This window comes from Setaria viridis, chromosome 7 (genome assembly GCF_005286985.2).
Source record: "Setaria viridis chromosome 7, Setaria_viridis_v4.0, whole genome shotgun sequence".
Taxonomy (NCBI): domain Eukaryota; kingdom Viridiplantae; phylum Streptophyta; class Magnoliopsida; order Poales; family Poaceae; genus Setaria; species Setaria viridis.
The window spans coordinates 11,419,985-11,490,544 of record NC_048269.2 but is presented as its reverse complement, the minus strand read 5'-3'; the positions used below and the strand labels follow the sequence as shown (position 1 = coordinate 11,490,544).

At 46.9% G+C, this 70,560-nt stretch overlaps 5 protein-coding genes and 2 pseudogenes across 5 annotated transcripts; 4 read left to right on the top strand and 3 right to left on the bottom strand.

Moving 5' to 3' along the window:
- Positions 1-8,084: 8,084 nt before the first annotated feature.
- Positions 8,085-9,984, bottom strand: LOC117864591 (F-box/LRR-repeat protein 13). Its single transcript, XM_034748719.1, has 3 exons — positions 8,857-9,984; positions 8,601-8,744; positions 8,085-8,474 (listed from the first exon to the last, which is right to left on the bottom strand). The coding sequence occupies exons 1-3, from the start codon at positions 9,982-9,984 to the stop codon at positions 8,085-8,087; spliced, it is 1,662 nt and encodes a 553-aa protein (XP_034604610.1).
- A 6,393-nt stretch (positions 9,985-16,377) lies between these two features.
- On the top strand, positions 16,378-17,718 carry LOC140223429 (protein ALP1-like; annotated as a pseudogene).
- Positions 17,719-20,986: 3,268 nt separating this feature from the next.
- Positions 20,987-23,121, bottom strand: LOC117862889 (F-box protein At4g22280). Its single transcript, XM_034746439.2, has 3 exons — positions 22,017-23,121; positions 21,752-21,901; positions 20,987-21,663 (listed from the first exon to the last, which is right to left on the bottom strand). Exons 1-3 carry the CDS (start codon positions 23,052-23,054, stop codon positions 21,277-21,279), a joined length of 1,575 nt encoding a protein of 524 aa, XP_034602330.1. The 5' UTR covers positions 23,055-23,121; the 3' UTR covers positions 20,987-21,276.
- Positions 23,122-42,110: 18,989 nt separating this feature from the next.
- On the bottom strand, positions 42,111-43,599 carry LOC117865529 (29 kDa ribonucleoprotein A, chloroplastic-like; annotated as a pseudogene).
- A 10,426-nt stretch (positions 43,600-54,025) lies between these two features.
- LOC117865362 (putative F-box/FBD/LRR-repeat protein At5g22670) lies at positions 54,026-56,305 on the top strand. Its single transcript, XM_034749546.2, has 4 exons — positions 54,026-55,106; positions 55,228-55,371; positions 55,485-55,779; positions 56,283-56,305. The coding sequence occupies exons 1-4, from the start codon at positions 54,072-54,074 to the stop codon at positions 56,303-56,305; spliced, it is 1,497 nt and encodes a 498-aa protein (XP_034605437.2). The 5' UTR covers positions 54,026-54,071.
- A 3,047-nt stretch (positions 56,306-59,352) lies between these two features.
- LOC117864588 (FBD-associated F-box protein At4g13985) lies at positions 59,353-61,089 on the top strand. The gene is made up of 3 exons (XM_034748716.2): positions 59,353-60,396; positions 60,478-60,621; positions 60,715-61,089. Exons 1-3 carry the CDS (start codon positions 59,359-59,361, stop codon positions 61,087-61,089), a joined length of 1,557 nt encoding a protein of 518 aa, XP_034604607.1. The 5' UTR covers positions 59,353-59,358.
- A 3,269-nt stretch (positions 61,090-64,358) lies between these two features.
- LOC117864587 (F-box/LRR-repeat protein 13) lies at positions 64,359-66,188 on the top strand. The gene is given in 4 exon segments (XM_072295265.1): positions 64,359-65,411; positions 65,551-65,586; positions 65,589-65,699; positions 65,799-66,188. Coding segments are annotated over 4 exon segments (1,590 nt in total).
- Positions 66,189-70,560: the final 4,372 nt, after the last annotated feature.

Here is a 70,560-nt window from a genome sequence, read left to right as displayed (position 1 = left end):
CTCCTGCTCTGCGGCCCACTGGCGCACTTCTGGTCCACGTGGCCTCTTTTCTTTCCGTAGCCCTCTTGCGCGCTTCAGCTCGCCACGGCCTTCCGTGCTCTGCGCGGCCCGCTCGCTTCAAGCCACGAGAAATGCGAGGCCATGGCGAAGATTTCAAGATTTGGATATCAGTTCGTACCATGACACCTACTGTGATACGTGGGGTCACTAAGTTATTGACACGTGGGTCAAGGTGTCAAATTTTAAAAGGCTTGCGAATTGAGACCCAAATCTTGAAATTTCTCAGCCATGGCTGCCGCCGCTGGAGGCACACACAAGGTACGAGAGTACGAGATGTTACCGTGCGTGGGTGGTTGAGGGTCCATTTAGTTAGGCTATGAGCTATGAAAAAGATGATGTAGGTTGTAAGCTGTAAAAAATGCTATTGTGAGCTGTTAGAAAGCTAAAAGCTGTTTGGTTGCAACAGATATGAAACTATAAGTTTGGTAAGAAATGTCCGTAATATTCTGACTGTTGATATTCAAATTAATAGTAAAACACCATGTTAATCACTAATTCGCATGCGAATTCGTGATCGAAGACCCACATAGTACACTGCGTGGTCTTGTACATGTGTCACGGCAAAGCACAATCATAACATGAAGCGCAGGGCACTCAGAGAATCGTGCAGCGTCCAGGTACAGAAATAATTGCATAGTCTAATATTACCAAAGTACTATTTTAAAAGATAACAATTGAACACACACGAAAAAAAGAAGAACATATCAATTATCGTTGGAGTCATCCGAGTCGGAGAGGCCATCGATGCCCCCTCAGGGCCGGGGTGGCAGCCTGCCTGCTGGGCCCATCCACGGCGGGTGCCTGTGCGTCCGCGGATAGCTCGGGCGCGGAGGCGGCGGAGTCCACCTTCTTCTTCTTCGCCTCGGCGGTGAACGGCTCCACCGCGACGGCAGCGAGGAGGAGCAAACCTAGGACGAGCGCTGTGCGACCCATTGGGCAACTGACCGTCTGCTTGCGCGGCTCTGGGCTACCGAGCTCACCATCGTCCCCCGCGCTTGGCTTTTGCTGGTCCCCATGGCGACGAGCAGCACGTGTCCGGGCTTATGAATGGTGAAATTCATGATCCACGTTGAATCCCAACTCAATCACTTGCAATCAAAGCTCCGTTGATATCTTGCGAATCCATTTGAGTACTCGAATTCACAAATCCATGGAGGGATGAGCCAAATCGAGACCGCCCACGGGGGAGCTCGCGCGGCCGCCAGGGAAGCTGGTGCAGCTGCTCGCGGGGGAGCTCACACTGCCGCTGTGGGAGCAGGCGTGGCCGCCCACGGGGACCTTGCGTGGTTGCCTGCCAGGGAAGCAGGCCCAGCTGCCCGCGAGGAGCTCGCGCCGCCGCCCCTGCTGGCATGTCGCTGCTGCCACTAGCTGCCCGCGGTAGGAGGAGAGGGGGGCGGAGAAGGCCGCCGCTGGCATGGCCGGCCGGCCGCCGTGTCTGACCCCGTGCGTCGCCGGAGAGTGTGCGGGGAAGATGACGGGAAAAGAATGAAACGGTATGTACATAACGAGTGGCAGTGGGTAATTTCGATGAAAGACTCACCCTCACAGTTGATGAAAGCACCCTAAGATTTGCTATGGAAAATGAACCGGAAAAAAGCTACTTTTGTGATATGATTGGAAGCCCACCCTTTAGTTTGGCTTTTCACTTTTTAAGTAAAAGTAGGTTTGAAGCCAAATCAAATGCACCCTGAATTGATCAATTTCCTCTCCACGTGGGTTTGTCTCCAGTTGGATTGGGCCAAACAAATGTTTGGTGCCGGTTTCTTTACGGGCCCATGAACCAGCCCCCAGGGAGAAAGGTTCGGGTACTCCCGCAGGTTGCGGTGCTACCGTGCTCCCAACCTACAGATGCACCTCTAATTATGCATAAAAAATTCATCTAAAAATATGAATGGAGACTTCTTAACATCTTATACCATCATGCAAAAATTGATGATGAACAAAAATTTGTGAAATAAGAAACAAAGAAGAGAAATCGGTGCATGAATAGTTGCGGATCTAAATGAACTTGCATCATTAATGTTCATGCACTGAACTGATTTCTCTTTTATGCACGTCACCCCAACCCGCGGAAGCACCTGAACCTCTCACCCCTCAGGTACTCTTATATCGTTTCTCACTTTCTGCTGACCACTAATGTACGTTAACCTTGTTCTCCAGAGAGATTAATTAGTTGCAAGCTACGTGCAATCAGGTTATTATGTAAATGAAATGGGAACGCGCAATTAGGAATGGTCTAGGTGCGAATCTTGTTAGACAAAGATGAAATTGGAAGATTGTGACGGTGTAAAAATTTACTTACTTGCTATATTGATCATTGTTCATCTAAACGGCCATTTAGTCCGATTAAACAGTGTTTAAACGATAAACAGAGGCCTCCCATGTTGTTTAAGCCCTAAACGGTGAATTAAACGTTGGACCATTTAAACCGTCTAAACAGAATCGAGTTAAACGTGATTAGATGAGCTAAATGACCATTTAATTCATAATTTAGTCAATAGGAGAATTACAACTACCACAATCAACACTAATGCCCCCTTTAGCACGGCTCATCCCAAAACGGCTTCACCGGTGAAGCCAAAGCCGGTGAAGCCAAAAAACTGGCTTCACCTGGCTTACAAAACGGCTTCATGCTACAGTATCTCGATTTACGTGAAATAGATGAAGCCAAAGCCGAAATAAGCCGTGCCAAAGAGGACCTAAACTAATTAGGATCGTATGTATATGAAGTGTTGTGGGATTTAGATTTCTTCCAAAAAGATTATTTGGTAGAATACTTACATTTTACATTTGTAAATATGTAGACTTTCTAGCATTTTTAACTTTTATATACATAAATATGTATATTTTAGTGTTATTATACAAAACCATTTATGTCGTTTAATCCCATTTAAACATTGTTTAAATGGCCTAAACGCTAAACAGAGGGTGACCGACTGTTTACTGTTTAGCGTTTAGGATAACATTGTATATGATTGATGGTTGTTTCGCTCCTCCCACACATCCAGAATTCTTCTTCGTTCAATCTTTACCTTCCTCTCCAACTCCGACAAGATCTGCCAATTGATTAGGGTTTGAGATTTGTAAGTTTCATGGGTTAGCGTCAGAGATTTAGGATGAGAATTTGGGGGCTTCAAGCAAAGGGTAGATCGAAGAGGAGGTTAGCCCAGCAATGAGGGAGGTCGGTAGCTAGGGTGCAGGGACAACATGGTGGGGGCACTGCCGACCAGGGTAGTGTTGCCCAATAGGCATGGTTGGGGGGGAGGGGGAGGTTCACTCTAGCGACTAGAACAAAAATGCTTGAGTGTGGTCATCCGACGAGAAAAATAAATCGAACACCGAACCTTTGTTGTTGAACTCTTTTATGGTACACAATACTACTACTTAGTAGTATATAGTATATATAAGATCTAAATGTTAATGATTATGGATGATTTAGTAATTATTACATGTGAAAAGTGATATTTCAAACGGAATGGCCTTTTAAACTTTATGCTAGTATCAAAAATAAAATTTTAGTGATTCTCGGCCATACACCTATGGGTCCACCGGGAGGCTTGGACAGTCCTACAATACTGGGATGTACACCAAGACGTGTCAAGCACAGAAACTATGGTGCAGGACGGTGTGGTCTACGTGGCGGACAAGGACTAGCCAAGGATTAGGAAACTACTCGTAGCAATTACAGTAGGACTCTCTGGTCAAATCCGACTAGTACTCTTGTACAACAACCGACCTGTAACCCTGCCCCCGGCAATATAAGGCGAGGCAGGGACCCCCCCTCCAAACATCTCAGCAATCAATACAAACAACCCACACACAGGACGTAGGGTATTGCATGACATAAGCGGCCCGAACCTGTTTAAATCATGTGTTTGAGTTCACCTTCGAGTTCCTGGTCTTCAACAAGCCCCATGCACAAAACACTACCTTGGGTACCTCTCGGCAGGTTGCCGGGTCTAAACACCAACAATGATATCATTTGTGTTCTTTTACCATGATATCCTTATACTACCTATACTACTTATGTATACTACCCATACCACAAGTGAAAGTTTAAGTAGTAATATAATTAATATTGACCATCAGATGTTTGTGTACTAGTCCTTTTTGAACACTAGTATAGCCTAGTATTGTTTACTGTAAAAGAGCTCTTGTTGTTTGTCTCCGTGTCACTCTGTGCTACTTTTATCCATCTACCGCTCCTTTCTTATCCACTAGTCTTCCCTCCATACTCTTCTTACCTAGCCTCTGGTTCCCTTCCATCCCCAGCATCACCCACGACGACTCCGACCTCTGATTTTACCATATGCTCTAGCTTTTCACCCGCTGCCTCATGCTCCGCCTTGGCATTCTACCATATGCTCTAGCTTTTCACCCGCTACCTCATGCTCCGCCTTGGCTACTGTAGCTGTGTGCTCACCTTGACATCACTATGCTGACACTGCATGCTAGTACTTGCTTCCAGGGCTGCATCGCGCGCCACCTCCTCATCCATGACCTGTTATACCAACATCCAATTTGACAATCCCCCTTCCTCCAGCTCAGGCTACATCTTCAGCCGCACGATGGGAGTTGGGGGTCAGGTGGCAACAAGGCTCAAGGCAAGGATGAGCGATGGCTCCCCCGACGGATTTGGATGGACAAGAGATTAGTGGCCGCAATGGCAGCTAGACTACATCATTGCACAAGAGAGCACAGATCAACCATGTTGCATTAAATTTGGATGTTGCAACTGATGTAGATGTTTGCGAGCAGCGGCGGATCTAGCTCTTGGACATAGTGGGCTTTTCTTCCTCCCTTCTCTCTTTATCTTCTTCTTTCTCCTCCTTTTTTTCCTCTTCCTCTTCATCCATGTATTAACTGTCAAGAACATGAAGGCCAGGTGGCGCACAAGGAACGCTGCTCAGGGGACGGTCCATGTCGCCGCCAACTAGCAGCCCAGCCAGATCGAGGTCCCGATGCACGAGCGGGTGGTTGCCATGGCTTTGGGGGGCTCCATGGTATCCATGGGGTAAGGGGGCTCGAGCCCCCCTAGATCCACCCCGTTTTTCGAGTGCTGCATATGAATGCATCTTGTGGTGTTGCATGACCAATTTTATGGATGTTAACTATTTATTTAATTCTAACGTTTCATCTATTGATTTTTTATATCGTGATATTTATTTTTTTACTATTTCACTGATACGAATTAAAAGGTCGGCAAACTATATGATGATTTGTCTGAAAATGTTGCATAAAACAAGTTCAGATGATGCATACATTGACCTATTTTTCATATCGCAAACATAAACATTTGATGCTGCAAACATGGATTGTTTATATTGCAGATATTTTATTTTGATGTTGCAATAATTAAGCAAGTGGGGGCCTCCGATGAGAAATTCTCATCGGGCTAGTTATTACTACGGTGCAGTGCAAACACATGGAACCAAACCTGCTAATAATAACCAGCCAAAGTGCTACATATAGAAAGTGTGCACAAATAAAGTCAAGCGGCAAGGAAGAGGCTCCAGGTCTGGACATGGTGCTGCCTACTAGCCATGTATAGGTTCCTTGCTCATACATCTACCCATCCATCTGCCGCTGCAACAAGAACCGAGCGCGAACGGTAGTTGTTGTCGTTGTCCCCGACGTGAAGCAGCGAGTGGCCGAGTGCACTCGTACACTACGGGAACCTTAAATTCGCCGAGTGTTTTCTTTTTGCCGAGTGTTTTTTTCGGACACTCGGCAAACAAGCTCTTTGCCGAGTGCCAAGCCAAAAACACTCGGCAAAAAAAAAACACTCGGCAAAAAGGGGCTTTGCCGAGTGTCAAATGAAAAACACTCGGCAAAGAGGGGGGTTTGCCGAGTGTCAAAAAAACACTCGGCAAATAGGGGGGTTTGCCTAGTGTTTTTTTTGACACTCGGCAAAAAAATAATTTTTTTTTCTCTTTTCACCATGAAATTTTTTCTACTCCCTACATACAACATGTGGTACTCCATGTTAAAATTTGGTATATTTTTGAATTTATTTGCTATATTTATTTAATTAATTGCATTTCAAGGGAATTTTTGGTATAAGTCAAATTTGAACTGCAAGTGATTCAAATTACGGAATAAAATGAGTAGAAAAATGATATTCATGTTATTTGGACCAATTTGAGACCTGACCCATGAAATGAAAAGAAATTTCGAACATCTTGTTCAGGAAACACGACCATGAACGTGTGGCAGTAGTATTTTTAAATTGTAAAAAAAACAATCAAAGTCTGAAAATTATGAGATTTCCCATGATGTGATGATATAATACGTGGAGGCTGTGGAAAAAAATTGAGAAGATTTTGCACATTTTATCATGTACGATGATTACAAACCGAAACATCTCAGAAGAAGAATAGTAACTTTGAGAAGGATTCGAAAAAATTTAGAGTCGAAGTGACGGTCGAGTTCGGTTTGACTACAAAACTTTTTGTATAGTCAGTAGAGAACCTATATTGGTTCGTGTGAAAATTTGGTATTTTTTTGAAACTGTCAGATATTTTTTAAATTTTTTCCAAAAAAATTTTGCCGAGTGTCCTACGTTGGACACTCGGCAAAGAAACTCTTTACCGAGTGTCCACGTAGGACTCGGCAAAGAGGGCCACCACAAAACAAATATCGGCCCCCCTTCCTCTTCCCCCCCACCCGGCCCCCTCCCCACTTTCCTCTTGCCGCATGCCTCCGCCGCCGCCGCCGCCGCCCGCCTCCGCCGCCGCCGGCTCCCCTCCCTCGCCTAGCGCGCCCCCTCCCCTCCCTCCCGAGCCCCTCCCCCACCATCACCATCGCCCGGCGCCCCCGGCCCCGGATCCGCCGCCGCCCGCCGCCCCCGGATCCGCCGCCGCCGGCCCCGCCGCCCCCGGATCCGCCGCCGCCGGCCCCGCCGCCCCCGGATCCGCCGCCGCCGGCCCCGCCGCCCCCGGATCCGCCGCCCCCGGCCCCGCCGCCCCCGGATCCGCCGCCGCCCGCCGCCCGACGCCCCCAGCCCCGGATCCGCCGCCGCCCGAGCAGGAGCAGGTGGTGGCGGTGGCGGCGGCGGCGGCGGCGGCGAGCTCCGCGCCATCCACATCGACGCGTCGAGAGCCGAGGCCTGGGTCGGGTCCGGCGCCACGCTCGGCGAGCTCTACTACGTCGGCGGCCACCTGAGCGGCGGCGGGTGTAGATGGCGGCGGCGGCGGCGGTGTGGATGGCGGTGGCTGGCGGCGGCGGCGGAGGCGGAGCAGGTGGCGGCGGCGGCGGAGCAGATGATTTTTTTTTTATTTTTTTCAATAATGTTCGCCGAGTGTTTTCTGGGCACTCGACAAAGTCTTTGCCGAGTGCCCGACACAAAACACTCGGCGAACCAGTGTTTGCCGTCATGAAATTTGCCGAGTGTCGTTTGCCGAGTGTTACACTCGGCAAACGTTTCGCCGAGGGTTTTCTGGCCTTCGCCGAGTGCCCCAGGCACTCGGCGAACTGTATGTTTCCCGTAGTGGTAGTTGAAACTCGAAACTGTAGTGCAGCATCAATGCCACCAAATATGAGAGACTTGGTACAAATAAGAAAGAAATATAATTCTGATTGCCACCAAAAGAGCTAGAACGCTGATCTTGCCCTTCGATTTCCTCCCACATCCTTCTGCCTGCCCTGAATTGCATTTTCCTTGGCCTCTCCCACAGACACATGCATCAACCACAATCAACGCAGCGACGTCAGAAAAAGGGGAAGCACGTACGTAGTCCCGGCGGACGCAACCAGCGCGAGATGATTAGAAAAGGCACACACATTTCAGATCCAAACTTTTGAGCAGCGAGTCCTGCTATCACGTACGAATCTATTTAAACAAACAACTAACTGTTAACCCACAAACTAATGATCTTATCCTTGGGCGACAAATCATGGACTGTACATAGCATAGGTCCTTTGCACAAACTATAGTACTAGTAACTTCACCACTGGACACAAGTTTTAATTACTATAATAATGCATATACTGAACAGGAGACACTGCTGGCGACTCCAGAGGAATTAAGTTGGCACGACGAACTCAAACGGGTCGACACGAGAGAAGTCGAAGCCTCTATCGTAGGGCCAAGGTGCCCCTTCTTTCTCCTTGGCACCCTCCAGTACCAGCAGCGCGCAGCCTCCGGCGCCCTTTTTCCCAGCGAACAGGTTCTTCTTCACCTTCGAATTGGCCTCGTCCACAGAACCGAAACACCCATCGGCGCACACGATCACGAGCTTCTCCAGCACGCGCGCGCTCTCGACCAAGAACTTGAGGAAGGCCAGCTCGCTGCTCTCCCCCCGGAAATCATGGAACACCAGCTGCTTGACGCGCGACTCCACGCACTGGATGCCGCCGGCCTCCTGCCAGAACTTGAAGTTGAGCTTGCCCGTGGGTTCGTTCACTTTCTCGGACTGCAAAACCGATCAAACCACCATTTTTTGCAAATTAAATTAAAGTTATTAGCATCATTGCAAATTAAAGTTCACATATAGTGCTAAATAGATGAAGTGGTGATGATCAGAGTCTCAGTGTGTCACATGAATATACAGCCTCTTGACGTTGGGGAAGCATCTGAGGAAGCTGGGCAGCACCTTGGCATCATTCCGGACCCGGAAGTGAAATTTCAAGGCCAGGATCTTGACAGCCGGGACCATGGCCCTTGCATCAACCAATGTCCCAGCCTACAAATAAAGCAAATCCAATAATTAATCCGGTAAAACAAAGTAAAAGGACAGGCAAAAAATTAGCACGGATCAATTGTAGTACATGCAAGAGCTAGCCAAGCAAGCACACCTTGATGTCGGTGCTGCCGACCTGTAACACGTGGCTAACTGGATCGAAGTACCCAAACAGATGCAGCGACGGCGCGTTGCCGATCTTGATGGTGCACGAGCCCCCAGCCTTGAGGGGCGAGTTCATGACGATGAGCCGCGCGAGGCGCGGGGCGTCGACGACGGCGATGCTCTTCACCTTGGAGTAGTGGATCTGCACGCACCGGAGGCTGCGGCCGGCGAGGCGGAGGCCCAGCGGCGGGAACATGTGACCCTCGAAGCAGAGGTTCTCCAGCTCGGGGCTCCTGGCGAGGATGAAGTCCATGTCGGCGTGGCCTTCCATGGCGACGCTGCAGAGGCCGAGCTCGCGGAGGCGGGGGAACGCGGCGCCGCGCGGGAGGCCGGCCGTCGCGGGGAACCTCAGGAAGCAGAGGTAGAGCCGCGTCAGCGCCGCCATGCTGAAGAGCGTGGCGGGGAGGTGCTTGTCGATCTGCAGCGGCGGGCGGTTGATGAGGAGGAGCTCCTCGACGCCCTTGACAGCGAGGAGCTGGAGCCACCGCGCGACGCGGGCGCGGTCTCCGTCCATGTTGCCGCAGGCGAGGTAGGCGCTGCGGAGCGGGCCGCCGTGCGCGGCGAGGATGACGGAGACGGCGGCAGCGGCGGCGTCGGAGTCGGCGCGCTTGACGCGGCTCGGGATGTCGTCCGTGGGCGCCGGGAGGAGGTGGGCGTCGTAGAGGACGAGAGGGGCGGAGAGCCAGACTGGGCGCCAGCGGTGGGACAGCGCGGCGGTGCGCACGGCGTCCTTGACGGGGAGGCGCGAGATGATGTCGCGGAGGAGCGCGTCGGGGAGGCAGCTGAGGCGGTCGGGGCCACCGCCGTCGGGTGCGTCGGGGAGGGCGCAGAGGCGGCCGCCGACAGAGACAGACGGGGATGGAAGGGCGCGGTGGATGGTGGAGAGCGCGCTGCTGATGAGCGCGTCGAGATGAGGGTCCCTGGCACGATCGGTGGGACCCGAGATGCTCGCCGGGGACGCCGCTGAGGAAGTCGACGCCGCCGCCGTCGGAGTCGAAGAGGATGCAGCGGTGGATGGTGGGCAGCGCCCGGCTGATGAGCGCCTCGAGGTGCGGGTCCCTGCCGCTTGGCCGGCCATGGTCGCCGCCGACGGTGCCGGAAGGGAAGGGGCCAAGCCGACGAGGGTTTTGGTTTGGGCTTCGATGTGCGAGGAGGCGACGCGAGGGAGTGGGTGGCAGGCAGAATGAGCTCCTGTTTTGTTTGGCAGTGGTGGCGGGTTGGTAGAGCCACGTGTCGAAAGCAAGTTCTCAGCGGGCCCACTGGGTGGTGTTTGCTAGTCGGTGCTTATCAGTGGCTAATCACAATTCACCGCAAACTGTGCTGATTCATTTCGCTCTCAAAATATTTTGTATAGGAGGTTAAATTCGTGTCCAGCCTAGCCATGATCGTGGAAAAATTACAAAATTTCGCTCTCAAAATTGCATGTATAGGAGGCTAAATTGACCAGGTTTTCCAAAATTTTAAAAATAAATTTCAAGTATGCTTCTCTCATGCGTTATCGACTTATCGAGCGAATAGTGCCAGCCTCACAATGCAAAGACTCAGTGCAAACGACCGAAATAGGAGAGTAACAAGATAAGGAAAACGTTTTTCTGTAGGACTCAGGGTGTTTGGATACTGAGTGCTAAACCTTAGCAGTGTCACATCATATGTTCGGATGCTAATTAGGAGGACTAAACATGAGCTAATTATAAAACTAATTGCAGAACCCCTATGCTAATTCAGGAGGCGAATCTATTAAGCCTAATTAATCCATCATTAGCAAATGGTTACTGTAGCACCACATTATCAAATCATGAACTAATTAGGTTTAATAGATTCGTCTCGGGAATTAGACTCCATCTGTGTAATTAGTTTTGTAATTAACCTATATTTAATACTCTTAATTAGCATCCAACATCTAATGTGACAGGTGCTAAACTTTAGCACGAGGTATCCAAACACCCCCTCAGTTGAGCATCCTTTTTGACATGGGTGTTATTCAGCGGTGGGGTAGTAGGAGGTAGAGTGAGAGAAATGAAATATAAGATTGTCAACTTGTAGCAACTTAGGGTTAGGGCAGGCCTAACGCTCTAATATGGCTTGTAGCCTACTCTACCGTCCAGACATAAGATTCTAGCTGAACAATAGTGGGAGCTTCAAATGTGAGAGTGACCTGCAGAGGGTGTAGTTGCTTAACTAACAAAAAGCAGTAGGTTACCTGGGAGAGCCGTGTTGAGAGACAAAAAGTATGGGACGAAAGCGACCAATCGAGGGATGAGAGGAGGATAGTGAGAACATATACAAGAGAAAGTGACATGGAATATTTCTGAAAGTGACGTTTGTTAAGTTGGATGTCCACACTATTCTCAAAACTCCATTGCCTATTTAGAACACAACTTTCGAAAAGACTACATGTGTGTGTTGGGCCTGTCCTCAAGTTTTTTATGAGACAATTAGTATTGTATACCTGCATTGGGTCTAGGACAGCCATATTAAGTGACAAAAAAGTGTGTGATGAGTGTGACCTGTGCAGGATGAGAGAATGGGAATTGGATTTGGGTGTAGAGTAGTCTCAATATCTCACTACCTATCTGGAAAGCAACTTTTTTAGGAGACCCGACCAGTAGCTGTGTACGCCTACATTGGGCATGGGAGAGCCGTGTTGAGAGAGGAAATGTGTGGGTGAAAGCGACCTGTGGAGGGGTGAATGAAGGAAAGTAGGGACATGAAAGAAAAAGGATGTGCTACATGCATTGGGTGCATAGTAATCTCACAATCGCATAGCTTATCTTGCATATAGTTATTTTTATTAGACTATTGTATATATGCATTGGGCCTGGCATAGCTATTTTGGGAAAGGAAATGGTATGGAAACAATCCATGATGAAGGGGTAAGAGAAGGGAAGTGGGGGTATAGAAGAAAAAGAGGTGCAACTTGCATTCGGTGCATTGTGAATCTCATTGCACGGCCTATCTGGAACACAATTTTTTTTACTAGACAAGTTATACCAGTGCTAGGCCTTTGAGATGTGTTGAGAAAGGAAAAGAGTGTGGTAATGCTACGACTTGCGCATCCGACGCCCAATAAAATATCGAATGCGGCCCACTACCACCAACAACCATTAATTGATAGAAAACTCTTATCCATATCTAGCCGACAGTTCTCAACCACTCATTTTTTTTCTCTCATTCGGCCATGGTGACCTCCATCGATGCTTCTTCTTCCTACATCCCATGTTGCTTGCCCTACTGAGCCGACATCCAACTACTGCAGCAGCTTCTTCACGAAGGCGACCCGTACCTCCATGCACCACCGCCTCCCTAGGTGGAGGAAATAGACGAGAACCAGGTGAGGGTGACACATATGTGACCAGGCTGCTCGATTTGCTGCATGACAGTGGCCCCTTCCTTCAATGTCTATTTTCTCCCTTGCTAATCCAAGACATGGTTGTCCTTCTTCATCCCCTCTTTGCATCATGCCTATGTGGAAACAGGTTAATCGATTTGTTGCAGGGATACTGTCTTGATGTTGCAGTAGCTTTTAGCGAACTGTTGCAATAGATTTCCCTCAATGTTTCGAAAGTGCATCTGGTTTTGTTTCCCTATACATGTCAGTTGGATAGGTAGAGATGGAGATGCCATTCTAAGGTTGGAGTAGAATGTTAAGAATGTTGTGGCAGCTTCTTTTTGATGTTGCAATATATTTTCCTTGATGTTGCAGTGATGAGCTAGTTCCATAAATTGTTCTCGAAGCTGCAAAAGTTGATTTTTCTGATGTTGCATAGATTGTTTTTCAGTGTTGCATATGCAATTTTTGATGTTCCATAAACTATTCTTTCATCTTCATCTTCCCTCCGACCAGCTGTCTCTTCCTTTCTCTTTGCTTGCGCGGGCGGCAGGACTCAGGGTGTAGGGGCAGAGCACTCGATGGCTCTCCAACAAGACCGGTAGTGGCGCACAACAGGGGGGCTCATGATGCAGGCGCGATGCGGGACTCATCATTTGATGGCTAGCGCCCGGAGCACCCGGATCGGACATCCGGGCGCTAGCAGTGCCGAAAAGAGTGAGAGGAAAGCGACATGTGGTTGGGTAATAGAAGGAAAGCGCGAACACACCAAAGAAAAAGAGATATTTCTTGCATGCTGTATAATATGATAGACTTAAAATTTCACTATGTGTTTGAAATGGAACTTTCTATGAGACTATTAATTGTTGTTTGGTTCTTGTTTAATAAAAATATGCACTTGCTGATTTCTTTTGTATTTTCCAGCTTTCTAATACTTTGTATTCCTGCTTCCCTGGCAGTGCTTCGGGTAACACTCAACTGCTAAATAGATTATAATATTATGATAATTTTGAGTTTAAGGTACAAATTTTCAAGCCTAAAGTTTGAACCAAGAGAAGCAAACACTCAACTTCCTACTTTTCTACATGATTAGGTCATTTACATTTTTTGTAAAAAAGGCACCAATATAAGCTCTGCAAAGTTGCCATTACTCAGTGATTAAAAACCCAATTATACATATCACACCAAGTGATGGGTCCTTTCTACCATACCATCCCACACCAAACATTATTGGTTTAAGAGGATGTACTCCCTCCGCGTCCAAATTATAGATTGTTTTGCTTTTTTAAGTTCATAAGCTTTGTTATACACCTAGATATACGTTATGTTTAGGTACATAGCAAAAGCTATGAATTTTGAAAAGTAAAAACGATCTATAATTTAGGATGGATGCAATATTATTGAGTGATCGATATTAACCTACATACTCATGTAGCAGGCCTAACTCCTAACGAAAACTACCCTTAAGCTGGGTACTATTTCACAACAAAGCTACTCTAAGCATCCCTCCTCAAAAGGCATGAGTTCCATAAATACACAATTAAACATCATGCGCAAAATGCATGAAAGCAGAAGTAATAAGGTACGCCGAGCACCAAGTTCTATATCTCAAGATTTCGGTAATAAGTGAGCCGACAAGGTACAAATTAATGAATAAGAAGAAAAACTAACTAAAAGCAGCGCCATTAATTAACTTATGCATACAGGCATATGTTCTAACTTTTTACACAGGATCACATCTATGGTAATATATAACACCAATATATCACAAAGACATACAAGCATCACCGTGGTAAAATATAGCACAAGTATATCACAAAGACATACGAGCAAGTAACTACTATGCTCTTTGTTTGCAATGTTGCTGTGCTGCTAATGTCTCATATGAGGACTGCCTCTGCCTGCCAGTACATGATAACATACTTCATTTTTTATCGTTTCCGATTCTATCCAAACATAAAACTTGGTATTTCTAATCGCTTTCACCTCTACATGGCATTTCTCACATAATAGTTTATTTAGAAAATATGGTAAATTCCTGACTGACCGAGAATCGTTTCCGATAATGTGATTTCGTTTCTGATTGTTTTCATCCCAATTTAAATCACAAATCAATACAGAGTTAATTCCATAAAACTACAACTATTTATGACAGTGAACTACAATGGCAATTGGAAATTTAACAGAAATAGAACTAGTATGACCCCCTACAAAAGAGAATTACATACAACACTCAAAAACACCAGCATCACTTGCCATCACGTTCCACCATGCCACGCTGTTAGATGGACCCTCTCAATTTGGTGAGTAAACCCAACCAAGTTTGCTACTTTTGTGTTTAGGCCTCTTGTTACAGAAAGTGATTAGAAATACCAAGTTTTATGTTTGGATATAATATACCAAGTTTTTTATGTAACAGTAGTCAGGATTCTTGTTACAAAAAAAAAGACCAGAAAGACAATCAAGCAAGTATATGCTGCTAGAAGGAACAGATATTTCATGGAAAATGGCGTATGCAAATTGGTAATGAAGTAAGCAGGCCATGTACTGTCTGAGATTTCTCAACTTGTCATAATATCAGATAGATCAAACGATATGAATCATATTTTATCTGTCATGATAGTGTAGGGTGTAAAGGTACCGCATGTCCTAGTGATTGTGAACTGCTGAAAACCTTGATGCAGACTCAAAATCTTCCATGGCCATCATCTGTATTCGTCACGCAACCATGGCAGGCTGACACATCTAGGGTGTGATTGGTTGGTCTGATGTACCCGGAACCGGGCTCCCGGCGTGCAAATGAGGCCTGATTGGTTTCCTGGGCCTTCCGCTGGGCCTGGTTCGCCGGATGCAAAAAGACCCTGGGAGCCTGGCTCCCGTGGTGCGGCCGATTCGACCTTCTCCCCAGAGCCAGGCTCCGCGGGTGCGGCGGCGCGTGCAAGGCGAGCGCGTGGCGGGCGAAAAAGCTTCGGCGCGTGCACGCGGGAAGCTTTGGCGCCTTCGCTAGGGTTACCGGGCGATTTCGTGCCATTCCGCGGGCATAAATGTCGACCCCGACCCTTCCCCTTCCCCTTCCCTCTCGCGCAGATTTGTTCCTCCACCGGCGGCTCGCAGGTTAGGGTTCCAGCCTTGTCCCCTGTCGTTGTTGTTTCGGATCTCCGGAGGCCTGATCTACCACCCCCATGTCTTTGTTTTGGTTCGCAGGTTCGAGTTGTTGACGGATCTGTTGGGCCAGGCAAGTTTTTTTGCATCCTTTGTTCGGATTTCGTCAAAACCGTAACCCTAGGGTTTGATGATCCCACTGACCGGTCCTTTTCTTATGTGACACACGCAGTCCCCCACTGGATCTGAGTTCTTCGGTTGTTCCTAGGTACGATTCTTGAGTTGAAGGACCCGATCTCATTTCTTTATGGTTGGTATGTACTTTTTTGAAGTTTCCGCACCCGATCTAAAATAAGAAGTTCTGTTCTGAGTGATTATTATTTTTGTTTGGTTGCTAGGTTTCCCGATCTGACCCCTCCTCCTCCGGACGCCGCTGATCTGTTCGTGGTTCGATTGCGGAGCTGAGTTCCCCGTCCTCTGACACGCTGTTCTCCCTATTGCTGTTGTTGCGGTAAAATATCCTAGCCCTTGCCCCTCTGTGCATGCGCATGGTATCCTAATACCATGCTGTCGATGGTTAATAGGTGGTTCAAATGATTGGTACCAGTGTTGTTTGATATGTGAGCATACTCTGAGCACACTTGCTCATGATGTTGATGCGTGAATGATATGTTTTTAGATTGGTCTGAGCATTGTTGTTCATGTCAATGATGACTACTATGTTGATCTTATTATTGTTGTCCATGTCACTGATGTTTTACAATAGTCATCTGAGACATGTTCTCTGCTTTCAGTGATGTTTTCATATATTGACCTGAGCCTTGTTGTCCTTGTCAATGATGTGTTTACATACTGATCTCAGCCTTGTTGTCCATGCCTGTGATGTTTATACATTTAGATCTGAGCTTGTGTTGTCCATGCCAATGATGTTTATACATTTATGTGAGCTTTTGTTGCCCATGCCAGTGATGTGTTTATATGTAGTTCTGAGGATCTGTTGCCCATGTCAGTGACCCTTGTTTTTGCATGTTATTCATATAGATGGGTCTTGAAGACAAGAGACGCATGCTTATTATTCATGCAGCTGCTCTAGTGGCTGCCATGTATGCATTCTTCCTGAATAGGCTTAGGCTGGCTAAACCCTCATGTCCGCAGATTAGTTATGCCCCCATGAGTGCTATGGACGAGGAAAGGCAAAAAAAATTTGGACAGAATATATAACTGTAATGATGTAGAGTGTGTAAACATGCTTCGCATGAGAAGAGCCCCTTTCTTTAGGCTATGTAATTTGCTTAGGGGCAGGGAGTTGCTTAGAGATACCATACATAGCAGTGTAGAAGAGCAAGTTGCTATGTTTCTCCATGTTGTTGGGCATAACCAAAGGTTTAGAGTTATCCATCAAAGTTGGAGGAGATCTGTAGAGACAGTAAGTAGACATTTCAAAGAGGTGTTGTATGCAATTGGTGAACTTAGGCATGAGATCATTAAGGCTCCATCAACTGAGACACCTCTTAAGATTAGAAACAGCTCAAGATGGTACCCATATTTCAAGGTAACACATTAGTATCCTTATGACAGACATAATGCATAATTCAGTAAAATTTTTGTAGATGATTGTGTTGTTGGGTTTATGTAGGATTGTGTTGGGGCTATAGATGGCACTCACATCTATGCTAGAGTCCCAGCTAAGATGCAATCAGCATTTAGGGGGAGGAAACACTATACAATTCAAAATGTCCTAGCTGCAGTGGACTTTGATTTGAAGTTCACTTATGTGTTGGCTGGCTGGGAGGGTTCTACACATGATGCCACCATTCTAGCAGATGCACTAGAGAGAGAGGATGGTTTAAGGGTTCCAGAAGGTAATGAAATAAATTAGTTCCTTAAACCTAGTTACAAACTAGTTGACTGTAGGACTAATACCTGTTTATAATCTTTCTAGGGAAGTTCTATCTGGTAGATGCTGGATATGCATGCCGTCCTGGATTCCTACCTCCTTACAGGGGTACTAGATATCATCTTAATGAGTTCGGTGGTAGAAATTACCCAACCAATCCAAGGGAGCTGTTCAATTTGAGGCATTCTAGTCTGCGTGTTACGGTTGAAAGGGCTTTTGGGGCTTTAAAAAATAGATTTCGCATTATTGACAACAAACCTTTTCATCCATTCAAGACACAAGTGAAGTTGGTCCTTGCTTGTTGCATCTTACATAATTGGATTCTGGGGCATGGACCTGATGAGGTTATTCCTCTTGAGTCCACATGGGAGCCTAATTCTGTTAATGGACATGGGGTCCCTGTTGATGACAATGCAGCTTGGGCTTCTGTTAGAGATGAATGGGCTAATGAAATGTGGGCTAGTAGGGGTAATGCATATTTGTAGACATTGGATAACTTTGCTACTGTGTTGTAATGTTTCTGTTCCGTTTGTACCTTGAAACATTGGACAACTGGTCTATGATGTTATGTTATTCCTGTTTCTTTCTCACTTTGAGGCTTGGGCAACAATGCTATGATGATCTGTTATTCCTCTTTCTATCTCACTTTGAGGCTTGGACAACAATGCTATGATGATCTGTTATTCCTCTTTCTTTCTCACTTTGAGGCTTGGACAACAATGTTATGATGATATTTTTTCCTGTTTCTTTCTCACTTTGAGGCTTGGACAACAATGCTATGATGATCTGTTATTCCTGTTTCTTCCTCACTTTGAGTCTTGGACAAGTGTGCATTCTGAGCATATGCCCATTGCCTATGAGGTTGCTGTTGAGTTGTTGTTATTTTCATTCTGAGCATATGCCCAATGCCTATGATGGTGCTCTAGTGCCTGCCCTTGCTTTGTTGCTTTCATGTCATGCCATATGCCCAACTTTGTGCAGGTACTTGTGCTGCCTTATCAATGTTGCTGCTGTTTTGATGTTGCATAGCTTCTGTTGTCCTCATTACTGTCATTTTGGTACCTACTTGCATATAATTCAGAATTTGAGGTCATTGGCCTTTTATCATGATCAGTGCATTCCTGATTCAGTCATTTATCTCAATTATGTCCTAAATCATGTCATTTTGCAACATTATTTCATCTAATGCAGAACTTGTGCTACATTCTGGTCATTTTCCTATTTCCTTTAATCTGGTCCACAATCTGCGCAATAGCCCTTTGCTAAATGATCTCTCATGTTAGTTAACAGAAGTGGAGCACTTCTTGTCAGGTTATTTGTTAGCCAAATTATACTGTGTTCTGTGCTAATTTCTGTCATTTGCCATTTCTGTTATCTCAAATTGAGCACTTGTTGTCAGGTTATTTCTAAGGCCAATGGTACTTTGATCTGTGCTAATTGTTGTCATTTTGCTACTTCCTTTAACCTGTTCCTGAATCTGAGCATTAGCCCTTTGCCAATGATCTGTCATTTATGTTTTCTGAAATTTAGCACTTGTTGTTAGGTTATTTGTAAGTACAATTGGACTTTGTAGAGTGCTAATTGCTGTCATTTTGCTACTTCCTTTAACCTGTTCCTGAATCTGAGCATTACCCCTTTGCCAATGATCTTTCTGAAATTGAGCACTTGTCAGGTTATTTGGTGGTACAATTGGACTTTGTTCTTTTCTAATTGCTGTCATTTAGCTACTTCCTCTAACCTATTCCTGAATCTGAGCAGTAGCCCTTTGCCAATGATCTGTCATTTTTTTCTGAAATTGAGCACTTGTCAGGTTATTTGGTGGTACAATTGGACTTTGTTCTGTGCTAATTGTTGTCATTTACTTACTTCCTCTAACCTATTCCTAAATCTGAGCAGTAGCCCTTTGCCAATGATCTGTCATTTTTTTTCTGAAATTGAGCACTTGTCAGGTTATTTGGTGGTACAATTGGACTTTGTGCTGTGCTAATTGCTGTCATCTAGCTACTTCCTTTAACCTGTTCCTGAATCTGAGCATTAGCCCTTTGCCAATGATCTGTCATTTTTGTTCTCTGAAATTTAGCACTTGTTGTCAGGTTATTTGTAAGGCCAATGATACTTTGTTTTGTCCATTTTGTAGAACACATGGCGTGGTACGTTGTCACTGTTGGTCGTCACACTGGAGTCTACTGCAGTTGGGAGGCTTGCCATGATCAGGTGAATGGATTCAAGGGAGCATGCTACAAGAAGTACAAGACCAAAGACGAAGCGATGGAAGCTTTTCATGGTGCCAAATTTCAACCTACTGAGCTACCGGCGCAACCTCGACCTATTATCAACAATGCTCAATGGGACTGTAAATATATGTTCATGTTGTTAGAGGCTTTAATTATCTTAGTTCAAGCTGTAATAATTGTGGTTTTAGTTTCAAAGTCTAAGTAATTTTAGTTTAGTTACAAACTTCAGCTAGGTAACTTCACCTCCTCAATGCAAGTGGTGATTCGAACTGCCTGTATGCGACCAACCAAACAGCGTCTGTTTTTTGAATTCTAGATTCGTACGTGCAACCAATCACCGTATCTTCGCAGCCTGGTTCAACTCAAACGACAACCAAACACGACCCCATTGCATCCCCAGATCCTGGTTCCGGCCGGCCAGGTTCTCTGGTGCGAGCCAAGCTCCTCAGGGAAGACAACCAATCACACCCCTAATGCACCCCCCATCTCTGCTCTGGTGACAACGGCTAGATTGGCAGAATGGGCAGGTGGGTATGTACCTGCAGCTACTAACTCATGACTAAAATGAACAATAGAGGAGAAAAAAAAAAGTTGGAGGCAACAATCATAGACATTCCTTTTCGCTTGCAGTTTCTTGTACAAATTCTGAAACTCTGTCTGATTATATCTGATGCACGAGCTACGGATATGCATGCATGCACAGAACATAACCTGGGGACTATCCAGGTCAAATATTGAAACCAAACAGATAAATTTGCAGCTTTCTCAGGAAACCACGAATTTTTCACAAATATTGAAACCTGCTTGTTCTTTTCTTGACAGTGAAAACTCACCACAATAGCCTTTACCCATGGCCCATGGGGATTGTACCAGCTTTTGTAGACCTTTAGCAGAGAAGAATGGGTAAAACATGAACCGTTAGTAGCTTTCAAGGCATCTCTCACCTACTGCTAAGAAAACCAACAGCACTGACTTATTATAGCAATGCATTGAACAGGGTCTAAAAAGTTTCAAGGAATGCAGGAGGGAAGGGTTGCAGCGAACGACTTGTTGAGCTTAGAACCAATCAAAATCTGCTCACCATTCTGGGGTGAAGGGGCAGTCAAAGTATGCCATTGCCTCTATGTTGGTTTAACAGCACATTGCGCTCCAAGCCAGGCAACATGGTGGCGCACTACAGGCACGGAGCGATCAGCGCTGACGCGCTACAGGCACCCCCAAGAAATTGAGATAGCATTATGACACATATATATAGGTACCTTAATTTGGCTTCAGTCGCACACAAAAAAGGTTTCAGGATATAGGTATATTAATTTGGCTTCAGTCGCACACAAAAAAGGTTTCAGGATTCTTGTTTCAGAAGAAATTAAACCAGAAAGACCATAGTTAGTCATTATGACTTATGAGAATCGAACAAATATTTGCTACCAGAAGGAACAAACATTTCATGGAAACTTATGTGGTAAGCAGACCATGAACTAGATCAGATGTCTCAATTTCTCACAAGGACGAAGCCATATAGCAGAATCTGAGATATATATCATCATGGTAAGCCGGCCGCCATGCTACAAAGATCACATGAAACACAAACACGCTAATTTATATAACTGAAATCCAGAAAACAACGTCTGTCTAAAGTAGCATTAGTCATTTGCACAAGCATTAGTGCAACTTCAACACATGAAGCTAATGATGCAAGACTGCTAGTAGAACCAAGAACCCAGCCCAGCCTTCAAAAGTGGGGAAACAAGCAAAAAGCTGACGATCCAGAAACAGTGCCTTGCAGTGTAGATAACGATTCCGGAGAAATTAAACTAGTGCAAGGAACCCAAAAGGGTCATCACGAGAAAAATCAGATGCTCTTTGCAAGTTCCAGGGGAAACCTCCTTCAGGAAACGCGCTCTCATAAACCAGTGGTAAACAGCATTTACTGGCCTTCTTTCCAGCGAACAGAGTCTGCAGTTTGGAATTCACCTCAGCCTTCGAATTGAAACACCCTTTAGCACACACAATCACCAGGTTCTTCAGCATCTGCGCACTCTCAATGAAGAACTTCAGGAAGGCAAGCTCATTCTTCTCCCCTCGGAAATCATGCAATATCAACTGGTTGATATGTGATCTAACACACTCGATGGCACCTGCCTCCTGCCAGAACTTGAGGTTGAGCTTGCCAGTGGGTTCATCAGTTTTCTTAGACTGCATATTGATTAAAACATTACAAAATTCAGCAAGAGCTGAATCATGCAGCAAATTAATGCTAAACTGTGCAGGAGCTGAGTCTCACATAAATATGCAGCCTCTCGACATTGGGGAAGCATCTGAAGAAGCTGGGCAACATCTTGGCATCATTGCGGACTCCAAAACGAACTTGCAAGGCCAGGATCTTGGTAGCTGGGACCATATATATAGCACTTGCATTCATCAATGTGCCAGCCTGCAAAGCAATCCAATCCAGCCAAAAACACAGTTCAAGAAAGGTCACATATTAACATGTTGAAGCGTATGGAAAAGATAACCAAGATCAGAAACGGGAGATGCAAAGCACTCACCTTGATGGTGGTATTGCCGATATGTAGAGCATGCTTTTCAGGCTCAAAGTACCCAAATAAGCGCAGCACTGGGGCATGAACAAGCTTGATCCTGGTGCCCTTGCCTTTCTTTCTCCAATCTCCGCTCAGGATGAGCCGCTCGAGGCACGGCGCATCCACCACGGCGATGGTCTCCACATGAGACCAGTGGATCTGCACGCACCGGAGGCTGTGGCTGACGAGCCGGAGATGCAGCGGGGGACACATGTGGCCTTGCAAGAAGAGGATCTCGAGCACGGGGCTCCTGGCGAGGATGAAGTCCATGTCGCGGCTCTCGATGACGACGCTGCAGAGGCCGAGCTCCCGGAGGTGAGGGAAAGCGGCGCCGCGCGGGAGGTCTGCCGTGTCGGGGAACCTCCAGAAGCCGAGGTAGAGGCGGGTGAGCGTGGCTATGCTGAAGAACGTGGCGGGCATGTGCGTGGTGATGGTGAACGGAGACAGGCGGCGGTTGATGAGGAAGAGCTCCTGGACGCCCTTGACGGCGAGGAGCTGGAGCCAGCGTGCGACCCGGCCGTGGTCCTCGTCCATGTGGCAGCACGCGAGGCGGATGCAGCGGAAGGGGCCCGGGTGCGTGGCGAGGATGTGGGAAACGGCGGCGGCGACGGCGCTCGATTGGGCGACCTTGACGTGCCTCGGGATCTCGTCGCGGCCCGCCGGGAGGAGGTGGGTGTCGTCGAGGACGAGCGGGGTGGAGAGCCAGATGGGGCGCCAGCGGCGGGAGAGCGCGGCGGTGCGGGCGGCGTCCTTGATGGGGAGGCGCGAGACGATGTCGCGGAGGAGCGCGTCGGGGAGGAGGCTGACGCGGTCGACGCCGCCGCCGTCGGAGTCGAGGAGGATGCAGAGGTGGGCGTCGGCGGAGACGGGCGGGCCAGGGATGGTGCAGAGGATGTGGGCGAGGATGCCTTCTGTACCCTCTTCCAGCTGCTGCTCCATGCCATGGCGGCGAGCGATGGACGGCGTCTCGCGGTCCGCGAGGAATGGCGGCGCCCGGTTGGCCATAGCGCAGGAGCGAGAAGTGTGTGGCTGCCGAGTGCTGTGTTGCTGCCCGTGAGATGCCACAGGGAAAGGGACACGGACGGGGCTCACAAGGCACTGCGATTTTGTTGTTTGGGTGCTTGCTTCCCCGTGAGGAAAACACCATCATAAAATCAAAATAGTTTCCTAAACCGCTCCAACGAGTCTTTTCGAATGCCAGCGCAGCCGCCCCGCCTCATCCGCCGTGCGCTCTCGTCGCCGCCCCCAGCCTGTACGCCATCACCGCCGCCCCCTCGGTGGCGCCCCCGTCGACTGTCGCCACCCCGCTTCATCAGACGCCGCCGCACGCCCTCGTCGCCGCCCCCGTCGACCGACGCCGCCGCTACCACCCCCGACCCGTCGACCGCCGCACGCCCCCGGCCCTCACCGCGACGCCACCGCCGTCCTCCACTCCACCGCACCGGCTCCTCCCCTGGTCTGACGCCACCACCAGCCCCCCCGCCGGCTCCTCCCCGGCTTCATCGTCTTGAGCCAAGAGGTTACAAGAAGGGGATCATGAAATGGCAGAAGATGGAATATGACATATTTACTAGGGGAATAGTACCACAGACTCTCGAATGGTCGTAGCGAGCAAAGAATTGGTATTATGCTCATGGCGGCACGCTCAATCCCAAAGATAGATCATTTGTGTTCGGCCAAGTATTAAGAGAAGCGGCTACGAGGCTTGTTGACTTAATACAGGCAACGGCCAAAGTATCTTTCATAATTGATCGAAAGAAGGACGAGCTGACTATGGAACTAGGTAATCCAAAACACCCTGGACATTTCCGAGGCAAAAGAGTAATTCCATGAAAGTTTGCATATTTTGAGCACATTGATTCATACAGAAGTCGCTAAAGAAGTAAGGCCGAACACGCACAACAGCAACGAGAGTTACAAGAACACGTAGCGTTGACAAAGGTAAGAATGGAGAAATCAATTGACCAGCGTGTGGCTCTAACTCTTAGCAAACAAACCAGTGAACAAGCAGCTGCAGCATCAGGGGCTAATGTCAACATTAGCCCCTCTCAGCGTCGAAGCACCATTGTTTCCACGAAAGCCCCAGCTAGAGGATCTTCTGATATATTCGAGGACAACCAATACCACCCTATGGACGACATCACTGAAAGAACCCCTTGTGAGCTTGTTACTCCCGTAAAAAAATAAGCTCATCGTGGTGGCTTATTGTGTGGCTGAACAACCGACACAAGGCCAAATAATTCATGGTGTGGAGATTTCAGCTCACAGTTACACCAAATTTAGGGTGGACCGAGTGGTCGACGGTTGGGATGACCTAGAATTAGAGATCCCTAGAGGTGATAGGGAAAAGAATTTTGGAGAAGCCATCCATGGTTGGATTCTATGACCCAAGCGTTACATAAGGACTATGCAGCCGAATCCCTGACCTTGGGATCATCTCCTCAAGTTTCAACGGCAAGATCACCTACGCCATCTACCAAAGCACCCTCTGCACTACCAGACAGGGATCCTAGCATGAGTCCACTAGCTGACAGGGATTCTAGCATGAGTCTACCTCCCTTGTTATGAGCAAGGCTACATGGGGAAAGATACCTTCAGTTCTTAGTATTGCAGCTACGAAAAAGCAGAATAAGCCGAAAGAGAAGCAACCAGAGTCCAAGAAACCTTGTGATATGACTGGTGCGGAACTCCACATAGTAGTGAATGCTGAGGTTAAAGCTCACTTCGCAAAAAAGCCTCCAACGAAGAAAGATCCACCACTTGATAAGGGCAAACTTCAGACTTTCATTAGAAGCATGGAGAAAAAGGCAGAGAAACCACCTCTATCAAAATACGACCGACAAATAACAAAGACTTTTCATGAGAAGAAGAAAAGTAGGTCAACTATTCCACAGCTAGAAACCCAATCCAACCAATTGATTGCCCTGCTCAAGGTGCTTTCAGAGTTTGATCAAAACTTACTTCAATTCGTCAAAGATACAAATCTCATCCCAGCTCAACTTCGAGGAAAGGATCATGTTCCAAAGCACCCTGGGGCTGCTAAATGGAAATATGAGTTTGGGAAACCACTTGTGTGGCCGTAGACCATCTTCCAACAAAGATGTACAAATTGCACCAATGGTACATGAAGGCTTCAGCCAATGATTTATTCATGCTCGAAGTTCAGATTGGAGATCAATATTATTTTCATGGGGAGAACTCTATTACCTTTACAATCAAGACGCATTTGACAAGTCACTCATTAGTTCATGAATTCTGTAAGTCTTTAATTTGCTCTAACTTCAAAATCCCCACTCTAGTCATTGTGTGATGTCTTAACTCCTATTCGATTTTGTATCATGCAGGATGGAGAGTCAAACTTGTTAGAGGAAATGATACTATGACGTAGGCTTCATGGATCCCAATGTTGTAATCGAGTCAACTCTAAAAGATGGGCCAAATCGGACCTTAAAAAACATATATAAATTCCTCGACAACCAACATTACAAGAAGTACGTACTTCTACCGTACAACTTCAAGTGAGCGTGTTTCCCATCTTTTTTTTCGAACTAGCAGTTAAACATAACACTAACTAGCTTTGGCTATGCATATATGTACAACTTTCACTGGATACTCCTTGTTATCGTGGTTGATCAAAGCGTGATCTATGTCATGGACTCTTTGAGAAAACGAAGAGATCAATACAAAAATCTCATAGACATTCTGAACAAAACATGGGCTCGATTCCGTCAACATCACGCGGGTGAATTCAAGGAGGAACTTGATTTGAAGCCTGAATTTCCGGTATGTGTTGAATTTCCATATCTCGTGATACTTCCTTGAACACAACAAATATTTCATAACTTCTTTTATTATATATATATATATATAGTGTTTGAGAAAGGAGTCGGGGAACAATTTATGTGGATACAACGTATGTGAGTTCATCCATAGCTTTGTATGTCCGAAGCGTGTGACCGACCACAAATTCAGACTACGTATACAAAATTCTTAACAATAAATTAGTTCTAATTATGCATACCCATTTATCTACTCTATAATAACCTTTGCCAATGACACAGATAACGCACATGAAGGAAGCACTCCTCGACACGGAAAAAATTAGGAAAATTTAAGAACAACTCTCTGGATTTTTTCTGGATAAGGTAGTAAATCCAGCGAGGGAGTTCCATAATGATGGATCAAATCTACATCACGACTCATGTTTAGAATAGTTGATCCGAAATGTTGAACTTCGAAAGTTGATGCAATGTAATATTATTCATACATGTGTATTCACAATATATCTATATATATATAATAGTATCTCAAATGTAATATTATAGATAAATACAACTTTATATATATTAGCGTATTAGAACAGGAGAAAAGAAATAGAAAAAATACATTAATACTGTTAGGGAGACCATCTGCTACTAAATTAGCTATGACCATGCGCGACGTGGCAGGCACTTTAATACTGTAGTAATACGATTGCGCAACCGAATACTAAAACCCTCTCCTCGTTAGCGCAGTAGACTCGACGAAATCTCTAATACCTGCTCGTGTTCCACCGTCTTCCTCCCATGATGAGCAGCTCCACCCTCTCATCGTTCCATGCGGATGAGCTATGCTAGCTAATGGCCTACACACTGCCGAGGAATCGCCTCTCCGGACCTCTGGTTCTGCTTCCGCCATCTGCTACTTCTCCTGTGCACGAGCTGCTCCCCTTTGACTTCCCTGCACAAGCAGTTGTGTGGCACTCGTTATCTGTCGTTGACTTGCTGTTGCAAAATTGAACCAGCATATCTCCAAATCAAGCTTTTCAACATCAAAATTTAGCTCTCACATGGTGAATCGAACCCACGTGCAGTTAGATTCAAGCTCATATGCCCCAAAATCAATTTTACACAGCCCAAAGCGAGTTGCATGATGCTGCTCCACCATTGCCGCACCTTAGAGCTCCCGCACCTGGAAAGACATCTCAAAATAGCACCGAATCGATATACACCCATCCAAATCAACCTCCCACTCCTCGAATCGAGGTCTTGCTTGATCGAATCATATGCTCTTCTCTTCTGGATTGGGTTCTCATGTTTCACAATTTGGGAGAAGAAGGGGATGAAAGAGAAGACGAACGAAAGCTGGCTTGCTCTCTGAACCAGGTGAGGCAAGTCCAGGCTGGCGACCACCTCATGCTCTAGTGAGTCCAGCGCCGCCAGCAGCACCCTTTCTCACACCCTAGGCCAGCTTGGTTGGACACAGGTTTCTTCTACCTGCAATTTTTTGCCAAAGCATCAGCTATCTGATACCGTTACAGCAAGGAACCAAACAAAGTCCGTAACCTATGATCCTTGTGCTGATTCCGTTGTAATCCGATTCCAATGATTTTCATTTATGTTACCACCCGTTGAACCAAACACCATCCTACACGATGAAGCCTATGATTAGAAAGTTTAGGCGGGTTCAGCAGTTGCAAAACTAAAATAGCAAGAGGTACCGAACTTCTCAACAGTACCAAGGCATATCCCAGGCAAGCAAAGTATACAAGGAAATTAACCATGAGCAGCCCATCTTCTTGGAAACACCCCGTAGTGGTATACAGAGATTAAAAATTGACAAGATAGCATTTTAATTTTTTTTGCAAGCTTTCTGAATTATAGATTCATTGCTTAGAATTAGATCTAGGGCCTATTTGGTTCCTCTTGCTAAAGTTTAGTTGCTAAAAGTTGCTAAAGTTTAGTTGCTAAAAGTTGCTAAACTTTGGTTGCTAAAGTTTAGCCAAGGCTGTTTGGTTCCCTTTGCTAAAAGGCATTCAATGAGAAGGATAAAGACTTGTTTACCCTTAATGAATGCTACCCATCTTTTCTCCCTCCTCCCTGGTTCAACCGCCAGGGTCCTTGGCACTAGATTCCTGAAGGTTGCGCCAGGCTCCTTGGCGCCAGCTTCCTAAAGGTTGGCGCCATTTCTTCCTGGCACCATGCGCCATTTCTACCTTGCGCCAAAGAATAAAATATCTTGCCACGGTGCTGGCAGCCATTTATTTTCAATTGAAGCCAAAAATTGTTGTGTAGCCCAAAAATTACATTGTTACAAAAAAAATAAAGGTACCTATAACCTATTGAACAATCCATCGGCTATCCAATCCCGAAATTGGTTCATGTTTTGATCTTCATCTCCATGTTGGGTAGTACCTTCATTTGCTTGAGATGATGCTCCTTCTGAAGGTGTAGCATAGTTTTCTTCATAATCCACACTCTCAAAATCAACATCAGCAATAGCACTCTCTCTAATGAAATTATGAATTGCCATGCAAGTAATAATTATTTGACTTTGCTTTGCCATTGGATAAGCTGGTAAATCGCGCAAAATACGCCATTTGTTCTTCAAAACTCCAAAAGACCTCTCGATGACATTTCTTAATGATGAATGTGCATAATTGAACTGCTTCTTTTTACCTCTTGGAAGTGGTCCGGCTCGAAATTCTGGTAGATGATATTTTGTACCCTTGTATGGTGCAAGATACCCAGGTCGGTTTGCGTAACCAGAGTCCATAAGATAAAACTTTCCTGCACATCAATAGTACCCATGTTACATATATACAAAACATTCGTACTACGTGAAGAATTGTATCATAAAATATGTAAGTACCTTTGAGGGGATGTGGAAATTTATCACCATACTTGTTCAATGCATCTTTGAAGACTCTCATGTCATGAACCGATCCAGGCCATCCCGCAACGACAAAAGTAAATCTCATGTTGAAGTCACATATGGCTAACACATTCTGGCTAGTGTACCCATGTCATCCCGTATGTTGGACAACCTTCTCTATTGGTACAACAACAGGCACGTGTGTCCCATCTATAGCTCCAATGCAATTGTCAAAGTATGGAGAGAACCGTGGAGATTTCAACTTCTGATGCACGGTACTAAATATTGTGTCAACTGGTCTAATGATATCCCCTGCTAGTTTGGAAATACTGCGCAATACTTTATCAAACTTCCTACTACATGTCCAAGTTGACCTAACAAAACGATCTTCGGCTTGCCTCATGCTTTGAGGGGCACCACACATCCATAGGAATAAAGCTAAAGACTCTACTGATGTCATTCTCCTTGTAGACTTTAATCTATAAGATTGGACAAGGAGATTATGAAGCCAAACATGTTGTAGCAAGATGATCTATTTCCTAAAGTTTTGATAACCCATTCATATCCAGTTTCTGTAGCCACCCTATATTGTGATCTGTTCAAGTATGTGTCATAATAGTACATACCGAGCAAAGCACCAACGGCAACAAGTTCTCTTCTTATCCTTTTCCTCTTAACCAGCCAGTCATCAACATAATCAAACAAGTCAACATGTACAAACATGGAAATACCATGGATCAGCCATGAAATAGTTCTCAACAAGGCAGGAAATCATATCTCACATGACAATCAAATAGTCCACACAAGATAGTAAATCAGTTCTCACACAACAACTAATAGTCCACACATGATAGAAACATAGTTCACACAAGTTTCTTAAATAATTCTAACTATGTAATGACAAAGCCCACACTTCATGACAGCTACTTGTTGTTGCCCACACTTCATGACCTGTCAAAGTACTTCCCACACTTAGTTTTCAACCATTTCAACCTTGCTTCTTTTGTCTTCAATGTGCCAAAAGCTATTCTGTTTAGTCTAATGGTAAACAACTCCATAGCAACAAAGTACTCTTCTGACTCTTCTGATGCTCCACAATCCTGTGCCATAACAAGGCTTTCTTTGAACTCCTCTTCTTCTTTATCCTGAGAATGCCTTCTAAATTCCAATTCCATCTCCTTCTGCTTCAATTGTTGTTGCAGTTCCAATTCCCTCTGCTTCAACTACAACTGCATCTTAACCCTCATGGTATTATTATCTTCAGAGCTGCTAGCTTGCATAGTGTCTATGAGGCCCTTGAACATGCTAAAAAATGGACTTTTACTCTTCTTTGGTGGGCTTGATGTTGTATCATTTGTACTGATACTCCTTTTTCGGCTGCCATTACTCATAGGGCTCTCTTGAGGGTAGTGATCCTCATCCAGGGGTAACTCATCTTCATCAGGGAACTCCTTATCCTCATCCACATCTCTAGCTATGGTAGATGTTGATCCATCAGCAACCTTTTTGTGGAACATCTCATGCAGTAGCTCAACGTAGTGAGGTATGAATCTGCTAAATTTATTGCATTCTAACGACTGCAATCCAATGATAGAGGAATTCAGAAACTATGTACCTTACAACAAAAAAAAGTAAACAGCACAAACAAAAAAACTATCTACCTTGTTGTTTTCTTTCCACCATTGTTAAGATGCTGAAATTGCTCCATTACTTTTTCTACCTAAACCCGATTGTTTCATCGCCAAATTGTAAAATTCATATAATTTCCTACATTGTGTCCACCTATTTCTGAATTGCTTGATTTCATACCTGAGGTTAGTCCTTTCCCTAAATTTTGCAGCTATTTCCTTGAAACCTCTAGAATTCACCACCCCACCTGGTGCATTGCCTAACCGGATTTGTTCCACAGATAATTCACAAAAAATGCCTGTGTTTTTTTCGCTCCAGTTTGCTTTGTCATATTTGTTCTAACACAAAATGCAAAATATAAATACTCTAACAAAGCAAGAGATGCAAACTACTCTAAGAGGACAGGACGCTTACATAAGGTTCGTCCCCAGTTTCGTCGTCCAATTCTTCAGCATCCTCTATGTTCATGGATGATGAAAAGGCGGCAGAGGCTGGGCCTCGTCCCAACCTCCCCCGAATAGGTTGCCGGATAGGAGGACTAGCATCTGCAATGTAAGACAAGCAACAATCACAACCAGCAACGATAAATCACCAAGAACATCCACTAAGATGAACCAATTCATCAAAAAGAAGAGGTAAACCTGCAGGCAGCGAAAGTGAAGCAGTAGCACTCCTTCCACGGCCACGGCGACGACCACGTGCAGTGCCACTCCTTTCCCGGCCGATGGAAACACCACCATCTCTCTGACGGGGAGGTTGAAACAAGCCGAGACGACCACCATCGCCGCGTCCTCTTCCAGGCTCTAGAATATCGGAGTACTCATCGAGGAAGGGGAATGCCTCATCCTGGGAGTTGAGGTCAAGATCCTGCATGTTAACCCTCCTAACTCGTTTGGATCGGGTACGGCAGCCGGATTAGGGAAAGAAGGGGCCACCGAGGATGAAGCACCCTGCGAAAACCAATCACGGTATCCATCCATCTGCTTGGAGCGGTTGCGGTAGGGATGGGGCAAAGGGTGGTGGCGGCGGCGATGGGGATGGTGCAGGGGGACGTTGGCGGCTGCGGTAGGGATAGGGCTGGGGATATTGGCGCCGGCTATGGAGATGGAATAGGAAGAGGCACCGACGGGAAGGGGGATGGAGCAGAGGCTGTTGGCGGCGGCGATAGGAATGGATCCGGGAGTTGCAGCGGCGAGGATGGCGGATCCGGGGGTGGCAGCGAGACAGATCCGGGGTGGGAGGAGGGGGGAAGATGGGATGTGGAGATGGGGATGAATCCAGGACCAACGGCGGATGGGGTGCGAGCACCGGCGGTGGGGCTGGACTGCAGGAGCCGGCGGCGGTGGATGCATCAAGCGGCGGCAGTGGATGCGTCAAGCGGTGGCGGTGGATGCGAGGAGCAGAGGAGTGCAAGTGCGAGTGCGGGGAGGGGGGTAGGGAGGATGCGGGGAGTAGAGGAGTGCGGCAGACGCGGGTGGGGTGGGAGTGCGGGAGTGCGGGTGCGCACTAGACAACAATAAACGAGGGGTATAGGGTGTCCTGCCCAACCTTTTAGCAAGTTTAGCAACCAAAACCTTGCTAAAGTGCTAAACTTTAACAACTCAACTTTAGCAAGTTTTAGCAAGGGTGTTTGGCAGTTTAGCAGCTAAAAGTTGCTAAACTTTAGCAACTAAAGTTTAGCAAGGTGAAACCAAACACCTCCCTAATACAGAATGCAATGATTTATGTTACCTTGGTTGTTCGAGCTCCATGTTTTTTGTATCTTGTGACAAATGAGATTATTCAAAGAATCAACATTGTAACTTAAAAATGAAAAATAGTTAAAGTAGTCATGAAGGAAGTAACGTATGCACATACTGTTATCTAAGGGTATGTTTGGATCCATGAGCTAAATTTTAGTTCTGCACTTTTAGCTTAAAATTTAGCTCTTGGGATCCAAAGAGGTGGCCACAAAGGGGCAAAGAACTAAACTTTGGACTAAAAATTTTAGCCCCCAAAGAGGCCCTAAACTGGGCTAAAAGTGGTCCCCAAGACCAAGTTCCACCCTGCCCCCTTTCCTCTCTCCTCCGCGTGGTCCCTTGCCCCTCCCACACTCCCTCTCTCCTCCGCCTCCAACGTCCGCCGCCTCCGCCTGACCCCGCCACCTCCGGCTGGCCCCGTCGCCTCCGCCCGACCCCGTCGCCTCCACCCAACCTGGCCTCCTCCAGCCAGCCCCACGTCCTCCGCCTACCCCCACGGCCTCCGCCCGCATTTGCAGACGGGGCCGCCCTTGCTGGGTTGATGCGGCCCAGGCGCGAAGCGCCACCTCCTCCGGCTGCGGCGCAAGAAGCTCGGGGGACGGGGCTGTCCCGGCTGCGCCGGCGCCGAGGCCGTCGCGCTGCCGGCGGTGTTTGTCGACGGGAAGCTGCTAGGCGGGCATGACGTTGGTGGCGCGCCGGGGCCGTCGGACTCCGCCATCCTCTGCTGCCCCCAGCGGCAGCGTCCGCGCCGGCCGACCCTGCGGCGCACGGCGGAGAGCGGAGGATGCGGGAGGCGGCGAGCTGCTGCAGGTGATGTGGCTGGAGCATAGCACAATAGGCCAATAAATGAGGGTAAATCAGTCATTATTTGAAAGAAGACTAAATTTTAGCCCATGGATCCGAACACCCCAGCAGGACTAAAGTTTAGCTCATGAACTAGTGATCCAAACACCACCTAAAATGTTTTACAGAAAAAACTCATTATGTATGCTCTCAAACTAATCTACCAAGTTTCAGATCAGTATTGTTCGGGTGCTTCAATTTTAGGTTGCAACCTCAAAACCTACTATCTTATTGATCCATATGTCACGTCGTAGCATTTAAATTTCAGAGCATGCATGGATACATGCAGAAAGTTCATTCTTGATGTTTGTTTGAACACACACACGCACACATATCTGGCCCAAAACAGTAGGAGAGCAGTATTTGCAGTCCACAAACTAAAAGAACTATTTGATTTCTCTAATAGTTATTATGAGATTTTAAGCCCATATCCTACGTGGGATTAAGACAAAATTATGGTTGCTTTGTATCCGACGAGATGAAGGATAGGTATAATTAATTATGTTTATAACAGCAAGTAGTCATTCCGAATTGTACATGCAGCCATATGCTTTTTCTAAAAGGAGAGACACGTTTCCTTCAGCCGAGTCCCCATGGAAACCCGGTGGCATGTTGCCATTTGACACGATTTTGAGCAATAATCATTTCAACAAACTGAGTGCCACAAAAGAAACACATTTCCTTGAGAAATCATTAATATCAATGGTTATTTATATAGCGTAGAAGAATAGTTCTAGTCATTTCTCAGTGAGTAATGCTAGTAATTGCTGCTTTAGTTATGCACAATCGCTGGTAGGAAATTGGTGGATATTGAATTCAAATGAATATGTATTGTGGATAGATTAATACTTGAGCTGTGGAGGTGCACGACCCCAATGATATTGTACTACGTGGTAGAGTTTCATATGCCGCTTAGGGTGATGCGGCAGTTTGGGAGGATGCAATCGTGCCCTCCTTTGGAATTATCGACTTCGCAGCAGCTGCACAGGTACGCAGGAATAAATAACTATTGGAGGCTATTCAATTAACGCACTTATTATGTTATACTAATACTTCACTAATTTCTGATGCAGTATCGACCGCAGAAAGCGGTACAAGGAGAATGATTGGAGGTTGAAGCATGGCCAGTACCTCCACCTGTGGCAGAACAAGCAAGGATGCGATCCTGAAGGTGGACCGTACTGGCGACCAAACAATGAGTACATACGATGGTACTGTACTTCGACGAGAACCAAAGTAAAACCATCTTGGACTAATGTGCCCATTGAGGATGCACCGTCTGATGATGACGCTGACATAGCTGACGTGTATGACACGGTGACACGCCATGGGACACAGCTTGAGCGTGCACCTCTCCACGACTACATGGTAAGATTTCGGTTTGTAATTATAGTATCGTAACATTGATCACTTATGGAATGAAAACTCCTGCGTGCAGGGACAGCAGCTTGCAAGGCTCTCAAATGAGGCGGGCGTGATTATGGAGCACGCCGTCGGGGAAGGTGATGGTCTGCTTCGTGCTTTTGCAGAGGTACAAGCCCAAACTAATTTTCACTTATACTCGTACTATCTATGTAACCATCAATAACATAGTCGTGAATATATGGTAGAGGGTTTGAAAAAGTTGCAGGCGAATGGCTATGAGGATGAACTGCATGACGTCCTCAGATGCGCACGACGGGGGCAATGTCCAGGGTACTTCTTCAGGATCACGTCGGACTACATTGGCGACTACCCCCAGGGTTGCAACACCGTCCACTGCTGCAGGTCCTAGCATGAGATCGCGAGGTAAGGAACCCGCATCCCCTCAGGAAAGCGAGGAGTCTGAAGGTGAGCAGTCTGAGGATGATGACCCTACGTATGGTGAGGAACTGGAGATTTCTCACGATGCTCCACCTGTGACTCAGACGCTGGGAGAGTCCAGCCAGGTATATTCACAAGTTTCTCCAAATTCAATTATACATTTTAATGTTCGCTCCCGAAGTGTCATACAAATTTTATGATTTGTGCCCAATTATTCCATAGGAACCTGCACCTCGTACCCGGTTGCCACGCCGGCGTCGTCGTTCCCGGGACCACACCGACGTCAGCAGCGCCAATGTGCTGCCCACGCATCCAAGGAGGGAGCGTCGCCCAAGAGATCCTTTTAGCCTTCCGGATGAGCGGCGGTTACGACACTGAACCTAGCATGTCTCAAGACTTTTTGAACCGTCACGTGTGTAAAAGACTAAGTTGGTTGTTAGGTTTATTCATGTCACGTTTGTAAAAGACTAAGTTGGTTGTTAGGTTTTTTTATGTCCGTACAATGTTATATGTTTGATCCATGATGTACTTATATTTCGTGTATTTTTTCGTAAATGTTCAGAACAAAAATACGTTTCGGATTGTGCAGCGCGCTCCTGACGCCCCACCCTCCTGGTTCGAAACCTACTGAAAGGTTACTAAAATTGGCGCGGCAGCGGACCCCTGCCGCGCCAGTCCGCCTGGTGCGGCAAGGCCCTCCCCGGCAGGAAACGTACTGAAACTTCGATGCAGTTGGCGCGGCAGCTAATTCCTGCCGCGCCAGGCCGCCTGGCGCGGCAAGGCCCTCCCCCGGCAGGAAACCTACTGAAACTTGGTTGCAGTTGGCGCGGCAGCTAAATCCTGCCGCGCCAGGCCGCCTGGCGCGGCAAGGCCCTCCCCCGGCAGGAAACCTACTAAAACTTGGTTGCAGTTGGCACGGCAGCTAAATCCTGCCGCGCCAGGCCGCCTGGCGTGGCAGCTCATTCCTGCCGCGCCAGGTTGCAGTTGGCTGCCGCGCCAGGTTGCAGTTGGCGCGGCAGCTAAATCCTGCCGCGCCAGGCCGCCTGGCGTGGCAGCTCATTCCTGCCGCGCCAGGTTGCAGTTGGCGCGGCAGCTAAATCCTGCCGCCTGGCGTGGCAGCTCATTCCTGCCGCGCCAGGTTGCAGTTGGCGCGGCAGCTAAATCCTGCCGCGCCAGGCCGCCTGGCGTGGCAGCTCATTCCTGCCGCGCCAGGTTGCAGTTGGCACGGCAGCTAATTCCTGCCGCGCCAGGCCGCCTGGCGTGGCAGCTCATTCCTGCCGCGCCAGGTTGCAGTTGGCGCGGCAGCTAAATCCTGCCGCGCCAGGCGGCCTGGCGCGGCAAGGCCCTCCCCCGGCAGGAAACCTACTGAAACTTGGTTGCAGTTGGCGCGGCAGCTCATTCCTGCCGCGCCAGGCTGCCTGGCGCGGCAAGACGTCCCCCGGCAGGAAACCTACTGAAACTTGGTTGCAGTTGGTGCGGCAGCTCATTCCTGCCGCGCCAGGCCGCCTGGCGCGGCAAGGCCCCACCCCCGGAACCCTGTTGCAGTAGGCGCCATCCACACTTCAATCCACACTCACCAAAAGTTCGGTTCGTTTGGCGGGGCTCCTACCACCAACGCATTTCTACTTCGCCAGGCGGAGTGGCGCAGCAAGCCCATGGTTAGGATAGAGAATAATATTTATTAGTAGGCCCGGTAATTCTGACTACATGTAACACAAGGCAGATGGTACTGACAAGACGTCCACAAAGTGTTCTGCAATAGGATTAGATCAGACCGGTGCGCAATCATGGATAAGAATAACACACACGTGCATTAAATGTTAGGGGTACGTATTGCCCCATTCGTACTTCGTCTTCTACTATTATTGCATCACAAATACCTTCAAGTACACCCGCTCTACCAGCGTTATGCCTTCCTCCTCTTCCACCGCCCACTCCTCCTCGTCCTCCATCCAAATCATCGATCCCATCGAAACTACTACTATTTCTTTCACACTCTGGCGCACAACGCATGCACGCCATTCTCGTGCAGTCGCGTCGCGCCTACAGAACCGGGCCACTGCCCTCTGCTCTTCCTTTCTGCAACTTGACCGTAAATCTACTCGATGGTGCTTCCTTCGTACGAGAATACGAAGCGTCCCACCGCCCGCCACCCCAGCACCCGCTCTACCAGCGCTATGCCTTCCTCCTCCTCCACCGCCCACTCCTCCTCATCCTCCATCCAAATCATCGATCCCATCGAAGCTACTACTATTTCTTTTACACTCTAGCGCTGACTACTAGCTCGGAGAGGAAACTTTGATGCGTTTGGACATAGTTCTCTCGGAAATGAAAATAGTTTTTGACAACTAATTGTAGTTCCCAGAATAAACATAAACATAGTTTTCACAGCTATAAAAAAATATGATCCAGCTACATCAACACGTTCATCTAGTCCAAGTCACCTTCATAAAGTAACTCGTCATCATCATCATCATCATCATCATCATCTCCGGCAACAACAACTCCCTTGACTTTCTTATCGACATTAACCTTACCAACAGGTAAATCGGCAACAAGAGACTTCATCGTCTCCATCTGTGCCTCTTCCGCTTTTTGTTGTAACTCTTCCATTTCAATCCTTCTCTTTCTTTCCCTAACTTGCTGCAAATATTCTTCCCATGAACCCTCAGGGTATTTCACATTCGGATCAACCACATAACCTAAGCGATCTCTTTCCTCCCTCAACCTTTGTTTCTCCAACTCCCTCTCCTCCTGCAACTTCCTCCTATTTTCTCTCTTCTCATTTTCAGTTAGAGGTCGTGGATACTTGGATCTATTTTGCCTCCAATACTTAATAATAGTTTCCCTTGCATAAAGTCCTTTAGGTTCCACTCCAGTCTCATGCACCATATCTTGATATATTTTCCCCCAAAGCAAGTCGTCGTCAGGAATAGGCACATCATACTTCTTCCTAATCTTTTCTTTAATTTCTTGTTGTTTCCTTGACTTCCATGGTTCCGATGTATTTCCCAACTTTAATAACAAATCATATCGACCACAAAAATCTTCCCAATCACATGTCCTTCCCTCCTGCAACAACAATTCAATATTCTTACAAATTTGAAACAAGTTACAACCTTCATAAAACATAAGAGACGAGTAGTTACTAACCTAGTAATCGCCGTGTGCATTTCCACAGAACAAACCATATCCAAGTTCAGAAGGCACCACACCTTCTGTTGCCAATATACCACACTTGCATCTATCACTAGGAAAGGACACACATGGCCACGGTGCCTTTTCACTTTCGAACTCCCGCACTTCCTCCTCTGTTGGCCACATTGCCATTGGGCCGTATATATACTCATTGAAATCACACAACGGCCACCCATCCTGCAAAAAACCCATGACGTGAACTACTCATACGTAAAGTAACTACAAAACGCTGCTCCAACTTCCAAGCAATAACATCAAGTAAATAACATCAAGTTAAAGTATGAACAATATACTGCAAAATTATAACTGCTAGCTAAACGACATACTAATATTCTCGTAATGTACTTACATGAGTCTTTAGGGAGCATCGAAAGAATGGAGTAAACTTAGGTGGATCCCCTAAGTTAGGACGCATAAGCTTAGCAGGAACACCACACTTGCACATGGGAGGATCCCTCACACGCCTACAAGCAGCCTCCTGCTTCTCCTCCTCGGTCATCCTAGGTGGGTTTGGTGGAGGAGGAACCCAATGCCTAAACTGATGGTATGGTTTAAGCTCTGTGCTATGATATGGGAATAGGCGGATCCTAGGATCATATTTGTCGGGTCCATCGATCCACTGAAAGAAATCACAAGGTGCGGCAGGCAGTGGATCAAAAGTCCATTTGCATACATAGAAGGCTCTTCCGGCTGTCTTTGGATGCCTTGATTGTTTCACCTCTGCTTGCGCGCCACATCTACAAAGAGGTACCGGAAGGGCAGGAGGTACGGGACCAGCACCATTGGACTCGCCCACATAACGCACATACCACCTACGCCGTTTGTATTCACAACCAAATGACGCCATCTCACCTGGAAATCAAGTGCAACAAATTTAATACACAAATAAACTTTACACACGTAATCCATACGAGCTATATACATCATTTTGATAAAATGTAAACACTCGATCTACAAAATACAAACACTGAAACAAAAATGAGACTAATTAATTGAAGATATAAAAACAATACATGCCATGTAAATCACACAATTGGATGAATATATACCTAAATCGAAGCATTCAACAAGTTCTACACGTCAATATCGCGGGCAGAGACTCAATTGCGTATAAACTACGTATCATCTAACACAAAACACCATTGCATTTCATTCAAAATTCAAATCACTAACCTAACCCTAAGTCACCTAAACATCCTCCGATCTACCAAATGCAACGATAAAACACGAGAAAAAGTAGGGGAATACCTTCCACACGAAGCAGGGATCGATTTTCACTACTTTTCCCCACCCAAATCGTCGGATTTTGGGTGGATTTGGGGGTGGGGCGGTGGGGGCCGGCGCTGCAAGGTGCTGCTGTGTGGTGTGTCTGGAGGAGGAAGGGAGCCAGCGCGTGGATTTAGTGCTGGCCCTGCCGCGCCAGGCGGGCTGGCGCGGCGAACGCCCGCCCACGTCAGCGCCCACCTGGTGCCGCGACTCGCCGCGCCAGCGTGGCAGGGGCCGCCGCGCCAGTGCATGCGGCGCGGCAGCGTGTTCCTGCCGCGCCAGGCGGTCTGGCGCGGCCAAAAGGGTCACGCCGCGCAAATAAAACCCGGGTGAGATTATTTTTAAAAATAAATAAAAAAAAGGTTAAAAATAAAAAAAAAGTTCTCTTGTCTTTAGGCATTTCTACAAACAACTTATGTGCAGTAGCGACAGCACGTCAATTGAGCAGCTCCCATATGCACAGGTAGAAGGGAGAACTGCAGACGCTGCTACGGCCGTCGGTGGGGAATCTCTCCGCGTGTTGGCAAGGGAGACGCCGCAACCTGTGCACACACGTCTGTGTTGAGGTTGAGGCGCAGCGCAGCCGCATTGCCAATGGCCTTGCCTGCCCCGCCCGCCAGGCGCCGTGGCCGCCCAGCGGGTCAGCCGCCTCGTGGTGCCAGGTCGCGGCCGGTGTCAAGGCAGATGCGGACGGTGGAGGACGGCTGCCTGTACAAGGCGATAGCAGAGCCTCGAGCTCGACCAGCGGCGGCCGCTAGCTGGAGCTGGTGATGGCGGGCAGTAAGACCTCTCGAAACGCTAGCTGCAGTGCCCGTGCTGGGACGCCCGATCAATGTCCGATGGTTGAGGAAAAAAGGAGACGTGGCCCAATAGGGTCTGAGAGCTTGATCGGGTTTAGAGGTTTAGAGATCTCCGAAAGCGTTCAAAATAAGTTACTAATTAGGCTTCATAGGTTCGTCTCGTGAATTAACCTTCAATTTATACAATTGATTTTTATAATTAATCTATATTTAATACTTCTAATTAGTATCTAGATATTCAATGTGAACTGAACTTTAGTCCGGATAAACCAACACCCACTAAAAAGTCTAGTTTTGGTATCAACCAAAAAAAACTTCTCCCAACAGTCACGGTCCCAAAATTAACGTGCGTCCAAAACCGACGGTCACCCAAGTCGAATTTCCGTCGTTGCTCCGCACATCCAATCGCGCATATCGCGGGAAGAAACATCGGTCCCGCCCCATCTTCAACTTCTCCTGCATATAGGTCCATCTGCGCCTTTTTTGCCCTTTGTTGCGCGCTCCGGTATGCTATGAAGGTCTTATTTAGTTTCCAAATTGGGAGTGGTAAAGTTTGCATTTTACCATAAATGCGCAACCGTAGCATTTCGTTTGTACTTGTAAATTATTGTCCAAACATTGACTAATTAGGCTTAAAAGATTCGTCTCGCAAAGTACAACAAAACTGTGCAATTAGTTTTTGATTTCGTCTACATTTAGTACTCCATACATGTAGCGCAAGTTTGATGTGATGGGAAATTTTCATTTTGCATAGTACTAAAGTTGGGAAAAACGGAGAATTCAACCAGGCCAAAGAGTATCAGGTCCTGTGCATCGCTCTCCGTCGTTGCGCTGTCACACAGCCATCAAATCATCATGTCCGGGACAAATGCCAGGGAGGGCACGTGTCCTCACTCAAAGTTTTTTTTAAGCTAAACCCCTTGTCACATTGGATGTTTGATACTAGTTAGGAGTATTAAACATAGTCCAATTACAATAATTACAAAACTAATTGCACAGATGGATTCTAATTCGCGAGACAAATCTATTAAGCCTAATTAGTCCATGATTTGATAATATGGTGCTACAGTAACTATTGCTAATGATGGATTAATTAGCCTTAATAGATTCGTCTCGCGAATTTAGACTCCATCTGTGCAATTAGTTTTGTAATTAGCTCATGTTTAGCCCTCCTAATTAGCATCCGATGCGACCCTGCTAAAATTTAGCACCTTGTATCCAAACACCCCTTAAGCAACAATTTTTTACCCTTTTGTGCTCTAAAAATTTTGCTATCTCTTAGGAGGTGACCTCTCTCAGATTTTGGGCAACCAGGACTCCGGCGGTGCCTCCATTGCTTGAGTGTCTGATGAGTGCAGGTCGCCGCCTTCGTCCGTCAGCCAGAGCGCAGCAGCCTGAACAACGAAGTACGTTTGTCAGGTTTCAGATTTTCTTCTAGACCTACCAAATACATGGGTACCCGGGTACGGCTGCTGCAAGTCAGGTTATGGAACGGCAATATAACATGAATGAATGAATTACATGTTGAAGGAACTGAATATGGATTAAGGAGAGTTTCTATTTGCCATTGTGCTATGTATTCTTTGTAGTACTGGTAGTGAACTATAGTTCGTATAGCTCTTGTATTAAAAAAAATGATCAGACAATATGGGTGCAGATTCAACTTGTGTTTATGCAAGCATTGAAGAGGTCAAGCGGACTAGGTTGAACAAGGAAAAAAAGGGAACGTGCTTTAACAGATGTACTAGACGAATGAGGTGCTGCCTAAGATGACGTGACATAATTTAAAGTTTTTGAGAATAAAAAATATAGCCACAGATAGGAATTTGTGTTTTTTATGCCCAATTGTTTTTTACATATCCCAATCATAGATTATGGGATAAGAATATCGGGTGCTCTTCTTAGCTTTGGTTTGACCAGATCTTATTTGTTTGGTTGTAGTCACAATTGTGGTAAGATCTCTTGCTACTTGAAAAAAGTGTGGCATGATTTTCCATATTCTTGCACCTCATAGCAAAGATTTTACACACTTAAGTTTAAACTAGTACAATACTCGTGCGTTGCAACGGTTATTACATAGTCCGTATTAGAATAAAAGCTACAAACTAACACTTGGTAGAACACACTATTAACCTCTAAATCGCCATAGTTCAAAATTCACGCCATGGCTTTGATTCCGCAACCGTGACTCAGATCTGCCTGCCATCCAAGTCCTGCATTACAACGCATTTTCTAATTAAAATGACAATGCAGAAGATACACACAAAAAAACAACAGGATGTAGAACTTACGATGCCATCAAGGTTTGATATGGCATTGTTGACCTCCTCAGCAGAGCCATAGGTGACAAAACCAAATCCTCTTGACCTGCCACTCTCCCTGTCATAGATGAGATGCTAAGCACCCGCCCTTGCCCGCTGAACAGGTTCTCAAGCGTCGAGTTGTCGACACCCCATGCGAGGTTCCCTACGCAGATCTTGTTTCCTGAATCCACAAAGTTTCCACCACCTCCACCACCCCTTGGTGCTCTTGGTGCAGTCATCCCTAGGCGATGGTGGCCCAGAGTTCACCCTTAGTGGTCTGCCTTGAAATGTTTGTTTGAGACGCAAGGCTAATTAGTCAGGAGCTCAATCTGCTACGACGCACTATGCACTCAAGAGAAGTAATTCAGTTCCAAAAGCTATGATGAAGTTGTTCCTAAAGTTTTCGGTTATGCTACGATTCACATTACAACCTTTTATAGAAATGCATCTGATCTTTGTCTGTTTAGTGTTGCTATATCTTTTTATTTTTCCTTCAACTGGATAGTTAATCTTCTCCAGAAGCATACCAAGAGAAAGGTAGCTTAAACCATGGAAGTATACTCACATAACCGTTGAATTGCTCAACAGCAGCTCCGGCTTCTTCAGCTGAAGACATTGTCACTAATCCAAATCCACGGCTTCGTCCAGTCATTCTATCATATACAACCTGCAAAGCAGTTATGAACTGTTAGAAACTTAGAATAGTGAAGGCGAAATAGTGAAACGCAGAAGGTTCACTCAATGCATACAGCTCTGTTGGACTTCACAATTTGAATATTGTTTCGATTTCTGGTCATAATTTACCACAAGTACATAACCATGTCAGTGTTTCAAATAGTGTAACAATCAATTACTCCTGACTAAATTCGGTCAAGTTGTCCAGTACTCCAGTTCCATTCCACGTGACCATACGACAGTGAGCAAGACTTTTTTTAAAGAATAATATATTTCCTACTTTAGCAAAATGACAATTTCTGACACTAATTATATAGACGGGCGGCACAATTAACTCGTATATACCTCGACCATCTCGGCGGAGCCGGCCTGCTCGAAGAGCCTGGCGAGCTGTGCGCTGTCGACGCTGAAGGGCAGGTTCTTGACGAACGGCTTCAGGTCCTCGGAAAACTCCTCGGCTCCCTCCTCCTCCTCCTGCTCCGCGCCCTCGATCTCGTACTCAGACAACACCGCGACGGCCACGGGCTCAAACACCCGCCGACACGACACGCAGTGGCAGCATGAAGGGGAGGAAGGCAGAGGCCACGGTCGCTGCGGGCTTCGGGGAGGATAGGGCGAGGAAGCGGGGCAAGAAGGAGGTGAAAAAGAGCACAACAGCCATGATGCCCGGGATGGGGACGAGGATAAGGTTCCGGGGATTGGAGAGCTGGAGGTGAAGGTCGATGGCACGGGAGGAGTCGAGAGAGTGAGGACCACCTCATCAAGCGCCGCCTCGAGGGGCTAGCACGACGGAGGCTCGCAGCTGCCGTTGACGCACAGGACCACCTTGCCGTGCTCCGACTCGTCCGCCTATTCCCACTCCTTGTGCTCGCTGACGAGGGAGGGCAGCGGCGGGGCGCCTCGCTCCGGCCGCCACCCGTGCCCAATCCCCCGTCGCCTCTCTGCTCCTCTCTGTTTTGAGAAGCTTTTTTTCCCTTAACCCCCTCCCTTCTCTCTTTTTTCCACCCGAATCCCTCTCTCTTTAAAATATAGACTGCGGGTTGATTACCAAAAATTTGAGGGATGTTTTTGCAAAATGATCAAGACGGTTGGAAGAAACATCCTCTCTTTAATATTAGGTATAGATTTAGCAAATTTCTGACAAATTGATACTTCATGAACCATCCCCATCGCACTCACAAGTTTGGGACGACCGGGAACCACGGAAACTAGAGATGGCAACGGGCACAAACCCGCTGGATTTTGCCATCCCAAATCCATGCCCACGAATATAAAACCCGCCCGTTAAAAAACCCATGACCCGCCACGGGTTTAATTTTATGCCCAAACCCGTACCCATTGGGTTAACGGATACCCGCAGTACTAAAGCAAGCAACTAAAAACAATTATCATATGTACATATATATTCATAATTTAATATATACGCATGCAACATTGATGTAAATTGATAGAAATATAGTAAGGAAAACCACGTACTAACAGAGCACTTTAGTTAATAAATCAGGCATAGTATAGATCTTACCAAGTTCAATGTTTAACAATTCAACCATGATAAAAAAAAAGTAGCACATATATCTAAGAGTTGAACTTTGGCCGTCAAAATTAAGATAGCCCGAGCTAAGGATATGGACTTATTTGGTGGTATATGACCGGGTCTTAAAAAGTTTATGTATTTATGGGTTCAGATTTTAGATTCACAAACCCATACCCGCAAACCGAATGGGTCTGATTTTTTACCCATTAACAAACTCATGGGTACAAAAATTGACCCTCGTACCCTAACAGAGTAAAAATCCCATCGCCATCCCTGACGGAAACCTTTCCGAGCTCGCGGCTCTCCCGTCCCGGAGATGCGTGGAAAGAAAAAACTGTCCACAATTGAATTTGTGACCTCGAATGACTAGTGGGCCCGTGAACAATTGGTTTCGGACACTTTGACGTCTTGGCCGGCCCAACCCAAACCCTAGGTCACTCGCGCTCGCCTCAGCTACAAAACAAAAGCGAAGCACTCGGCGCTGTCTCCCAGACTCCCACTCGCTCCGCTCGCCGCCTTCCAAATCGCAATCCCCGAACCCTCTCTTTGTCGCTTTCCCCTCCGGCGACGGCGGTGGAGGCGGTCATGGCCAACTTCACACCGCCATTCCCCTTGGACAGGGACTCCCGCCGCCGAGGCGAGGACCCGCAAGAGATGGAGGCGCTCTTTGGCCGCGTGCTCTCCTACATCTACCACGCGCTCCCCGACCCGCCCGTCACCGCCGACGGCGACCTCTGCATCCTCTTCGACGACGACGGCGGGGGCATCGATCGCCTCAGCCTCCTCCCCGACACGCTCCTCGGTAACATCGTCTCGCGCCTCCCCATCAAGGAGGCCGCGCGCACGACCGTGCTCTCCCGCCGCTGGAGGCCCATCTGGCGCGCCACGCCGCTCGTCCTCCTCGACACCCACCTGCTCCCGGGCGGCGATGACGTGATCCCCAACCACCTCGACCGCGCCAGCTCCAGCGCCGTGGTCGCCGCTGTCTCCCGCATCCTCGACGCGCACCCGGGCCCCTTCTGCTGCGTCCGCCTCACCTGCTGCTACATGGACGAGCATCGAGCCCCGTTCGCGCGGTGGCTCAAGCTCTTCGCCGTCAAGGGTGTCAAGGAGCTCTTCCTCATCAACCGCCCGTGGCCGCTCGAGGCCAAAACGCCCATCCCCGCCACGCTCTTCAGTATGGCCGAGCTCACCACCCTCTACCTCGGCTTCTGGATGTTCCCCGACACGACCGGCCTCCTGCGCGGCGCAGCCTTCCCCCGCCTCCGCGAGCTCGGCCTCTGCAGCGTCTACATCGATGCCTGGGACATCGAGTTCGTCCTGTCCAGGAGCCCCGTGCTGGAAATCCTCAGCTTTGAAGGCCTCTTTCTTCCACTTCGTCTCCGCCTCGTCAGCAACAGCCTGCGCTGCCTGCAAGTCCACAGCTGCAAGCTGGACAGCCTCACCGTCGTCGACGCCCCGCGCCTCGAGCGGCTGTTCCTGCGGACTTATGAATCGGAGGGCTTGAAGAACAGGATCAAGATTGCCCATGCCCCCGCGCTGCTCTTGTTTGGAAACTTCGAGCTGGGAAAGGATGAGCTTCAGATCGGCAGAACCATCGTCAAGGTACTTGCATTGCATATCCCTTCTATGATGATCTCAACATTTCCCCCCCTTTAACCGTGTTTGTGTTCTGTGCATTGGATTGGGTGGCATTGCAGGCTAGGACAGGGGCGGATCCAAGTGCCACGATCACATCTGTCAAGACCCTGGACGTGGATGTGCGATTTGGAATCCGCAGTGATGCCAAGATGCTGCTCATCATCCTCAGATGCTTTCCCAATCTCGAGAGATTGCACATCCATGTGAGACTGTGAATCCGATCATTTCAGTTATCTTTGTTTTGCATAAACTCCGTACTAGCATAAACCATGTAAACCTGAGCATTACTTAACTGATTTAACTGCTGTGCAGTCCAAGAATACTACTGAATCCACTGGCAGGCTCAATATCAAGTTCTGGCAGGAGTCTGGTGCCATCAAATGCGTCCTGTCGCGCATCGCTGTGATGGCATTCCATGATTTCCGAGGTGAGCGGAATGAAATTGCCTTCCTCAAGTTCGTGATCGAGAGTGCGCCGATGCTGAGGATGCTGATGATTGTGTATGCCAATGGGTATTTTGGTTCGAGGGATGAGGCGACTTCCAAAACTAAGGCTCTGTTCGCAGGAAAACGGGCCAATGATCACTGTTTACTGGCGGTCTGTGAGAATATGCAGGCAGATGGTGGCCTTTGGAACTTCCAGAAAGGCTCTGATTTCTCTTGTCGCGATCCTTTTGGGATCGTCCAGTGTAGTTCCTTTGGAGTTGGTCATTGGTATGTTTAAGTGTTTACATGCAAGCCACTGTCCTGGATCGCTATGGAATTTCTTTGTTTTTCCTTTTTGAAGTTTAATCAAGGTTCTTGTTGGTTCTACTAGGGATTTGTTATCATTATTAGGTTTGCATGTTGAAGCTACTAGTGCTATGCTATATGCAAATGGCTAGTTACTTGGACAAATGTTGTTTCTGGTTCCTGCTATATGCTTCACGCATGCCTTGATGCGTCTGATAAGTTAATTATGTAGCATGAGTCCGCCATAATGGTTTGGTACTGGTCTGAACATCAAGATGTATGAGATAGTTCCGACTTTTGTTATTACTGTTTTACATGTTACTGTCTTATTTTAGCAATTTCCATGAAATCTATGTTTCGTCTGGCAGGATAATTTATTCAAAAGGCATTTTTCACTAAGGCTGCCTATGGTCTTTATGGTTCATTTATTTTACTGTTAAACCAGAGTCATGAGATGTGACCCTTTTGCATTCTAATGAAGTCCAAGCTGCCTATGTATTCATCGTGCTAGTTTAAATTCGTTAGAACTGGCCAGAATGTTGCTTCTTTTGGATTGTTTCTGTTTTCGAAGTAAGTGTTTCCGATTGTTAGCTCTGAAAATTGTACCAGGCTGTTGCTTCTGCTAGCATTATTAGCTTCATTTGGTGAAGTCTGTACTACTATCACTTATGCAAATTACTATTATTACTCAGACAAATGCTGTTTTCTGAATGGCAGCTATGATGTACTGTATCTACAATTCATCTGATTTATCTTTCTAGTTGTATCACATATTCTAGTCCTAAACAAAACATTCATGATTTCTTCCAAAAAAATATTTTTTTACAAGTTAATTACAATCAAAGTTCTGATGTGCGAGCACTAATGAGCTGGATTTATTAATCTGACTGTGTATTATGGTGATAATGATGGACTCCATGGCATGGCTTGTATCCTTAACAAATTTGTATAATAGTAAGCAACATATCCTTTACCAACTACTCCAGCATAAAGACCAAGCAGCCTTGGTTGTCTATGTTGCACGAAGCTGTTGTGCTATTTATTATGTTGATTCATAACAGGGAGGGGGGCTAAAACTTAGCCCCCTCAATAAGAGTGCTAAACTTTAGCCTTTGGGGGTGTTTGGGAGGGAGGCTAAAGTTTAGCACCTGCTGTGCCAAATGACCCTTTTACCCCTACATAGCTGCCCCTCCGGATCGCCACCCGCTCCTCCTCAGCCCCTCCGTCGCACGCCCACCACTCCGCGGGCTCCGAGCCCACCAGATTCTTGCCCCAGAAGTCGTCGGCGCTGGCCACATCCGCGTCCCTGGATGCGATGCCCGTGAGCGCATCGTCCTTACTGGCGGACGCGCCCGCTCTTGTTGCGGCGGCTTCCTCGCGAACGCTCTGGATCTCGAAGTGCTTGGCGATGCCGACGTTGGAGTTGGAGGAGGACTACCAGGTGCAGCTGGCGCTCGCGATCTCGGCCTCGTCGACGCGGACTTCGTCCAGATCCGCGTGGACGAGATCATCAGCCTCGGCGCTGCGGCGGGGGCCGGCGGGCATGGGGAGGGCACTGCCGACGAGAGGGTCTTCTCCGACACGCCTGCCAGCGCCGCGACGGTGGTGAGCAGCAGTGCAGCGGACAAGACCGCCGCCACGGCGCACAGCGGCGCCCTCCAACGGCCACCGCGGGAGCGGGCGCCTGCGCCGGAGACCTCGCGGGGGGAGAGAGAGAGAGACGCCGTCCTGCGAGATCTGCGGACGACGTCGGCCAGCGCTGCGACGACGGCGAGGTGATGCGCACCGTGGAGGACTCTGGCCAGGCGTCGCATGCCATCGTGGAGGAGGTGGCGGACGGAGGCCACAGGGGCGGGCGGATCCGGCCGGAGGAGGCGGGGACCGGTCAGGACCTCCCCAAGGCGCCATCGCGAGGCTCACCCTCGAGGAGGCTCGGATCCGGCAGCGGCGGCGGTGACGGGGCCGGCTGGGCTCCGATCCGGCGGCGGCAGTAAGGTTCCGGGCGGAGCGAGCGAGGCGGAGGCGGCGGAGGTGGTGGCGGGGCCGGCGAGGCGAGGCGGAGGCGGGCCAGCGGGGTCACGGCGGAAGGCGTGGGGCAGCGGGGTCGCGGCGGAGGCAGCGGGGCTCGACGGAGGCGGCGGGGCTGGTGAGACGGACGGTGGGGCCGAGCGGAGACGGCGTGTGGGGAGAGAGAGAGTGCGGGGAGGAGAGAGAGGGGCAGGGGTGGAATTTAGGATAAGGGGATCACTTTTAGCCTCTTTAGTCCATTTTAGCACCCCTGGGAGGGGCTAATGGATTATGGGGGGCTAAAGTTTAGCTCCTCCATTTTAGCCCTGGTGTTTGGGAGGAGAGGGCTAAAATCTAGCTAAAATGGTTTACCCCCCCTCCCAAACACCCCCATAGTATGGTTTGGCTTCTTGTATGTTAAGATTCTCTTCATGTTGCACACTAACATTCCTTTATGTTCCACTTTTAGATATATTGCAGTGATGATGGGTACTATTTATGTGATGATTGAGTATTGATCATTCTCTGTTGATACTCCTTTACTTGGTGCCGTTGCTCTAGTCCTGTTATCTGCAACTACTTTATGTCTACATCAAATTTGCAGATACAAAATTCATGGCTCCTAAATATAAATAAACTAAACAAGAAAGTATCATAACAAGGCCTGGTCAACAAAAAAATAAAATCGTTTTCAGTGATGCTAATAGGGAAGTGATAAAAATGAATGGCTCCATTTCTTCAAAAGTACCAAGATTTGTGTAGCTAAGTCTTAAGGATCATGCTCTTGTTAGGTTCATCAAGCACACGGAACATGGGGTTTGTAAGGCAAAGCATGTTTATTTAGCACAAATCTTGTAGATGGGGCATCCACATATGGGAACTAGTCATTTTAATTCTGATCTATTCACGAAAAACACAAGCTTTTCACTTGTTATCATGTCCATTTGTTGCTTGTAGTTAACCAACCTGATGGTCCCTCTACAACTCTAGGCCAAAAAAGTTCCCAATCTCAATTCACCGCGAGGCAGTCCAAAGTCCAGACAAATCTTCATCGGAGTACAGAATAGTTCATAACAAGAAATCAAAGTTGTCGTTAAAGAGCATGAAGTTGTTGCTCCTTGTGCAACCTCTCGCCAATGAGCTACCTAGTTTACATTTTTTTTCCAATCATTCAATATGTAGATGATACTTTTGCAATCTCCACTGGGCTCAAGGTCAACTTCCGCAAATCAATCATGGTTCTAATTCATGTGTCGGAAGAAAAGATGGAAAGGCTTGCAACTGCTTTTGGGTGTCATATAGGGACCATGCCATTCACCTACTTGGGATTACCAATGGGAACCACCAAACCCAAGATTGAGGATTTGAGTCCAATCATGGATAGAATAGAGAGGCGACTATCAGCATGCTCATCTTTACTTTCATACTTGCACACTCAAGATTGCCTCAGGAGCCATAGAAAACATTGACAGAGCTAGAAAGCAGTGTATTTGGAGAGGAAATAACAGTAGTAGGAAGGGAGGAAACCTTGTTGCATGGCCAATGGTGCTAAAGCCTAAGGAAAAGGGAGGCCTTGAGGTGATAAACTTGAGGATACAAAATGATGCCCTTCTAATAAAACACTTGCATAAGTTCTGTGCCAAGGCAGATATCCCATGGGTTCAGTTGCTATGGTTTAAGTACTACAGTGACAAAGTTCCACATAGCTGTAGAGAGATTGGCTCTTTTTGATGGAAAGATATCCTGAGATTAAACACAATTTATAGAGGAATAGCGAAATGCACAGTAGGTGATGGTTCCACAGTACATTTCTGGAGTGATTTATGGTCTCCCTCAGTCGTATCGCTGCAAAACCCCATGCTTTTCTCCTTCTACCTCTGATGCAACAGCCTTTGTCAAGGACATTATGGAAGCTGATGATCTAGCAACAGTATTCAACCTCTCACTATCTATGCAGGCGCTTGTGGATCTTATTGAGTTGCAGGAACAAATCATGCAGATACCCACTAGTAGAGAATTCACCTTCCATGCGCCCCATTTTGTCCCGGTTTAAAGTTGGCCCGGGACAAAAGGTTCACCAACCGGGACTAAAGCTTGGTCACTGGTGGGGGGCTCACCAACCGGGACCTTTTATCCCGGTTGCAAAGGCTAGTGGAAAAAGAAGACCCTGAGAGGCCTTTTATCCCGGTTTGAAACACCAATCGGGATAAAAGATCCCCCTTTTATCCTGGTTTGAAACACTAACCGGGATAAAAGGGGGGTCTTTTATCCCGGTTGGTATTACAAACCGGGATAAAAGGCTCTCGATCCTTTTATCCCGGTTGGTGTTACCAACCAGGATAAAAGGGTCCCCAACGGGGTGGCTGAAAGAGGACTAAATCTCTCGAACCCTTTTATCCCGGTTTGTAATACAAACCGGGATAAAAGGGGGTCTTTTATCTCGGTTGGTGTTTCCAATCGGGATAAAAGGGTCCCCTACGAGTTAATACAAAAGGATTGCATCCCCTATATAGTCAGATGTGCTGTGTAGGTGGGATGGTAAGGAAGCTACGCGCGAGGCTGGAGGTTGTGTGGGTTCGAATCCCACGCAGCGCGCACGTGCATATTTTGCGTGAAAAATCACGTGACTTGTGACTTGTGACGTGCGCGTGTGGGGGGCCTCCTGGGAGCCTGGGATTTCTTTTTTTTTCAGCGCCTGCCGTGGTGACCCGTTACCAACCGGGATAAAAGGGGGGTCTTTTGTCCCGGTTGAGTGACCCGGGACAAAAAGACCCCATTTTGTCCCGATTAGTTTATCCCGGATGGATTTTCGGGAGATTTGCACCTTACCAACCGGGACTAAAGGCCAATTCTCTACTAGTGACCATATGATGTGGTGAAGCAAAAGATCGATGGACATATGCATGGGGTAATCAAATTTACAAACCAAACAAACTTTATAGACTGGCTTTCAAGCGCATGGAGGTACCTGCCACATACAAGCTAATATGGAAATCCAAGTGCACACCGATGTTGAAATTTTTCGCATGCCTGCTGGTTGTTGATCGGCTAAACACCAGGAATATGCTCAGACGTTGAAACTTCAATATTCAATCAAATGGCAATTGTGTTCTGTGTTAGGAAAACCAAGAAGAGGATATAGAGCATCTATTCTTCACTTGTCAATTTGCGAGACAATGCTGGCAAAAGATAGGTATCACATGGGATATTTCACAGGACATACACACACATCATCAGCCATGCAAGACAGTCTTCACAGATGACTCTTTTCATGGAACTTTTCATCATAGCTGTCTGGAAAATTTGGAATGTGAGGAATAGCAGCATCTTTAATGGAGTCAATCCCACGCTAAGGCTTTGGATAGTGAGATTCAAGGACCAGGCCTCTCTCCAACTTCACAGGGTTAGAGAGGAGTTTAGATCCCCAATTATACAATGGCTAGAAACAATTTTCTAATTTTAATTAGTCCCGTCCGCTCTGTTGAAAGTATTCATAAACTCTGTAAATATCTCCTTTTTAATTTTAACGCGAAGCGTTGTGGGAATTCCCCCACAGTTTTCCTTCAACAAAAAAAGAGCTACCTAGTTCACATCGCTAGCTTGATGAGGCTAGCTATCATCCTCCCGTGACCCACAACATGCCTGATTGCATCTTTAGTGCAGATAAGACCTACAACAATCCAAAGTAGAGTTTAGGGTATTTTTCCAACAATATAGCAAACAATATGAAAAGCTAGGAGTGGCAGAGAAGTTCATCCTACAATTCCAACGGCATGCATGTAAATTTTAGATTTCTATATATAAATTATAGATTTCTTTGATTCCAAATGTAATTCATTTTGGGCTTGTGCACAAGATTAAGAGTGCAAATTAAAGGATCTTAGAGAATCGCTATGAGTGCCCACACATTCCAAAATTCTGAGGCACGCTCCAATAGTTGCCCAAGCTAGCTCCTAGTTTTTTTTGCGTATCCAATTTTGACGACATCAGGAGCAAGTTTGCGGCACACCCTCGTACTCCCAATCACATGGGACTTCTTCAATGCCATACGCCGCTTGCACAGTTTGCACTCAATGAGAGCATGGAGGAAGATCCATCATGGGAGAGAGAAATGGAATCGAAGATGGAGGAGCGGGTGAGGCGGAGGGCAAGACATGGCCCCATGAGCCCCCCTTCCTTTCATGTCCCAATCCTTGCCGAGAACTCTCAAAACGGATTCCCCGTTGTCTTCTCTGTCTCTCAGTACTCTAGCCACCAATCAGGAAGGGAAGAGAACGAACACCTTCCTCCTCAGCAAACACATCTCCTAGAGCCGTGCGGCTCTAGGAGATGTGTTTGCTGAGGAGGAAGGTGTTCGTTCTCTTTGTCTAAAGAAAATTAAAGTTACCATGGCAACACTATTTGGTCAGGGTGTTTTTTTTACTCTTATCGATTTTTTTGTAAGGTCCCAAAACCCTTTTGGACTCAATTTTTTTAGCACTCTTGAAGCTATTTCTTAGTATTCTTCATTTATATTGGGTTGGAAATGAAAAAAATGCTGCTTTTATTTCATAATTTATCTGATAAACTTAGCATAGTATTTTATTAATATTAAATACATCAAATTTGTAGTCATTTGATATAAATAATTCGATCCAATTTTTAAAAAATTACTTGACTTTTGAGCCTTCCGTATGTAACAAAAACCAAACCGACATTATGAAATGAAAAGTAGTAACAATTTATTTGTGAGCATGGTAGCATTTATCAAGCAGATCCCGTTTGGGAGGAGGGGGCTAAACTTTAGTCCTGTTACATCGGATGTTCGGATACTAATTAGGACGACTAAATATAAGCTAATTACAAAACTAATTGCAGAACCCCTAGGCTAAATCGCGAGATGAATCTATTAAGTCTAATTAATCCATCATTAGTGAATGGTTACTGTAGCACTATATTATCAAATCATGGACTAATTAGACTTAATAGATTCGTCTCACGATTTAGCCTAAGGGGTTGTGTAATTAATTTTGTAATTAGTCTATATTTAATACTTCTAATTAGTATCAAACATTTGATATGACGGGGAATAGAAAGGGGAGGATTAAAAAAAGACAGACATTAACTTCCTCCACTACAAAACAAAAGAGAAGCACTCGCCGTCTCACATCCGCTCCCGGTCGCCTCCTCTCAAACCCCTTGTCTCCTCATTTTCCCCCTTCCGCCGGCGGCGGCGCGGCCATGGCCGGCCAGGCACGGCCCTCCACGATGCACCAAGATGTGCTGCGTGTAGCTGACAGCGGAGGCATGGACCCGCAGGAGCTGGAGGCGCTCTTCGACCGCGTGCTCTCCTCCATCCACGACGCGCTCCCCGCCCCGCCCGTCTCCGCCGACGGAGACCTCTGCATCCTCTTCGACGCCGAGGGCGGGGGCGTCGACCGCCTCAGCTTCCTCCCCGACAAGCTCCTCTGCGACATCGTCTCCCGCCTCCCCATCAAGGACGCCGCGCGCGCGGCCGTGCTCTCCCGCCGCTGGAGGCCCATCTGGCGCGCCGCCCCGCTCGTCCTCGTCGACACCCACCTCCTCCCGGCCGGCGACGACGAGATCCCCGTCCACCTCGACCGCGCCCACTCCAACACCGTCGCCGCCACCGTCTCCTGCATCTTCGCCGCGCACCCGGGCCCGTTCCGCTGCGTCCGCCTCACCTGCTGCTACATGGAGGAGGACCGGGCCCAGCTCGAGCGCTGGCTCAAGATCTTCGCCGTCAAGGGCATCGAGCAGCTCTTCCTCATCAACCGCCCGTGGCCGCTCGCGATCAACAAGCACCTCCCCGCCACGTTCTTCAGCATGGCCACGCTCACCCGTCTCTACCTCGGCTTCTGGAGGTTCCCCGACACATCCGCTCTCCCGCGCGGCGCCGCCTTCCCCTGCCTCCGCGAGCTCGCCCTCTGCGGCATCGTCATGGACAGCCGCGACATGGACTTCGTCCTCGCCAGGAGCCCCGTGCTGGAGATCCTCTCCGTCGACGGCCACATGCTACCCCCTCTGCGTCTCCGCATCGTCAGCCACAGTCTCCGGTGCATGCAGATCCACAGTTCCAGTGTGGAGAGCGTCACCGTGGTGGACGCCCGGCGCCTCGAGCGGCTATTCCTGGGGAAAAGGACAAATGAGAGTTCGTCCTTCAAGATCAAGATCGGGCATGCCCCCGCGCTGCGCATGTTTGGAAGCATTGAGCTGGAAAATGAAGAGCTGCAGGTCGGCAACACCACCGTCAAGGTGCTTGGATTGCATATCTCTTCTCTTATTGATCCCTCCAATTGTTTAATTGAACGCAAACTTGATGCCGATGTGTTTTCTCTTGACGGTATTGTGCTGTGTTGATTGGGATGGATTGCAGGCTGGGACAGTGGTGAACCCAAGTGTCATGGTCCCATCTGTCACGACCCTGGACGTAAATGTGCGATTTGGAGTACGCAATGATACCAAGATGCTTCCCAGCATCCTCAGATGCTTTCCCAACATCGAGGTGCTGCATATCCATGTGAGACATACTCCAGTCTTTTGAATTAAATTTGATCTGCATCATCACCTACTGGCATAAGCCATGTATAGGTGAATTTGCTTGCTTTATTGACTGGTTTAACTGATCTGCAGTCCAAGAAAACTACGGAATCTACTGGCAGGCTCGGCATCAAGTTCTGGCAGGAATCTTGTGCCATCAAATGCGTCCTGTCGAGCATCAACATGTTGTCATTCTATGATTTCCGAGGGGAGCGGAATGAGCTTGCCTTCCTTAAGTTCTTTGTTGAGAGTGCACAGATGCTGAAGATGCTTGTGGTTGTGTATGCCAATGGGTATTGCAGTTCGAGGGATGAGGCGAATTCCAAAGTGAAGGCCCTGTTTGCTGGAAAAAGGGCCAATGATAGCTGTAAAGTGGTGGTCTGTGAGAGTAGGTTTTCTGAAGGTGGTAGGTGCTGGGAACTCCAAAGAGGCTGTGATTTCTCTTTTGATGACCCTTTTGGGCTAATAGGGTGTAGTTCCTTTGGAGTTTATCAATGGTCGGTTTAGGTATTTGGATGCAAGGCACTGTTATTCCCTTTTGAAGGTTAAGCAAGGTTCTTATTAGCAATTCAGGGGCTTGAGTGTTGATGTTACTAGTAATATCCTCCAAGGAAATAACTGCTACTTGGACAAATGCTGTTTTCTGGATGACACCCATAACTTACTATGCCCGCATTTCATGTGATTTCTTTTGGCTAGCCATGGCCCAATGATCAACATTTTACATTATACTTAGTTTTCTTTCTGCCAATTGGCTTGATGATGCTGGTGAGAAGCTGAGATATCTTGTGTTTTGCGTACTGTGTTCCATGGAATGATTGGTTCATCTCAAACCATGGCATACAAGGTAATGTGATAGTCTGATAGATTGCTGTCATGTTTTTTATGCAGTTTTTTCTGAACTACTTATTTGAAGTGCACAAACAGAATACCTGTTATGCTAATGAAAATTGTTGCTCAAGTAATTTCTGTATTTTTTGGTGACAACACTATGGATTATGCTGTCAGCATCTCATATCACTTATTTCGCTAGCAGTGGCCTGCACCTTAAATTGGTATACCAGTCATAGAAATTCTGCTGAGCATCAGCTATCATGCCTTCGTGCTCGAGAAATCATCTATCATTCTTAGCTACTACTTGCTGTATCATCAGTTTCCTTTTTCAGCAAGCCTTTTGTTCCAATGTGGCAGCTGGCACCTGGCAATACATTTTGCTTGAATGGTCATGCACAACTGCACAAGTATAGTAATTTAATCCTTATCAGAAATCTTTCTACGGCCTTTCCAGTTTCTTCTACATTGAAATGTGCGTGTGCAACTTTGGTTGCTTAATCAGGCATAAATTTTGAGATGACAAGGTAAATTGCTTCTGTCTTACCAATGCCCTTAGCATGTTCTTGTTCCATCGGGCAGTATATTTTTCTTTTTTAGAGAATGTGTATCCTGATTGACCATGCACATATCTCGCAAGTTGATAATGGTCAAAGCTGTTGTTGATCATATAATGTTTTATGGTTTCTTCTATTTACAAAAGTGAAATTTGATGCACATGAAATATTGCCAGTTTCTAGATCAGTTCACATTCACCTTACTGTGTTGCTGGTTTAGTTTAGTATTTGCCATGGAATGTTTGTTAATCTGGCAGCATACTTCATTGCTTACTGCATTGCCCATGCCCATTTCTTTTAGTATTTTCTCGGAAGTATTTGTTCATCTGGTACTCTTTGAATGTCTGCGTGTGTCCATTCTGATTTCTTCAACTGTGAAATAGTAATATATATCCTTCCTGTACAGTTCATGATTGTAGCTTATTCAACCGGCTTATCAGCCACCAAACAGTATTTTTCTCTCACAACAAATCAGCCGTTTCAGCTTTTCAGCCGGCTTATAAGCTGAAGCGAACAGGCCCTTAATTTCTCTGTTACTGGTTAGTGTTTCAGTATCCAGTATGTGGATATAATTGTACAGGCAAGGCACTGTCTCAGATTTTCTTTTGGCATGTTTGAAAATTGGATAACTCAAGCTTCATGTTTTGAAGTTAGTACTACTGGTCTATTGTTATTCGTGCAAACTACTATTGTTACTCTTGGATATTTTTTTTCTATATGGCAACTATAATCTATTGCACATGTACTCACCTTATTTTGTTAGCATCTGCATAGTGGTGATATTACATCATAATATACCAACTGCTAAACATCTGGCTTAGTAATTTCCTTGGCATGTTGTTTCATGTAGCAGTAGATTTTCTTGTTTACAGGTCTTGTGTATCATGATTGATTAGGCTCATATCCTAATTGCAAGTCGATTATGATCAAAGCTGTAATCTATGATATGGTCTTCATGTGGTTTTGTTTTCCTGGAAAAGATGTGCTGTTTCTATGCACATTTTTATTGTTTTGGCATGAATTGTGGTGTTGAAAGCTTCAGTTCCATTGTTTCATTTGCTTCCTTGACCAAACCATGTGAAATGCGACATCCTTGGCCAACGATGTAAGGAACGAACACCAAAGATTGATCTGTTTCTCTTGCGCAAAGTGGCTCTGGGCTCTGGTTCTCGTGTTGTACTATGTTCTTCTCGGTGCTTGTCTGCTATCATGCGATGGCAGGGGCTACCCTGCTGCTAGTAGTGATAAACAGAGTACAGAAACAGAGTCTTCGCTCTTCTCTGTAATCATTTCTTACGGCGTAACGTCCAAGTAAAACGCTTTGCTGAGAGGAAAAATCTGGCAGACTGGAATTAACACCCTCCATGTTCGAACCTCATTTTTCACAAAACGCTTATAATTTTTCAAGGCCAAATTTCAGTGTAAATATGTAGAGAATCCGACTCTAGAGTGTGGTCATGTCGACACCACCACCATAAACTTCATCTAATTGTAAGTGGATACAGTCATTGACTATTGCTATAGTGTTACTATTTTTTTTCCTTTGTGAAACTAATGCTTTCTCCTATCTAAACTGATCGTCACTAATTGCATGCATCACCTTCTATGTTCAAAGCCTACAGCTTAGGAGGTATTTCCATCCTCACAATTAACTTATTGTTCGAAAATTTAGTTCTATAATACTAAGAGATCACCACTTCCTTCCGGAAAATACCATTGAAAGATCATCGTTATGTAAAATACCACTTAAAGTATCGATCCATCCTGTAAAGTACCACTTTGTTACCTTTCAGTTAACTGGATGTTTTTTAATGGTATTTTATGGAAGTCTGGATGTTTTTCAATGGTATTTTATGGAAGTGGTGATCTTTGGATGCTATAAAACTAATTTTCGTTCTTAGAAGATGTAGTCTACCAACTATCATGTGTACTTCTTGGATGCCAACCTTTTCATTTACTTCTCTCACTCCGACATCTTCCCTCCATGTCACAACCAGCACTATCGATGTCAACCTATGAACTATCGCCCTCGTTGTTCCCCCTGCTTTCTTGCCTCCATCGTACCCTTCCACCATTCTTCCACTTGTTCAATCCTCCTTCCTCATCGTCGTCAATGGAATTGGAGTAATCAGTGCCAAATGCAACCACACTACCTGGTTTATTCTTATCATTGCCACTAGCCCACTACCAACTTTGCACGCCGCTAATCATCAGCTAGCATAGCGGATGGCATCTCGCTGCCTTCCATCCCCCCCTCCAAGGGGCCCCCCTCTAAACCAAAATTGTTGTGGAGCTCAAATCTTGGAGCAAATCAAGAGGTCCTGAATGACTCCGGCCAACCAGATGTCCTGAGTCAGTGGTAGTGTCCGGCAATAGCACAAATACAATCGAAAAATGATAAAACATTGCGACTGATTATTGGGCCCGTGAAAAACCTTCTTCGGACACTTGGCCCAACCAGCCAGCATAGCATCACATTCACACACGCTTCTCTACACCACCCCACACCCCCATTCGGCAATCGCCGCTCGAATCCCCACACAAAACCCTCGTCGTCTCGGGCGGCGGCGGCGGCGGCCATGGCCAACCAGAACCAGGAGTTCGTCCACATCGACGACCGCACGGCGGCCGACATGCGGCGCAAGGGCTTTGACCCGCACGAGATGGAGCAGAGCACGCAGATGATCCTCTACTACCTCTACACCTCGCTCCCCGCCCCGCCCGTCTCGGCTGCCTCCCGCCTCTCCGCCCTCCGCGCCCCCTCCGATGTCGTCGACCGCATCAGCCACCTCCCCTTCGCGCTCCTCCGCGACATCGTCTCCCGCCTCCCCGTCAAGGACGCCATGCGCACCGCCGCGATCTCCCGCCGCTGGCGCCCCGTCTGGCGCTGCTCGCCGCTCGTCTTCGCCGACGCCCACCTCATCCCCGGCGCCATCGAGGGCCGCCGCCAGCCCGTGCGCGCCGACACCCCGGGCCTCGTCCCGGCGGTCACCCGCGTCCTCGCCGCGCACCCGGGCCCCTTCCGCTCCGTCCACCTCGTATGCGGTTACATGGACGCGCACCAACGGCAGCTCGCGCGCTGGATCCAGACTCTCATCGACAAGGGCGTCAGCGAGCTTGTCCTCGTCAACCGCCCGTGGCCGCTCGAGGTGCCGCTCCCGGCCGCGCTCTTCGGCATCTCCACCCTCACCCGCCTCTACCTCGGCATCTGGAAGTTCCCGGACACGTCCGGCCTCCGGCGCGGCGCCGGCGCCGAAGCCACGTTTCCGCACCTCCGCGACCTCGTCCTCAGCGCCGTCCTCATCGAGAACCGCGACCTGGACTTCGTCCTCGCCGGGAGCCCCGCCCTGGAGACGCTGGGCATACAGGGGAGCAAGAACGGGGTTCGCCTCCGCCTTGTCGGCCAGCACATCCGGTGTGTGCAAATCTGCATGTGCTATGTGGAGAGTATCGCCGTGGTGGACACCCCAAACCTCGAGCGACTCTTAGTGTGGGGATCCATGACGCGCGGGGGCTCTTGCATCAGGGTCAAGATCGGCAATGCTCCCAAGCTGAGCTTACTGGGATACTTGGAGCCTGGAATTCACATGCTGGAGATCCGCAACACTGTCATCACTGTACGTATAATTCCCACCTCTCTGATCTTTCTACTGGTTCAATTTGAGTTTGATAGCATGTCAAGATGATCAATATGCCAGGCTGGTGTAAGGGCAAGCCCAAGCACCATGGCCCCTAGCGTGAAGATCCTGGGCTTACATGTGCGTTTTGGAGTCCGCAATGATGTCAAGATGTTGCCCATCTTCCTCAAATGCTTTCCCAATGTTGAGACGCTGCACATTATGGTATTGATTTGCTTCATGACATAGTAGCATAATATGTCCCGTTGTCCACACTGCTGTTGCTACTGCTTGATGGCTGACTTGTTCAATTTGCAGTCTGCAAGAACTGATGAAGTCACTGGCAAGCTCAACCTCAAGTTCTGGCAGGAGGTTGGTCACATCGAGAGCATCAGGTCTTGCATCAAGGCGATGACTTTCCGTGAGTTCCAAGGTGTGCGAAGTGAGGTTGCTTTCCTCAAGTTTGTCTTCCAGAGTGCCCAGGCTCTGAAGAAAGCAGTAATTGTATCAGCCAAAGGAAGTTTCACATCCATTGGTGAGGCGATTTCCAAAGTGCGTAGTCTGACTCCTGATAATTGGGCTAGTAACTGTTCAGTGTTTGTCTACGAGGGTTCAGGTCCTGAAGGGGGTGGGCTTTGGAACTTCAGAAAAGGGTGTGATTTTTCTGTTAGTGATCCTTTTGCATACCACTGAAGTCCAAGGTGTTATACAAAATACATCATCATCCAAACTCAATCTCTCTGGAAGTGGTTAGTGTTCTGTTGCAGTTCCACCTAGATGGCAATGTTCTAGATTGTAGGCATGCATTTTATGAATCTTTGTTGGTCCCACTGGGATTGTCAGGTTTAGTAGCTGAAGTTATTAGTACTAGCTTTCCATGAATACGAATTTGTTATCCATGTAATTGTTGTCTAGACTATGACTACACTATGTTATCACTGCTTTGGCTACTTGCGGCCTGAGATTTGGTAATTTTAGCTAGATATCTATCTTTATGCCTGGTTAACATTAATTGGAAATGCCTTTCAATTTACTGTCGCAGCATTCATCACTTTTTAGGGATCAGACTGTGCATCCTGAATGATATAATGCATTGATCACCAAAGCTTTCTATGACCATCCAACTTTTATGAAATGCATCATTGATTAATTTAGGCGTGCATTTTGGTGAATATATAGTTCCTACTCCATTTCTTTTTACAAAGTGTACTAGGATTTAAAAGTCTGCAGAAGTATACTTTGGCCATCAATTTTGCTTATAGTTTATCATTAATTGCTACAAACTCAATGTCATATTAAAAGATTTGTGCAATACGAGTTTATTAATATAACTTTCATATACTAGCTTCATATAATTTGACTAATCTTTAGTCAAAAGTTATGAAGTTTGACTTTTTTCCAAATCCGAATATGCCCAATAAAAAGAAACAGAGGGAGTAATGCTTGACTAATTTGGCATCCTAGAATAACTGTAAATTGAATACATCTCTTCTCAGCTCCTGTCTGCATATTTGGAAAGAGCTTTGCATGGAACTGTGCGACATGGACTAGTGATGGTTGACACCAATTATTCAAGGTTTAATTTTATCCATTTATGTTACATAATCTGGTAGAAATTTTTTTATCATGCACAAAGCTATCTTTTGTACCATCATTTCCATTATGTTACATAATCTGGTAGAAATGTTTTTATCATGGATAAAGCTATTTTTTGTACCATCATATTCTTGTTTGTATTGCACTTCTGTTCAAACTTTCACCATGCTGTACTGTTTCCTCGTGGTGTTCATATACTAGCAAGCAGTATTAAGCATGTAGTGCATGCTGTATGAACTCTCTTCAAGCATGTGCAAACCTTGATGTTGGAAGAAGCACAAAATATATATGTGAGACGCTCATATAACATATTTTGTCATCCAAGCTTAATTTCTTTGGCCATGTTCTGTTGCAGTATTTACATACACGGCAATGCCATAGATTAGAACCAGGAGTTTATGCATGCCTTTTATTGTCATTCTAGCATGGATAGCTTGAAGTAGCGTTGCAGATAAGTGTACCACCTGTCATGCAAATGACAATCGTTGATCAAGTAATTCTCTGTTTTACGGGTGACAGCCCCATAGGGACTATTATGCTTGCATCCTATATTACCTCTTTTGTTAGCTGTGGCCTGGCATTGGTGATAGTAGTTATTGAAATTTCGCTCAAGATCAGTCTGTATGCCTGGAGGTATACCTTAGCTCTGCTTGCTGTCTCATCAATTTTCTGCAGCATGCTTTGTGTTTCATCTGGCAGTACTCTCTGTTGCTTGAAGATTGTGCATTGCACATAATCACGCGCAGATAAAGCAAGTCAATCATTACGAGTGAGCTTTGCAAGGCTTTTCCTGTTTCTTCGTGCATGCACCTGTTCAACTTTGGTTCGTTAATACCAATGTCCTCCGCGTGTGCTTGTTCCTTGTGAATAGGTTTTCACTTTTTTAGATACCGTGCATCAGGATTGGTTATATTATATATATGTGTATATCTTGATTGCAAGTCGATTATGATCAAATCCATAATCTGTCATATGATCAAATTCAGATGCACAGTTTCCACAAGTCAGTTTGATGATGGTTCTGGCATGGATGCATAGTTCCATTTTAGGCTTGCATCCTTGACCAACTGAAATGAGACGAGAGATGTTCAGGGGCGGAGCTGGCCTTTGCTGTCGGGGTCAGCAGACCCCAATGGATTTGTGTAAAACCAATGAAAATCACTGTTCAAGATTGTTTTTTAAAAGCAAAGACCCCGGTGTGAAACAAGAATGACCCCAGTGACGTTTTCGTCTGGCTTCGCCCCTGGAGATGTTGCATCCTTGGCAATACGTATGGCATGATAAATCAGTAAGCAATTGCTTGTTTTTCTTGCAATAGTTGTTTTTTACTCTGGTATTCTCACGTTGTGCTCGTGTCATACTGTTTCTCTCGTGTGCTATCTGTAGTGCAGCGCATGCTTATTTTCGAAGTGATGGACAGTATTCACAATGGCACATTAGTGCATTACTGCTTAATTGCAGTTTCAGGGTCCTGCTATCTGAAACAAATTATAGTGTTGATTTTGCCCATGGTTCCTGCGCGGGCGCTAGCCTCCATGGATAATGCATGGAGCTGTACCGAGGGCCCATTCATGAACTGAAATTGACATGCTACCTATGCACTCTCCTGTGGTTGATTCCATAGCTTTTGGCTGATGGCACTGATCGAGAGCCAGACAACGGAATTGTCCTGCAACCAATAGAGGCAATTGTCAACACCATGCAACAGTAGGCTGTGTGTTCCAAACTGCAAACAAACATGCCAACAGGTCACTCTCCCAGTCCCAACTTGAACTTGCGAGGCTGAATAGCTGCAAAACTTGGCCGCTTTCCTTCATTTGCCTTGCGGCCGCTTCCGCAGTTGGTCAAAACCAAAACAGAGCTAAATCACTCTGGCAGGCACATATGTGAGAAGAAGAAATTTTTTTTGCAAATGAAGCACATCATGTGAAGCTGCGCGTAGTCTTGTGTTGACAAACAGTAAACAAGAATGAAACTTGATGCCCATAATCCTAGATCGCAGCAAGTCTTTGACAACTGATGATGCAAAACTTTAGTCACTAAAAGAGGAATAAAACTCTACTTCCCCGTCCAAGTTGTAGGTCATTTTAGTTTTTTCTATATTTGTAATTTTAACTATGCATTTAGATATAGTGTATGTTTATCCATTGTAAAAATTATAAACGTAGATTATAAATGTAGAAAAGACAAAATTATAACAAATATTACGCGTCTACGCCATTATCTAGTGTGATTAACCAGCGATAAGTACGGTGGAAGAAACAGGTGTGACAGAGACTGACCAGTGGCCCCGCTAAGACAAAACAGAGCCACTCGCCTCGACGCTTCCAAACAAGCAAAACCCTTCTCCCCACGCGGCGGCGGCCATGGCCCTCCACGACCAGGCGCCGCCGATCACCCTGGACCGCGCGAGGTCCATCGCTCGCATCCACGGCCAGGACCCACAGGAGCTGGAGCCGCAGTTCGGCTTCGTGCTCGCCCACATCCACAACGCGCTCCCCGCCCCGCCCGTCGCCGCCGCCGCCGCCGCTCGCCTCTCCGCCCAACTGGATCCCGGAGACGGGATCGACCGCGTCAGCGGGCTCCCCGACGCGCTCCTCCGCGACATCGTCTCGCGCCTCCCGGTCAAGGACGCCGCGCGCACCGCCGCGCTCTCCCGCCGCTGGCGCCCGCTCTGGCGCGCCGCCCCGCTCGTCCTCCTCGATAACCACCTCCTCCCGGACGGCGCCGCTCCCGACGACGAGATCCCCAACATCTACCTCGAACACGCCGACTCCCGCGCCGTCGCCACCGCCCTCTCCTGCGTCCTCGACGCGCACCCGGGCCCTTTCCGCTGGGTCCGCCTCGCCAGCTGCTACATGGACGAGGAGCGCGGCCAGGTCGCGCGCTGGCTCCAGCACCTCGCCGTCAAGGGCGTCCAGGAGCTCTTCCTTATCAACCGCCCGTGGCCGCTCGCGGTCGACCTGCCCGTCCCCACCGCCTTCTTCAGCATGGCCGCACTCACTCGCCTCTACCTCGGCTTCTGGAAGTTCCCCGACACAGCAGGCCTCCCGCGCGGCGCCGCTTTCCCTCACCTCCGCGAGCTCGGCCTCTGCGACGTTGTAATCGACAATCACGACATGGACTTAGTCCTCGCCAGGAGCCCCGTGCTGGAGATCCTCTGCTTCGAAAGCCACATGCTTCCCCCACTGCGTCTCCGCCTTGTCAGCCGCAGCCTCCGGTGTGTGCAGATGCATGCGTCCAATGTGGAGAGCATCGTGGTGGTGGACGCCCCACGTCTCGAGCGGCTCTTCGTGCGGTTTGTGCCTATCGAAGTCCCGTGGTGCAGGATCAAGATTGTCTGTGCTCCGGCGTTGCGCTTGTTGGGACGCTTGGACCCGGCAATGCATGAGCTACAAGTCGGCAACACCACCATCAAGGTGCTTGCATTGCATCTGCCCTCTTTGTTCTCCCAGTTTGTTCAATTCGACACCTTGCACAAGTAATCTATGCCAACGCTATCCTTTTCTCCCATTTAACTGTGTTGTGTTGCGTGTATTGAATTGGTTGGCATTGCAGGCTGGGACAGTGGTGAACCCAAGAACTATGGTCCCGGCCCAACTGTCAAGATCCTGGATGTAAATGTGCGATTTGAGGTCCGCAGTGATGTCAAGATGCTGCCTAGCTTCCTCAGATGCTTTCCCAACATTGAGAAGCTGCATATTCATGTGAGGCTCGGACTCTGATCATTTCATTTAGCATTGATTAGTGCATCTATTAGTATTACGGAACCTGCTGTGTTATTAAGTGATTGAACTGATGTGCAGTCGCAGAAAACTCATGAATCAACTGGGAGGCTCAGTATCAAGTTCTGGCAGGAGTCTGGTCCCATCGAATGCATCCATACGCACATCAATATGATTGTATTAAATGATTTCCGAGGGGAGCGGAGTGAGCTTGCCTTCCTAAAGTTCTTCATCGAGAGTGCACAGATGCTGAACAGGCTGCTGATTGTGTTTGGCAAAGGGTGTTTTAGTTCAATGGCAACGTCCAAACTGAAGGCCCTGTTTGCTGGGAAAAGGGCAAATAAGCACTGTTCACTGCTAGTCTGTGAGAGTGCATTTTCTGAAAGTAGTTGCCTTTGGGACTTTCAAAGAGGCTCTGATTTCTCTTGTACCGACCCTTTTGCACCCGTGGAGCATTTGTCTCCAGAGTAGACCAGCGTTCTTTGTCAGTATCCCCATGCAAGGTACTGTTTGGATCCTTGTCTTTTAAGTTTTTTCTCATTTCCTAGGTTTGGCCATGTTCTTGGTTCTACTAGCAATTCCGGCATCGTTCTCTTTAAATATTGAAAGCTAGTAGCAAACGGCTATTGTTACTTTGACAAATGCTGTTTTCAGACTTCATGTGATCTCTTTGATGGTATTACACAGTTTCTGCTAAATGTCTTGATGCTGGTGAAAAATAGAGATATCTAAGCTAATTTATATTCTGTTTACTGTGTTGCCCATTTAATTTCTTTTAGTAATTTCACGAAATATCTGGTCATCTGGTACTTTTCTAGTGCCTCCTATGCACATCTTGAAAGCAAATTATCATCAGAGTTGTCTATGGTCTTTCTGATTTCAGCTGTGTCCAATACATTTCGCCATATTAGCTTAATTTTTCTGGAATTGGTTAAGTGGTTAAACTTCTGCTATAGTAATTTTTTTTGTTGTTAGATAGCTGTCTTGTGCCTTTTTGAAAATTAGGTAGGTCTCTTGGTTCACATGCCTAATTAGCCTCATGAGTTAAAAGTTAGAAAATTGGGTAGCGTGAAAGTTGACTTGGCATGTACAGAATTCAGTCAACAACAGAGCCTACTGTTAAACAAGAATCCTGATGTGACCCTTTTTGCAAATTTGCATATTCGTGAAGGTTTCTACATTTCATCTTCCTAGCTTAATTTCTCAAGGACTGGTTACTTTTCTATTTCTCAAGGACTGGTTAGTGTTCTGTTCAAGAATCCTAATATCTAAGTTCAAGATTGAGTTTAGATTTGGCATGTGTCCTCTGAAATTTGAGATTACTCTTGCTGTAGTAGCATGTTTAGTTCAATATGTTGTACTTTGTTGTACTGTTGTACATGCAAATTTCTTTTACTCTTAGATAAATGCTCTGACTCCCTTCTTTATGGCCACTACAATCTACTGATCTCCACTTCATGTGATTTCTTTTGCAATCTGGAGCATCATGTTCATGATGTTTCATTATTACGTAACTGGTGCTTGCTAAACTGTGTCCTGATGCTGACATGACTAACAAATATCTAGGCAAATATTCTGGCTATTGTCCTACTAATTTCTTCTGCATGCCTGATCCATCTGGCACTAGATTTTCTTGTTAAGAGAATGTGTATCATGATTGAATTATGCACGTATCTTGCAAGCCAGTTATGAATTATGGTCATGGCTGTCTATCATGTGGTCCTTATGAGAAAGCACAGTTTGGCATGATGGTTTGACTATTTCCAGCATATGTGCTGTGGCCTGTGGTGATGATCATCCTTGACCACCTAATATGAACTGCGACACCATTGCCTGACTATATATGGCATAAAGATCACGCATTGCTTGCACAAGCATAATGTTTCTTTACTTCTTGCAAAGCTACAGTTTTCGAATATCTGTTTCTCATGGTGCACATATGTTAAGATGTCAGTCTATTTGCTGGATTTGTCTTCTTTAGGAGCAATTCTGGTGATGGATGGCCATCCAAACTCTAAACAGAAGTTGATTGGAAGATTGCAATGGATGAATACACTGCAGAATTGTACGTGTTTGATCTTGTTAAGCCTTATGGGCTGTTTATATAACGTGCATGTGGTTAGGATCACAAACAATCCTAGATCTTGAATTCTCCGGTTCTTTTCCTTTTGAGCATGTGGTTGTTGCTGGCAGATTCTGCATCCTGAATGGATGTTGCGTATCTAGCCAGTTAGTCTTCATTGTACTCCCCCAGTTTTTTTACCTGTCACATGTCAAAATTGTCTAACTTGACTACGTTTATAGAAAAATATGACAACATCTATGCTACCAAATATATGCACTATCAAAATATATTCCATTGAATTCAGTGAAACAAATTTGATATTGTAGATGATATACTTTTTTTATAAGCTTGTCAAAGTTGAACGAGTTTAACTTAGGACAAACCTAATGTAACATGTAAAAAAACAGAGGAAGTAGTTAATATATGTTCTTACAAGTTATGTCAAGTGCGTGAATGATTAATGTAGGCATGCATTTTCGTGAACATATAGTTTCATTTGCATAAATAGAGATGGACATCCTGAACTAAATGTAAATTGAATGCTAAACTTGTTTTGATAGCCGCGGTGTGACATTTCACTAGTAGAGAATTGGCTTTCCATACGCCCCCTTTTGTCCCGGTTTAAAGTTGGCCCGGGACAAAAGGTTCACCAACCGGGACTAAAACTCGGTCACTGGTGGGGGCTCACCAACCGGGACCTTTTATCCCGGTTGCAAAGGCTAGTGGGAAAAAAAGACTCTGAGAGGCATTTTATCCTGGTTTGAAACACCAACCGGGATAAAAGACCCCCCCTTTTATCCCGGTTGGTAACACCAACCGAGATAAAAGGGTCAAGAGCCTTTTATCCTGGTTTGTAATACCAACCGGGATAAAAGGGGGTCATTTATCCCGGTTGGTGTTTCAAACCGGGATAAAAGGGTCCCCAACGAGGTGACTGGAAGGTGACTGGAAGGGGATTAAATCCTCGAACCCTTTTATCCCGGTTGGTGTCTTTTATCCCGGTTGGTGTTTCCAACCGGGATAAAAGGGTCCCCCACGAGTTAATACAAAAGGATAGCATCCCCTACATAGTCAGATATGATGTGTAGGTGGGATGGCAAGGAAGCTACGCGCGAGGCTGGAGGTTGTGGGTTCGAATCTCATGAACCGCGCACGCGCATATTTCGCGTGAAAAATCGCGTGACTTGTGTGTGGGGGCCTCCTGGGAGCTCGGGATTTTTTTTTTTGCAACGCCGGCGCTCTCGACCCTTTTATCCCGGTTGGTTTATCCCGGATGCATTTTCGGGATATTTGCACCCTACCAACCGGGACTAAAGCCCAATTCTCTACTAGTGTTTGTGAGCTGTAGAAAGTTTTGCCAAATATTTGTCTTTTGTGTCTGGTGAAGATTGGAGGTAGATTCTTCGTTACTACTTTGCATACTGTGTTGGCAGTTTTTTCCGCATGATCTCATTCCATCTGGCAGCTTTTTGTTGCTTGTTGTGGCCTTTCCGATTTCTTATGCTATGAAATGTATGTGCACTTGTGCAACTTTGCTCAATTAATCATGCACATAACAGCACAGGTACAGTGACTTGATCATTGTTGGAGATCTTTCTATGGACTTTCTGGTTTCTTCTGCATCAAAATGTGCATGCAGTCGTGCAAGTTTGGTTGGTTAAACTGGCAGGCATAAGTTTTGAGATGACAAGGCATCCTACACTAATTTCTTATTTGTCTAACCAATGTCGTCACCATGCTTGTGTTCCATCTGGCAGTAGCAGACTTCCTTGTTTAGATATTTTGTGAATCCCGATTGGTTATGTTGTATCTTACTGCATGTTGATCATAACCAATTAAAGTTGTAATCTATCGTATGGTCTTTATGGTTTCGTTTATTGGGAAGAGTGAATTCTGATGCACGATTTGACTGTACTTCCATAAAAATCAAGTGATTGCTTGTTTGTCATGCACAAAGTTTCTCATTGCTACTGGACTCTATTTTTAAGCATGCTGCATTGTATTTCGGGGAAATTGGTTCTATAGCACCGAAAAAATACCACCAGAAGATCTCAGCCACGAGAAATACCATCAAAAAACGATCCGTTATCTTAAATTAGCATTCTGTCACGTTTTCCGTTGACGCCGTCCATCTGTCCTAACGACATGCCTTACTCATCTTCCGTCCGCTCTTCCGAAAGACATGCGGCGGCAGCATGGTCCCAACAACTTGAACCGCGTTGAAGCCGCGCCAGAGGGCCCACGTCGCCGCGTCGCGCGCCTGACTGGTTTTGCCACCACCACATGCGTCGAGGAGGACGCCGCGGCCGCGTCCATAGCTGTGCACGCGACGGCCAGTTTGTGGCGCTTGTGGCCACCGTCGCCGGCTCTGCGACGACGGCGGAAAGGAGGATGCCGCGACGATGGCGAGTGCCTGCTGAGGCTGCGGCGGTGTGGAGCTCACGCGACCGTGTCGGGTGCCGTTGCTGCACCCGGCTGTGGAGGAGATGAAGCTGTGGCGGAGGCGCTGGCCTCGGCGGACGTGGAGGAGACGTACCTCGCCGAGATCGCAAGGAAGGAGAGGCGGCTGCCTGGACGCGGGCAGGTTTGCCTGTGCTGAGCTCCTTGAGTGCAGCGGCAGCGGAAGGAGGCAGCAACTGTAGAAGTTGAAGATAGAGTACTGAAAAAAGATGCCGCGTTAGAATTACAGTGGTTACTTGTCCCTAGTGTAGCAGATGAGCAAGCACGCGAGTGCATTTGATGAACCTGGACGGCTGGACGCGGCAAGCAGATTAAATC

What these genes read in the sequence shown, in the direction of transcription:
- LOC117864591 (XM_034748719.1), bottom strand. Translation starts at nt 9,984, where the DNA reads ATGGCCGGCCAAGCGGCAGGGACCCGCACCTCGAGGCGCTCATCAGCC. An exon ending in TCGGCAGCACCGACATCAAG is followed by an intron (nt 8,745 to 8,856) that starts GTGTGCTTGCTT and finishes CTTTATTTGTAG; the next exon opens with GCTGGGACATTGGTTGATGC. An exon ending in TCAAGAGGCTGTATATTCAT is followed by an intron (nt 8,475 to 8,600) that starts GTGACACACTGA and finishes TCGGTTTTGCAG; the next exon opens with TCCGAGAAAGTGAACGAACC.
- LOC117862889 (XM_034746439.2), bottom strand. Translation starts at nt 23,054, where the DNA reads ATGGCCAACCGGGCGCCGCCATTCCTCGCGGACCGCGAGACGCCGTCC. An exon ending in TCGGCAATACCACCATCAAG is followed by an intron (nt 21,902 to 22,016) that starts GTGAGTGCTTTG and finishes ATTGCTTTGCAG; the next exon opens with GCTGGCACATTGATGAATGC. An exon ending in TCGAGAGGCTGCATATTTAT is followed by an intron (nt 21,664 to 21,751) that starts GTGAGACTCAGC and finishes ATCAATATGCAG; the next exon opens with TCTAAGAAAACTGATGAACC.
- LOC117865362 (XM_034749546.2), top strand. Translation starts at nt 54,072, where the DNA reads ATGGCCGGCCAGGCACGGCCCTCCACGATGCACCAAGATGTGCTGCGT. An exon ending in TCGGCAACACCACCGTCAAG is followed by an intron (nt 55,107 to 55,227) that starts GTGCTTGGATTG and finishes GATGGATTGCAG; the next exon opens with GCTGGGACAGTGGTGAACCC. An exon ending in TAAAGTGGTGGTCTGTGAGA is followed by an intron (nt 55,780 to 56,282) that starts GTAGGTTTTCTG and finishes TTTTTTATGCAG; the next exon opens with TTTTTTCTGAACTACTTATT.
- LOC117864588 (XM_034748716.2), top strand. Translation starts at nt 59,359, where the DNA reads ATGGCCAACCAGAACCAGGAGTTCGTCCACATCGACGACCGCACGGCG. An exon ending in TCCGCAACACTGTCATCACT is followed by an intron (nt 60,397 to 60,477) that starts GTACGTATAATT and finishes TCAATATGCCAG; the next exon opens with GCTGGTGTAAGGGCAAGCCC. An exon ending in TTGAGACGCTGCACATTATG is followed by an intron (nt 60,622 to 60,714) that starts GTATTGATTTGC and finishes TTCAATTTGCAG; the next exon opens with TCTGCAAGAACTGATGAAGT.